This window comes from Hippoglossus hippoglossus, chromosome 4 (genome assembly GCF_009819705.1).
Source record: "Hippoglossus hippoglossus isolate fHipHip1 chromosome 4, fHipHip1.pri, whole genome shotgun sequence".
In the NCBI taxonomy this organism is placed as follows: Eukaryota; Metazoa; Chordata; class Actinopteri; order Pleuronectiformes; family Pleuronectidae; genus Hippoglossus; species Hippoglossus hippoglossus.
Genome location: NC_047154.1, coordinates 9,954,009 through 10,008,551, shown reverse-complemented (window position 1 = coordinate 10,008,551; position 54,543 = coordinate 9,954,009). Strand labels below are relative to the sequence as shown.

General features: G+C 40.5%; 1 protein-coding gene across 1 annotated transcript; it reads left to right on the top strand.

Annotated features, from left to right (window-relative positions):
• Window positions 1-4,987: 4,987 nt before the first annotated feature.
• Window positions 4,988-54,271, top strand: polrmt (polymerase (RNA) mitochondrial (DNA directed)). Its single transcript, XM_034583427.1, has 21 exons — window positions 4,988-5,220; window positions 6,465-6,563; window positions 6,972-7,801; window positions 9,296-9,429; window positions 15,745-15,931; window positions 18,708-18,857; window positions 20,129-20,296; window positions 20,646-20,816; window positions 21,860-22,099; window positions 23,548-24,333; window positions 24,535-24,657; window positions 26,168-26,290; window positions 28,635-28,814; window positions 29,855-29,941; window positions 32,307-32,420; window positions 42,299-42,351; window positions 46,128-46,226; window positions 46,525-46,597; window positions 47,757-47,848; window positions 50,371-50,444; window positions 53,446-54,271. The coding sequence occupies exons 1-21, from the start codon at window positions 5,079-5,081 to the stop codon at window positions 53,493-53,495; spliced, it is 3,975 nt and encodes a 1,324-aa protein (XP_034439318.1). The 5' UTR covers window positions 4,988-5,078; the 3' UTR covers window positions 53,496-54,271.
• The last annotated feature ends 272 nt before the right edge of the window (window positions 54,272-54,543 follow it).

Sequence of the window (54,543 nt, the reverse complement as noted above, 5' to 3'; positions counted from 1 at the left end):
TATGAGAACCACAGGAAGTTGTAGTTGTCCTTCCTTTGCTGAAATTCCCTGTAATTAAAATAATACAATCACTCTATGTGCTGCAGAACTCCTCAAAAATCAGAGTGGCCCCCCGAGGTCAACAGCAAAGCTCGGGCCTCGTGTGAACGTCAGATGGGGCAGCAGATTGCTTTGTGGTGTCCTGCAAGAAAATGTTTGGGCTCTGAGCTCAGTGCCGGAGCAGAAACAAGCATAATGTAATTCTTTGTTAAAAGTCTGAACGTGCACTGTCTCTGTGTTTTACAGTGAGCATCTTTGATGTGGACAACTACAGTAATGTGGATGATTTCAAGGTCATAACTCATGTTGAGGATTTAGTAAATGTCCAGTAAAGCTAATCCTGGTTATAATTGTTAAAATCATTTAGAGTTTACAAGTGTGTAATCCACTGCATCATTTCTTGGATCAGACGCAGGTACAGGGAACTTTTGAGGCTGAGTTGAGTTGAGTTGAGTCGTGCTGTGTGGGTGTGCCCTGAGCTGAGAACACCACTCTGTGAGCCAGGCACCCAAGAAGGATGTTCTCAAGTGGAGGAACCTAATCTTTCCCAGCAGGGATCCAAGCGGCTCTGTAAGTGTATGAATAGAGATAATATCTCTATAATGAGGCCTGTTTTGTACCATCAAAGTCTTCAAAAGAGTCTGAAACCTGACCTCCCTCCTAGCACTGACAATCCCTCAGTAATAGCTCCCTATTATTAATTGTTTTGCCTGCCCGCTAAGTCCATGTCTCCCTCTTTCTCTCCCCCGCTCTTGTAGTTGTGTTTTAGCAACTCACCCTTGACCCAGTGCTTTTTACGTGCACTGACATTCTGCCAATTTGCAAATCACTGCTGGAAGGATATTTGTTTTCCTTGTTTTTTAGATAAAACTGTTTCCAGATACATGACAATCTACTTTCCCTTGACTGTAGATGCTGAGAGTTACAACACTCACATATGGAAATTATCCCATCGATTTTATTCATGGGCAGTAAATTCTTATAATTTCAGTGATTATGTAATTTATGCTTTCAGTGGGTCCAGCACTGTGTGTGTTGTTCAGAATCAGCACAGATACCTGTGCCTGATACCTTTTGAGCTGTGGTTGGCTAGGCCGGAGGTGGTTAGAGGAACTGACCACCGCAGCTCAGACGTGTCCCTTTGCATATCCTGCTTTGTGACCATTGTCTATTGTGAGTGGCTGTATGATAACTGGGTCATCTATCTGATGCTGTGGAGAGTTCTGAGAAAAGCAGTCTCCTAGTTCTTCACAGGATAATACGCAGAGATCCAATTGTCTGATAGTGTTTGATAAAAAACTAGAATGACACTCAGTAGAGTGCACACCTCCAAGGACCATCAGCCTCCTTATGAAACCACATTTAAATTCACCAGATACATATTTTTATTTCGATCTGCACCAAATTGTACGCACTCATAAAAACTTCTTTTTTTTTCAAGATGTATGAATTATTCTCTGAGAAATAGGAAAATGTGGCTGCGATTAAACATTTGTGCCCTGATAATCTGATCTATCAGAGGCCCATACACAGATGGATCAGTATGGTGGTGGTGATGATGGGGAAAGAAAAAACTTTTAAAATCTTTACTTTTCTCATTCATTCAAATAAAGAAACACTTGCAGCCTCAGCTACAGTTACTTGTCTGAAACAGGATGACACAGCATCAACTAGAGTCTCTCACATTATTCTATTAAGATGTACTTAGAAGAATAGCAGCATGACACATCTTTTGACATTTTTACTGACTGAGTAATTGAAACCATCTTCAAATGCATGTGTGGGGAAACCCAGCAAGAGCTGTGTGAGTCACAGCATCCAGTAAAGGCCTATAATAGTAATGTAAACCTCACAATTCGGATCCATCCTTAATGGACTATAATGGACATATAGGGCTTAATCTGATGACTACTATTTTATAATTGAAGTTTGTTTCTTTGCTTCTTGAGTTAACAGCAGATTTTACAAAATTTTAATATATGTTTCTAACTTTAAGCCCAAAAAGTGTTTAATAAAGTTTCCAGATGTGACTTCTTTGACTCAGATGTCACATTATTTGGCGAAGCTCCTTGAGAAGCAACCTTTACCTCACAGGACAGGACAGGTCAGTAATTCCATGTAATGGGTGCTCGCATGCACACACACACACACACACACACACACACACACACACACACACACACACACACACACACACACACACACACACACACACACACACACACACACACACACACACACACAGTATCATTGACTTCCATTTATTGTGGACAGACTAATCTCTGTAGGTGAGGGATAACATTTGTGGCCCAGAAGACTTCTGGTTTCCATTCCTAGATTGGCTTCCGTTAGTCCGTGTGGAGAGCAAAAGAGGCAGAACACCTTGATCGAAATGCATCTATCAACTATTTTATTTTTATGCATTCATATGCAGATAGCTGTAAATAGAGATTAGCCAAACAAACAAAAAAAACTTTCTACTTTGCCCGGATAGCCGCTGTCTACTGGAAGCCCCGAAATGTTGGTGGTTGCCCCCAGAGCTATGTCGTCAGATGATAGTCGATGGGTTCTGAGATTGTAGACAGCCTCACCAAAACCGTATCCCTCAACCATGACCAATTCATGCCTAAAAATAACCTTAACCTAACCACAATTCACATCTTACCCATAACCCTAACCAGGAACTCAGAAATTAAGATTTTTCTCACAAGGACCAGACTTTGGTCCCCATGAGTTTTACTGGTCCTGACAAGGAGTGTTTATACTGGAAAAGGTCCGAAAGAGGTAACAAAATGAGTGCGCACACATGCACACAGGCGCGCACACACACACACACACACCAAAGGCATTTGGCAACACCGGCATCTCACAGAGAAGTATCTCCATCAAGTTTCCTCGGCCAGGTGAAGCAGTTTCAAAAACAGCCCTCTCTCCAACTGTTAAACAAATAGGGAGCCCCTACAAAGGTGTGCAAAAGAATCCACATGATCAAAGTGTATGAGAATGGCAGCCTTGTCCTTGCCTGGCCATTATCAGGCCCCATGAATGCCTGTCTTCTCCTCTTTTGTCGGCCGGGGCATTGACAGTCACTCACCCGGCAATGACTGTCACACCAGTGCAAAGAGCCAGCCGCCGACAGGGGCCAACCACATCAAACGAGGCTGTCAAGGGGCCCTGCTTGTGAACCGTGGCAACAAACACCTCCTGATCCTCACCTACAGCTCAGCAGCAGACACCCACCGCTGTGCTCTCAGCAACTGCCTCCACTGAGAAAAGATGTACTGCCTGGACCTCATTTCCCTCCATAACCCCCCCCCCCCTCTTTCCTCTCTGTCTGTCTGTCTGTCTCTCTCTCTCTCTCTCTCTCTCTCTCTCTCTCTCTCTCTCTCTCTCTCTCTCTCTCTCTCTCTGTCAAGTAGGGCTTGTGTTAACCTCCAGCATGCCGAGACACAAAGGGGGCTGCTAAAGTGTTTAAGAATGCTTTATGGATGCATGACAAGGGGAGGCTGACACTGCAGGGGGGTCAAAAAAGTAACCAGGACGTGAATGAGATCAATTCAGTTTTACTAACGATTTGGAGCTGAGTCACACTTGATTTAAACTGTATGATGGTGGGACTTCAAAAGTCGACAGAAGACCATCTTTTTGCACAGGCTGGAACAAGTGCTTCGGTGCAGGCAGCAGGCGAGCAGGTTGCATGTGTATACAAGCAGCTTCAGATTTCACCGCAAACGTTACCTCATATGCACAGTTTTTACTCACCGATAATGACAGATTTAAATAAGTACACAATTGCCACTGTGAATGCTGTACAAGTCCTGAGATTATTTACACACCTGTATAGAAAGTTGTTGTGTGTTTTTTTTGGTGACAGGCTTGATGCATACAAATATTCTGCATTTCACTTAAATATCCACATTATCATTCATGCAGTTTTAGATGGACTTTATTCAAATTATTAAAACTTTTCTTTCTTCTACTTTTATATCATTTAATATTTAAGTCATAATGTTTCCTGTCTAAACCCCCAAGGACTTTAAAGTTGCATGAGCAAATGTTTGACCACTGAAAGAAGCATGTATTTATTCAAATAAAAATGAAACATTTATACATGTGAATACACACGAATATGATGCAAAACTATAATTTCAACGCAATCATTTACAGCTTTGCCTCCTGTTTGACCTCGAGTGCTACTTGGGTAAATGTGATGAGACTGCCACCTGTAGGCCAAACATAATTCACTATCCATTTCAAACTGATGTGATGTAAAAATGTCACTTCTTTCTCAAGAAAATTAGAAAGGAAAGAAAACTTTTTGCTCTGAAATATCGAGCAATATATAACAACTGCCTTTATGTTATTTAGAAAAGACAGAACATACATTAATAAATATACCATAATGCTGGTAATGATTAAAATGTGCTGCTGTGTGGTAGCTCTCTTATTAAAAAAACATTAGGGCCATGGTTAAGAACAATATCCAAGAGGAAGATTTCTTTTCTCTCATTTTATTTTACATTTCAAGAATAAAGTTCAAATCTCAAGAAGAAGGTTGAAATATTGAGAATAAAGTGGAACTAAATCAAATAATTTTTATTTTATTTTGTATTTGAGAATAAAATCAAAATGTCTAGAATAAATTGGAAATTTCAAGATTGGCGTCAAACTTAAATAAACTTATATATCAAACTAACTTATATTATTAGCACATATGACTGCTTATACAAAATGTCTTGTGTAGATGAATTGTTTATTATTTTTTATTTATTCTTGTATTTTTGACTTTATTCTCGAAATGGAAAAAGGAAAAACATCCTATTCCTCTTATGTTTTCCTCATGTCTGACCCTAATACGCTTCCGTACTTTTTAAATACCTTAAACTTTCCCCTTAAACCCAGCAACATTTGCCTCACTCGATTTATCGGTGATCTCCTCACCAGGCCTGACGCGGCCAGTAGCTCGCCCCGCGATTGGCTTGGTCTTATCCAAGATGGCTGCCCACTGCTGAGGGAGAACGCGGTTATTTCATGTCAACATGTCAGTCCTCAGAGTCTGTGCCTTAGCTCAAAGTCTCAGTCGCCGCAGTTTGTTGGAGACGTGCACACTTCGCGGGTATTCTGCGGACTGTTGTCGGCTGTGTGCGTCATTGAGAAGCGGCGCAGTCAGACGAATCTCAGGTGAGCGGAAGGATCCTCTGAGGAGTGTCTGAGTTAGTCCCACGATGCCCACGACTCGTGTGTTACATGTCAAAGTGTCTTCGTGATAATTTAACCTCTGAATGGTTCGAGTCATGTTAGAACGAGCGGAACAAGGTCAGAGGAAGGGGAGAGTATCTGTCGATGAGTCGAGCTGGAGGATGCTCGTGCATGACCTCCACAGTCAAAGTGTGACTTATTGATTTATTTATATTCACAAAGTGCGAGTAAACTTCACAGAGCTGTGCTTTAGTTGTATTTGTTCCCTGTAGTAACTTCAGACGATATGTTACATTACTTCACTAGAGCAGCGTCCTCTCGTGGGAGACCCCTGAGCTGAACAAGTTAGCCACACAGCTCCACGTCTGTTATGACCAATATCTCCCAGATCGAACATCTAAAGTCAAACATGTTTTAATATCATCACACCTGGACGAATGTAGCTCTCTTCTCACCTGCTCACATTCCCACTCTGTCCAACCAGGTTCAATTTATCCTCAACTCGTCAGCAGCCACATTTTAAATCCAGGAGGTTTAGAGATCAATTTAATTTATAGATATACAGGATTTTTCACTACTTATTGCGTTATCTTTTGTAATTATCTTTATCATACGTGTACATCAATTTACCGATGTTTTGGCATTGGGTTGAAGCGTTGTGCTGTTGATATCCTGTCATCTTCCAAAATGTATATGTCCTACAAGGGGGACTTCATGGATTTTAGATTTTAATATCTACTCCCTTTGTAAGGAAAGCACTTAAGCTTGTAAAGTGCTTTGAAATACAAGTTATTATTATTATTATTATTATTATTATTATTATTATTTCTTCTCGCTCAGACTGTGTGGTGTCTGAAGCTCAAGTCTACGAAAGTGTTGGCGTCAGATCCCTTGCTCCTCCTCGTCTTTAAGCAGGACACTGAACCCCCACATGCTCCTTCTGTGAATGGTGAATGTAATAAAATGATTCCAATCTAACATTTAATTGTACATTTTTTACAGCAAGCTATAAACAGAATACTCTTAGTATTGTTATTAGTTGTTGCATCATTACATTCAGAGGCACGGTAGTTATACAGTCTGCATTAGGAGTCTAAAGCCAAGCCTAAACTTTTTAATCCTATTGTATTACGTTAGGATATGAAAGTATAAGTATGCAGTGTATTATTCTGAAATATTTTTGGAAGCTCTAGTTGTAAACAGCTGTTTTTCTTTTTTTCTTTCAGAGACACCGCTCCAGCTTCAGAGAAGAAATGTGTCGTTTGTTATCCCAAAGACAGAAGCTGCAAAAAAGCGTGTGTTGGAACAGTCTCAGCTGTTTGACGGTACGCTGCCACATTTTTAACCATTAATATCACGCTATGCTGACTTGTGTGTTATAAATTACATTGTCATCCCAAATGCTGGTATGTTAAGAATTCTTTGACAGATTTTCTTTCTAAATGCTGCCAGACCAAACTGTTATTGTTTGTTATTTCTCCAATATGCTGTATGCTGTTACACTGTTGGGTCTTAAAGAACCTCATATCACAATTATTGTTTGAGACTTGAGCAGTTTACTTGTCTTTGGTGTTCCTCATTTGGTTCCTATATGTTTTAGATGTCTTTTGTGCTACCAGTATGTGAGATATTAAGTATTTTGCACTGCTATCTGTATTTCAGTGCATTGCTCTGAAAAAAGCGGGTCATGTAATTTACTCACATTAAATGTTTTTATTGTTTCTCCATCTCAGTGCTTGAGGCCAGGATCCAGCAACTCCAGACCGACATTGTTCTCGACATCCAACATGCTGAGGTGCAAGTTGTTAAAGCCGGCTCCTCTGGAAGAGGGGTTTCATCTAGTTGGGGTCCCAAAAGCACGTCTAAGGAGAAGATTGTCATTCCTAAATCAGGAGGTAAAGGAACTTCTAAACCTCAGCAAAGCCGCTGGATTGAAAAGTTAGCTCTGGAGAAAAAAGAAAAACTTAAAATACAGCAGGAAGTTAAGCAAACCGATAAGAGGAAACCAACCGCCAAATCAAAAGGGAGCAAAAGCAGCTCCCAGATCCTACCAGGCACATCACATAAAACTATATCTACCACAGCTAAAAAGACCATACCTGCGATTAAGACAAACAGAGGATGCACAAAAGTATCAGATAAAATTCATGCTGCGGTTTATTCAAAAGCCACTTCCACTGCATCCACAGCACATAATGTTTCTAAAGGGAAGTGGAAGGACTCTAAAAATCAGCATCATGGGGAAAAGGAGCAAAATCGGACTGATGATGCTCAGAGCAAGGCTACGGAGCTGGCTGAGGTGGAAAAGTTGGAGAGGAGGCTCAGTCAACAGGCGAACCAGTCGAAGTCCTCTAGTGTTCCAGAGCGCCCACAGGTGGACAGTGAAGAGCGTGCAAGTGGGGACATGCAGATGAGCATCCGCTCCTACCTGGAGGCTTGTGTGTTTGCGGGGGACATTGAGAGAGCAAACCATTTCCTGCTCAGCCAGCACAGAGTAATACGTCGACGGAAACTTCTGAACACGGATATTTACAACATCCTGATGAGGGTGTGGGCTAAGAAGGTGAGTCCAAAAGTGTTTTAAAAAATGTAAACCTTTTTACATTTGATTTGACTTTTTCATGTATTTTAGACAGAATAAGAGAGTTAAATCATTTGTAACTAAAATGTAAGGCTTAATGGGGATAGTTCACAGAAAAAAGAAAATTCCCTCATTATCCCGATATGTTGATATTGGCCTCACTGTCCCAATGTGAAGGGCTGGTAGACCCAAATTTCCGGAGCGAGACAGATCCAAATCAAAAAACAGAATTCATTGAATAAAATAAGGGGCAGGCCCAGTAGGAAACAAGCAGGCTAACTCCAACTGCTCAGGGTAAACAAGGCAGGAAATCGAAAACAGACCGAGACAAAACAGGTAGAGAAAAAACAGAGGAGTTGACAGAACTGAGGAGTTGAGTTAAATATAAACTGAACTAATGACAAGCTAGAGACAGATGGCACAGGACAAACAGTTGAAACTAATCAAGAGGGGTGGGGGGCAAAAATCGAAAATGGAGCGAAACACACAAAGGGAGGAAGTAAATTGAACAGAAACCTGTGAGGGAGATCAGAACTACAAAATAAAACAGGACACGCCGAACTAAAACAGATCACCATGACACCCGCACTGATATCGGCCACCAAACTCCAGAGCGGTCGGGCTCTAGTTATGATACAGTAGTTTGACTATAAACCATATTTGACACTATAGACTATTGATATGCCAGTTTTTATCCCCAAGACCAAAAGAAGCTCCCTACATGAACCATCACCCCCGCTGATGTGTTTCCACTGACATCATTCACATTCCTGTTTGACCAGAAGGGCTTCATTATTAAACTGTTTTGTGTGTTTTTGTGCTCACGTGAAATTTGTGTTGGAGTCCGTGTTGTGCTGGGACCAAAGTCACACCCTTTGGATTTTCCTTGAAAATTTGTACTCAGTCCTTTTCTAAGAAATCCGTTGACAGCCCATTAATAATCAGGGAGGGTCTCACTTTTTAAGTTACAATACAATCATTCACTTCACATTCATATTTTACCTTTAACCGCAGCACTTTTTTTCGTGAGGTCATAAATGTTCATGTGGTTACTATCCAGTCTAAACAGATATTTTGACTTGTCATAGCAGGACCAAAATAACATTAATGGCTCTGTTTGATTAAATATGCCAGTAACTAAACTAGAATCCATGATACTACAACTCTGAAACTGAAGCGGCTAAATGGAATTGATTCTTCATTATTATTTATACCTGTTCTTAAAAGCTGTATGGTCACACCGCTACTAAACGTTAGGCTAGGTTGTTTCTAAACATGGAGTGGAAGTCAAACCCTGAATTCTCTACATTATTTAGATTGTTACTGTGTCAAGCATTTGTTAGTGTAGTGTAAGGAAATTTATGAGAATTGTGTGCCTGGTTTCATGGAAAATTGATGAAGTAAACATTGTATAAACTGAACTGAAGTTTAATGGCCCTTCTGTGTGTGTGCGCGTCTGTGTCTCTGTATTTGTAGTGCTTATTACATCAGATCGGTCGCATATTTATTCTGTTAGAGGAGGCTGGTCTTAAGCCAAACCTGGGATCCTACTGTGCTGCCCTGGAGTGTATGGGCCGCAGTCCCAGCTGCACCCCAAAAGTCGTCACGAGGTACGAGCTCCCATACACCACACACACGCAAGTATCATGAAGAGCTGTGTTTGTGATAACTTGCATTTGACATGTAAAAAACGTTTTGACAGTTTCATTTGATATTTGACTAGAGGGGTATAGAGCATATCAAAGTTTTCAAAAAGGGCAAGGCGGTGATACATAGACTCACCAGCAGGTGTCATATTATTCTCATGGTTGCCTTTATTCTCCAACAACATCTTCAACAGTGTTCATGGTTTTAGTTACTTACTATTAGTTCTGGACTTCATGATATACTTTTCATTAATGACTCTGTCTAAGAAGGTCACTGTTAATGACTTCTCTAATCCTAATACAAAAATGGTACTCAGTGGAGTGTATTCCTCCGCGTAGGCCCAACAGTCTACAGTCAGACTTATGAAACCACATTTAAATTCACTAGATCCAGATTTTTATTTGCATCTGCACCAAGTTGCACACACTGTCCTCAAAACATGCTTTTTTAAATCAAGATCTGTGAATTGTTCTCTGAGAAATAACTGTAAAATATTGAAAAAACCCATTTTTCAAAATTGAATAGGTTCTTCCCTGAACTATGCTGCATCATTCCACCAAGTTTTTGTGGTACTCAGTCTCGTAATTTTGTATAATTCTGCTAACAAACAAACGCAGGTGAAATCTTAATCTCTTTGGCGGAGGAAATAATAATGTGAATCAGTTATGGTAATATTAATTAACTAGGGTGTGTGTTTATACGTGTTCTATTACTCTATCAGTCAAAATAACCTATACAGCAGCATCTCAGTTTTACAACCACAGACATGTCAGACCATAACAGGACCTAAGATGCAGCATGTACTTTATATCAGCTCTACAGTATTATCACTAGTGTGTGGGAGTATATCATATAAAGCCTTACTTTTACATCATTCCTGATACATAAATCGCCAACCATGCATGCACTTTCCTCATTATACCATTACATGTATACATAATGATATACAAGTTGACTTGAAATGTAAAAAGTTTTTGCCTGAATATTTTTTGGTTGAGAATTTTTTGAAAAATAGCCTCATGATTAGAGTTTGTGGCTGTAGTGTAGCATCTTTGGTGAATGTTTTTTTTTTACTGCTTTCATCATATGATCGGGACGAAGGAGCACCATGATCTAAAAAGGCCCAAGTGAGATTTGTGTCACTAATCTTATTTATAAGAATTTTCTTTCTGGATTGTTTCTTGAATTTGGTGTTTTTGCTTATTTGTGGTCTATTATTTCTTTCTCTCCCTAAATTCGACGATTGTTGTAACACGAGACACAATGTTACTGAGAGTGGTTGACTCTAATTAAATTGTTAAAGGGCACCAGAAACATACTAACAACACATTCTCGTGTATTTAATTTAATTTTGCTCAAAAAACATTTTGCAAGGACGTCATTGACCACCACCAGCCCAGTCCTGTGTCTGCAGTAACTAGGTCATCCTGACATATCACTGTTAAGTAATATTAATTGTGTTGTTATGTCATTGACTGTGACACACAGATTTATCACATTACTTTTTAACACACACAACCCTGCTGGACACAGCTCACAGCCTCAGCACAAGACGACATGTGTCTCAGTTAGTTTGCCTGTTTGATGGCAGCCAATACAATCAGCTGGCGTGCTGCCCAGGCAGCTGCAGAGCCCATATTCAATTTCTTTTTTTTTTTCTTCTTAGGGGCCTGACATTAGTCTGGTCTTACTTTAACAGGAAAAATAAAAAAGGGCACAGGGGTTGTTTTCTGTTTTACCACCATGGATGTTGACAAAGAGACACTCCTGAACATTGCCTCTACGGTTTAAGCCACACAATCTGTCTCAGTTGAAGACTTGCTTCACTCGGGGGGGGGTTCCTCTCCAAAAATGGACTTGTGTCTTCTCACGATCCCAGAGTCCCTCATAGATGGGTCCGATTCGATCAAGCAGTCTCTGTTGATGCTGTTCAAATCTATAAATATAAATTGACTAAATTGTACAGTATTTACCAGGTATTTTTAATCAAGTGTTCATCAGTCACTTTCTGGACTTTTGGAAAAAACAATGCATAGATAAAATAAAGAAATTGCATTTGCTTGCACAACTTTGGCATGAATTCACCATTAGTTTTGGTCTTTATGATGTTACAGCCCCATATGGAAAGGGAATGCAGATTCGGCCCTCAAGCTTTGACCTTGATAAGCTTTGCTCTTTGATGAATACAACCTGTGAGTCTGAACACCAGCTAGTTTCTAATCACACCATGAAAAACAGTCCACTTAACATTAATCACGACAAAACCACAGAAGCACACTTATTTTCCTCCTAGACGTCAGTGACATCACACTACAGATGGGACAGTGGTCCAATAGAGGGGCAGGTGGCAGTAGGGTTGGTGGTAGGTATCTGGTTTGTCCATGGATCTCTGTAAGCTGATGCTCATTTGACATTGTTGTTGTGCAGTGGTGCAGTCCTGCTCAGTCTCTGACCGGGCCGCCTGTCTTTTCTCTCACCTTCCTCACTGTGGTCATCATCCCTGTCACTGTGTGTTTGTTGTCTGCCAGTTCTTTTCTTTACTACGTTGTCTTTATGGCCTGACTGGCGTTCTCTCTTGATATCCCTCTGGCCTCTGAAGTCGCCTGGAGCATCCTTGGCCTCAGTGTACCAATCCGCTCCTCTCTCTTCTGTCTCTTTCTCCCTCACACACACACTGACCTACGCACACTCCCTTTAGGTTTTCCCTTTGTAAGAGCTCTGTCCTCTAGACTTCTCAGCTCCCTGGAGTGCAGCAGAGCAGTCACCAGGCCGATTATGCTCTATCTTTCAACTTCTCTGCCCTCTTTGTTCCTCTGGACCTCACTCCTAGCACCCAGACTAATCCTCTCTTTGTTTGATGCTCTCTCATTTGCTCTGACTCAAATTGCACGTCAGCATCACAAGAGACTCCGAGGCATGAGTAAAAATATTGAGAAACGGCCCCTCTGTGCCTTGCTTTAGGAAGATTTCACACAATGCATACATATACACAGTAGGTGTATGCCTTTTGTCCTTTTGCTTTTGTTGTGCTCATTCATTCATTTACAGAGCTCTGCTCTCTCTTGATTTGATTACGTGTAAATTGCTAAGCCAGGGCTCCTGCAGATGGAAATTAGCATCATAAGGTGTGCAGGGTGAAGCTCTCTCCTCCTCTCTGCTAAATGATAAATGGGATTTACTCGCTTCTGTCTCTTGGTTTAGCCAATAACAATTCTGTAGTGAACCTCTAGGGAGCGGCTCTCTTACGCCGGGTTTACACCGGACGCGGAAGCGCCGGGCCGCGCCATTCTCAAGCGCACAGCCGCCTGGCTGTTCACACCGGACGCGCATTTCTCCGCGCCGGTCAGCCCGCGATTCTGCTTTCTCCGCTTGTTGTATGTAACCCGTTCAATGTCGGGGTTCGGGGGTAAATGATGATGGTCTTCATAGCCCCCCCCCACCCCTCTCTTTCTCTCTCTGTCTGTCTGCTTGTGTGCTTGTAGTGGATGGGCAGAGGGGGAAATTGAAACTCTAGGACAACAGAAGGGAAATCCAAAGTATGGGATGCATATTTGATAATTTATATCATATAAAATATGTCATTTATATCGTTTAAAATCATTTTTCAGTGTGTTTCCTGGTGCGATACGCCAGCAGAAAAAATAGACTTGACGCCGAAACCATCGGTGCAGGGCGCGAGGCACCATCGGCGCATCGCAGCCGATGTGAACAGCACAATTGTGTAACAGGGGGGCGGAAAGGAGGCGCCTGGCTTTTCTTGGCGCTGCGTGTCCGTTGTAAACCCGGCGTTAGTCAGTGTGTGGCAGGGGCTTTAGACAACTCTCTCTCTCTGTGTGTGTGTGTGTGTGTGTGTGTGTGTGTGTGTGTGTGTGTGTGTGTGTGTGTGTGTGTGTGTGTGTGTGTGTGTGTGTGTGTGTGTGTGTGTGTGTGTGTGTGTGTGTGTGTGTGTGTGTGTGAGAGAAGTTTACATTGCTCACTGTGGTCATTCATAAAGTTCTACAAATAGCCCGTGGGTTGACTTTCAATCATCCAATTTAACATTGTTTCATACACACTCATAATCATTATAAATGTTCTTACTTTCTGCTGTCAGACATTGTATTTGTACAGTTTGTAGTACCTGACCTTTTTGTGTGCTCCCTCTTAATGTGCTCCCTCAAAAAATACTTGATAACAATAAGGCTTGATTACATTATAAACCAACATGCATGATAAGAAACTAATCAAAAAAGACCAGGCTGAAAATAGTAATTAACTTTCCTTCTTTGGTGTCATGTATCAAATTTGAGTAATGTAATAATCACTTTATTACAGCTCCCATTTTTATTTCTGGTTGCACATTGACGTTATCTGCAGTCCAGACATGGACACTGTGCTTTAATGCAGTTTCTTTCCGATCTTTAGTCAAGAGTGTGGTCTTTCATTCTGAGAGCACCATTTCTTCATTTCATGTTCAGGTTTTGTCATTCTTTCCCTCAGGGCCCTGCCCTTGCTCTCAAACAGCCTCCTGCTCACATGCAAATTTGCACTACTCCTGCTCAAAACGGTCATTGGTCACCGTCATACCTGACATTTTATTGGTTGGGGGAATTTTGACAGGATCATTTAACAAAAATCTCAGAAATCTGAGAGCAGACGCTTTTCAAGTGGAAAGAAGCAGCCTGAGCACGAGGAGAAGGACTGAAGCTGAAGCAATGGACATTTAAGTATGCAGCAACATTATATCTGAGTGCAGACAAACACATTTGCACGTGACTGGTGGCTATTTGAGAGAGAGCGGACTGGGTTTTGATGGAAAGCATGAGAAATAAAAAATATATAATGCTCTCAAAATAAAAGACCAGGCTCTTGAATACAGATGAGAGAGAAACACACTTTCATTTGCTCTCTCCAGGAGAGTCTGTTTGAATAAATATTTTACTGATGTCGTCAGTGGCCATTAGCCTCTGGATCAGACTCATACTTAGATTCCAGATAAGCCTGTCGATGCAAATACTTGCATTGATATTCTGCAACTGTTGATCAGGGTAGGCGAGACATACCATTATCTGATTTTAAGATGAATTAATCAGGCACCCAGAACGTTTTTATCATTATCTTAGTCCTATTCCCACAGATCAGGTCAGAAGGTTGTGATCTTCTGATCTGAAGACTCCAAAGTCTGTTCCATCATAATAATTACAATCTCCCACTGAAATAAAAATCTAGCTCTTGTGTCATCTGATGGGCCCTCATTCAGAATATTTGACTTGAAGAAGTATCTCAAACATAATGTAAAGTATCGTAATAACTTTCTGGAAGAGAGTTGGCTGTGTTGTGTTTTCTAATCTGATGGACTGATAACTCAGTATAAGAATTAGACAATTACATTTCAAAACTTATTAGTTATTCTATTTGTTTAAGCCACAGTTATTAAACACTGTGCACATGTGATGAGAAAGACCAAGATATGGGACGTCTAGTCTGGCTGCTAAAAAGTATTTTTATGCTCTTGCGGGAGACAAGTGGTGAACTTCCTGGTGCCAATTTTAATGGGTTATGGTAAACGATTGTCTAATTAATGAATGGAGCTGCTTTCTCAACCTCTCGCCACAACAAGTTACAGCAGCAACATTGCTCACTCTATTGGCTCCTTATGAAACAAGCCATCTTATCTCTCTGTTGGCTTTATCTGCTTTGCTCTACCCACTGCAGGCATCACGTAGCACAATACAGTAAGTGCTCAAGTGTAAGGACCGGAGATCGTATATATATAGATGGATGACGCATCTCCTCTTGATCCCTTTGTTCAAAAATGAAGCTATAATATTCTGGATATGGGAGCCACCATCTTGCGATTTTGACGTCATTTGGAGCCAGAGTATGCGCAGTAGTTATCGTTGTTTGGAACTGTTGTATTGAGGTCTTCTTGACCAATCGCAAGTCAATCTCACCTGTCAATCATGGCATTTTACCCTGTTTTTATAGCATAAATACCTAATTAAAACAAAACTTACCTGAAAAGACTTAAATTTACATCAGTGTGATAAGAACTTCCTAAAATAAAAAAACTTTTTCTTTCTTTAACATATGTTTAGTTTGGTTCATGTCCCTTCTGCCAACATTGAAGAGGTGGGGGTTTGTGACCTATACTGCAGCCATCCATCAGGGGGCAATAAAGATGATATTGCTTTCCTTTTGGGGAGCTGGGAGATGTTCTTTCCATACAGTCTATGGTCAAGAGTGACACAATCCATGCCACAGTAATAGTAAACTGATGTATGTCCCTGTATATCCAGGTGCCTGAATCAGATGCAGCAGGACGGTCTGTCTGTGGATGATGTGTTCAGCCAGTGTGTGTTTCGACAAGATGAGAAAGACATGGTGCTGAAGGCCATGCGCATGATCGAGCCCGACTACCAACCCTGCCTCAAGCTGACGACAAACGAGGGCTATACATCATTGGTTCAGGACTTTTACACACAGGTACCAAAGGACAGCTTTGTCACAAAGTTATTCTTAAACTTATTTAATCACTTATTTTAAATCTTTCACAGTTTTTTTATGATGCTACCACCAAGGTAGTAGTTTCACAAAGTGATCTTAAAAGTTGTCTTAAAAAGTGTTGGATTTAGGGGGATCTGTTTAAAAAAAAAAATAATAATTAATAATTATGTTTTCATTCATCTATAATCACCTGAAACTTTGGATTGTTTGTGTTTTTGTTATGTTCGAATCACCCTTTATATCCACATAGGGAGCAGGCCCTCTTTAACTAATCCCACATGCTTGGAATGGGAGGAGTAACTAAATCGCACTTCTCCTGTAATTGTATCTGTGTATACCAGTGGATCTAACAGTAATCCTTGTGGAACACCAAAGTTATTTTTATAGAATGCAAAGGAATAAAACTGATTCCATTACAGTAAACAGTATTTTATAATATCACCTATACTTCTGCTTTATCATTAGGATACTTACTGACAGACTTGTCTCAGATAATAAGATAATAATAATAATAACAAACATCTGTTCCAATAATGTCCTTATAGAGAAGTGAAGTGTTATGGTTCCGTCTTTAAGTTTTAAAAGGTCTTGAACAGATATTAGTGGACTTAATAATGAACATTACTTTCTTATGTTTATACAGCAGAAACTTCATATTAGTGTAATCATCCATACACACTTTTCCTTAAAAAGGGTTTGATGTATCACAAGCTATTATCCCTTTCAAAAATAATATACTTTCAGTCTAACAGAAATCTTAATGGAAATTAGGTGAAGGACTAAATTTAAAGAGAGGGTATGACTAAGTAAAAAAAAATAAAAACGAGCAATGCATGACTATAAATACAGGTAAGAGTTATTTTATGACCAAGTGTTTGGTATGTTTTGCCAGCTGAAGCAGCAGAAAGCTGGGAAAGCTGTCAGACGGCTCCAGCGTGACTACGAAACATTTGATTGTCACCCCATCACAGCCAGACAGGCACTGGCCTATTTATAGTGGGCTAACTCTGCTTTCTAATGGCTCCTCTGCTTTCCTTGCCTCTCCTCCTCCTCCTCTCACCTCTCCTCACATTTTCCCGTCTCTCTTCTGCTGCTGATTCTCACATGATTCATTCACAGCTTTTAGTACAATTGTTGTATTTTTATCTTTGCACCATCTTCACTTAGATCTTCATCTAAGTGACAAATTTTGGGTTCTTTATTTGAGTGTTGGCCTGTGTGTGATGGTAGCATCAGCAGGTCGTGTATTTTTATCCTGTATGTGAAAGTATGCTACTTACAGACCTTTGAAACAGGTCAGATGATACTGCTCCATCTGATTGTATTTGCAGGACAAGATGATTTAATGATTGAAGTTTGATCTACTTTCATCTTTTCGTCAGAGACAGTCTGATCTCTCATTTGATAACTTTTTCATCTGGTATCTCAGTAATGCCTTCAGGAAATGTCTTCAATTTTGGTGCAAATTCCTTGGATGAACTGAGTGGATTTTGGTGGTTATGGTCATCATGTCACAAAACACGTTTCTGGCCTTTTGACTGTGATATCTCAAGATCGCCTTCAGGGAGTCACTTAAAATTTTGCTCAATTTAAAGATGAATTGATTACATTTTGGTGCAACGGTCAAGATCAGGGTGACTGCACACAACACATTTTTGGCCTTTTGAATGCAAAATCTCTGGTCAACAGAGAGCACGGCACCGGGGCATGAACCCAGGGACCCCAGGCAGTGGAGCTGCTCAAACCTTGCAACAATCTTCTCCGTGAAAAGACTGTAGGCATGGCAGAGTATGGTCAAGAACAAAAACATTTCAAAGGAAAAGAAATTTGAAGCTTTACCTAAACAATATTGCAACTCAGTTCTTTCTGTGGAGTTTTTCACTTCACCAGAAGCTGCTTGTTTGTACTTTTAAAAATGATCATGCCAGCACATTTTTCAGCAGCTATCTATTGATTTCATCCCTGTCTAGTGATAATGCGGTTTCTTTGTCCATTTATTGTTCGTAAGTTGTAATATTGTACAAGGGCTCTCTAGTGAGCAATTTATGTGCCACTGTACCTTCAGCTTTGCTCTGGCTGCTGAACCTGCTCTGTCTCTCTGAGTCCTAATTTACCATATACTGTATCTCTGCTGTCTATCAGCTAATAAATGATAGCACTGCATCTTCTCATGTGTACAACCTTTGTACAAAGTTTGGATAACATCCAGTAGTTGGTGCCGTGGCAAGGTTACTTCAAAGAAGAACAGAAATTTAAAGCACATTTTATTTTTTTGCAGTGCCAGTCAGTATGGTTGCTTTGTAGGTATTTTGGCTAGTGCTAACCCCTTTGCACTTAATAAGGTTCCGTTAGCAGTGTGCTTTGCTTGTTAGAACTTAATTAACTTACCTACACATATACATGTTTACATAGACGTGTTACCACAATGTTTTCTGGATTAATTTGAACCTATATGAAGTATCTCTGGGTTTTGATTGGGTTTGATTATAAAATTCAATGATTCACCCACAATATCTTTATCTTTTTACTATTAAATTTCATTATTTTTGTTGTTTTCTACCTATCTTTGATTTCTCAGCTTAACACTTTGTTGACTAGTCTAAAAAGGCTCCCTTTAATACTTCCCATCAATTTGTTAATTAATAATTAGTGATTACATATAGGGTCTGCCAGTCCTCTTGTATTAGGGTAATATCAGGACAAGGTAAGAAGCCTTAATTTGTGTCTGTCTCTCCTGTTTTTGTTTGTGTTTTAGAGAATAGACCACCACTACCCCAAACTGGACTTCACTCAGGAGGAGCTCCACAAGGGTTTCAAATGTCAGCTCGATGTGGAGCAGGCCTGCACTGCCACCATCCCCTCAGTGGAGGCTGACAAGCCTGTCACTGAAAACATGGCCAAAATGGTAATCAGACTTCGTCCACAAGTAATCAACTCAAAACAAGGTGTTACGATACGGAGAAAATGTAGCTGGCAGTCAACAGAACACATATACTGTACCTCTTACCATAAAGCTGCTGAAAATAGCCTATCCCCCAGAGAATCCATATTTAAATTGGCAGGATCCAGATTTGTATTTGTATCTGTGCCAAATTAAGCACAATCCTAGATATCAATCCCCTATGAATTATTCCCTGGGAAATTGGTTGAAATCTCAAAAACACACCCAAAGTCAAATTTTTTTTGGCATTTAGGCATTAAGTCTTAAAGCTATATTCAGCCTTTTTTTAATAAAATGTACACGTACAACAATATCTTAAATATCAATATATTATTGTTTGGTGGATTCTCACACACTGTTTAGGGTAATAGTATTTCAATTGTGTTCTTTGGAAAAAATACAGCATTTTACACAAATGGTTTCTGTTGCTTTCTGTTCGGAGGAAGACATTGCTCCATCTGTGCCAGAAGAACATCAGTTATCTTCCTGTTTTGTGCTGTAAATTTAGACTGCAAAAAAGCCTGCAGATTGTCTGCAAAGCCCAACGTGCTGGCACACAATGTAAGATACAGGCTGTATCATCCTGGCAGTATTCTGCTTCGTTTGAAGTAATTAAACTAATAAAATACCATTTACAAAGTGATGATTTATTCACATGTACCTAACTTTCCACATCCATGGGTTCACATTTTTTTCTCTCTGGTCTAAACTTTGAAAATATTTGCATTTAGGCCTGACCGGTTAGAAGAAGAAAAAACATATTCCCATGGTGTACTTTTTTTCTAAATCTGGCATTTACAGTCCAGCCTGGCTCGTCTGTCTCTGCAGATGGGCTTCGTAGGAAGCGAGCGGGCTGAGAGTCCCTGGTGGTCAGGAAGCATTTACAGACAGGCAGGGCAGCATAATAATGTATTGTAATGGGGAGTCACCCTCCATCCACAACCTAGACTGCCTCTCTGCTTCTGTCAGACTGGAACTCTTAGAGTAAAACCCCTCAGCTGAAGAGTGAACTCAAACACAGTCATGCACAGAACGTACATATGTCACAATCCACATATGTACATCCACAGGTGGTGGCCCTAGCTGCTGCTTCACAATTTATAATGACTTTCCATTTGGATCATGCAGTATGGGATTTCTGCAGGACTGGAAATTTCATGTGACACATTCTGAAACGTTCGTGCCATCACTCACAGTCATAAGATGGATGTCCCACACGTATGTTGTGTTTTCAGAGGGCGCTGCTGGCCGAGCAGCGGGCTCAATGGCAGAAGAGCCTCCTCCAGGCCCTGAGGGAGACCAAGATGATCCTGGCCAGCACAAACACCAAGGACTACAGGCTCAACCTTTATCCCTACCTCTGTCTGCTGGAGGATCGAGAGTATGTTGACATCATGATACAGGTAATGCAACACACCTAACCCAGCCTGCCGCTCAATGAAATGCCAGAAACCAAGGATTTAACCAAGCATCGTCTGTGTTTGAGTCAAAGAGATTTGATTGAGTAACTGACCGTGATGACAACACCTGGAAAAGCATTGCATTTTATCTTTAGCAGCAAAAGGGAGCATACTTTTGATCCAATGCCTCTGCTTCCCGCATAAAAATTCTCAGGGCATGATGTGATTTCTGAAGTGACCATTCAGACTTTAATTAAAGAATTGCTTGTTCATCAAACTAAATCTTACAAAAGTGGTGAACACCCTTTTGCTGATGTTTTCACCTTTTGAACTATGTCCTGTTCTTGTCCAGAGTGTTGCCAACCTGCCTCCCAGTGGAGATTCGCTGAAGATTTTAGCCGGAGATCTGGGCAACAGGGTCTATACCAAGTATTCTGTGCGACAGAAACAGCAGAATCAGATGGTGGAGAAGCTGGGCAAAATCTACTGCAGTTACACGGAGTTGCTGGCCAAAGATACCAAGGTAGAGAAATTCTATGTTTCTTAAAGATGCTCCAGATGTATTTTTCTTTTTATTGTTGCTTTTACGTTGTATACTTCCTCACAGTGCTTCATAAGCATTACATTGATGCTTCTCTTCAATCTGCGAAAAAGGCTAATGTCATCAAGATTATAATTAGCAGGAGCTCATTATACTCCAGCAGCTAGACCTCAGTTAATGTGTTTTCTTCATGGAAGTTATTTCACATTCCACCTCTGTAGTTAAATTTATGCCTGTTATATATTTTTTTTGTCCATTGTTGTTATGACAACAAACTGAGTTCATTAACATTTTTATTCATCCACTTTGAAAGTTAAACACTGTAAATGTCTGACTAAACTGCCTCTCACGTCTGCTCGGTCTTATTTATTGTGGCTTAAAGCTGTTGTACTGCAAGTAACTGACACTGTGTTGTTCACTTCTATAGTTCATTACACATCCAGCTTTTACTTTGAACTGGTTCATGAGAGTAAGATTGTATTTAGTATGCTTTCTCCTGAACCAAATCATGTTTATTATACTAGCTACCTGCCTACCTTCCTTTCTTCATTCCTGTGGGTTCTTTCACTACGGTATCTAGTCAGTTATTGTAAAAATTCCAAGCACCTGTTTTGACTTAATTTAGGTTTTGATATTTTTGAAGCAAAACCATGTTTTAAAAAGTCATTATTTTCATAATTTCATCTGTTCTGCTTTTCTCTGTGTTTTATTTTTGTGAGCAGAATATATTATTAGAAAGTTGACAAAATAATACTTTGACTAAACAATTGAGAAGGTAATCACATTGTTTAATAATGAAAGCAATGATTAGTTTTAATCTGGGCTTTTACAATATCCATTAAATATTGAAATGCCACTTTCAACCTACTGTAGTTAAAGACTTCATGGCTTATTGCAGTAAGACTTTCAGTGTCTGTGCTTTTTGCAAGACATTAGCATTATCATACTCCATGGTGTTTTTCATATGAGGAAAAATGTCTAAATCACAAAAAGACAAGAACCCACTTCTGATTGTCTCCCTCTAGGAGTATGACGTCCTTCCCAGGGAGCAGTGGTGTAACCTGGAGATGGAGCTGACTTCAGGACCCATGTTGCAGGGGGGCGAGACAAGCTGGCCGTACATAGTGACTCTGGAGCTGGGCACATGCTTGGTGGATATGATGGTGAAGAACCTTAAAATTAATAGTGACATCCTGAACCCAGCCCAAGAAAGGAAGCACATCCCCGTCCTCTACCACATGTACACCTTCCGCAGCATCCGACAGGTACATTCACTGAACTAGCTTCTCTGATATCTAGCGGCAGTCTGTTCTGCAACTTTGGAGAGAAAAGATCTTTTCATCTGAGATTTATTTGGACAAAATAGTTAAGGATTAGTCATCAGCATCTCCTGCAAACTACGACCAAGGATCTTAGTATTTGAAAGGATTAAGTTTTTAAAAAATGAACAAAGCAGTTCATGACAAGGACCCTCCATCGGTCAAATTATAATTCTTGTGACATTTGAAAATTATACACAGTTAATTAAAAGATTGACCATGTAAGGTATAAGTACAGTTGACATGTAATGAGGAAAGAAGCATAGCAGAGTAGAAATGAGGAAAATACCTGAAGACACTTGACCTTCCCTTGGACTGGAAGAGTGTCTGCCCCTCTAAAGCCTTGTCTATTTGAACAGCCTCCTATCCAATGTGAAGCTCCAAAGAGTGTGAATTATAAAACCATTTCATCCCTGCGTGACTTGGCAGGGGGAACAGTTGAGTAAGATGAATAGGCTCCAGCCTAATCCCTTTTTTAGTGTCGCCTTAATTGGCTCACTGATTTATTGCCATGGGACCCTGCAGGAAGGTGAGGCAACCGTGTCAGTGAACAGAAGCAGAAAGAGAGCAAGAAGAAACTGGGTTTTTTTGTGGAGTTTTTTGCACTGACAAAGGGAAATTCAGGAGCAGAATTATGTTCTTATGTATTTTTTCAATCCTCTGTCATTTCCCCTAGACTTTTTTTTCCCTCTCCTCAGAGTTTTGCTCATCAGGGGAGCATCCTAATGATTTTACAGCACAGCATGACAGTCTGACTCATGCAAGCAATTCTGAGGTGTTTTCATTTTTTAGTTTTTCTCATAATGGTCTTTATGTCCAGTTGTGCAGACTCCATGTTTGTTGCATTAGAGCAAAGACCCAGTATCCTCTTATTATATCAAATTAAAAATGGTATCAGAAGGTCAGCATGTGGTTTTTCACCTGCTACTAAATAGGATTTGTAATAATTAAAGGTTCAGTGTAATCTGGTGGTGAAGTTGCATGTTGCAGCTGAAAAAACCCTCCCCCTCACCCTCCCCTTCCAAACATGAAAGAGAATCTGTGGTAGCATTCAGTTGTCATAAAAACTCAAAAAGTGTTTAGTTTGTCCAGTCTGGGCTACTGTAAAAAAACGGCGGCCTCCATAGAGGGGACCCCCTTCCTGTAAATATAAAAGTATTTAAATGTAAGGGGCCTATTCTAGGGTAAAGAAAACTACAATTTATATGAAACACACTAGTCAAAACATCACTAGGATTATTTTGTATAAAATTTCCACCAATAGATCCCTTTTATTTAAATCGTACACACTGAACCTTTAAACATTGAATTGAAAAGCATTGTCGTCTCTGTTTATGAGCGATTTATTTCGTGTGGCTGTTCATTTGAGGTTTCTTATTTGATTTTCCCACCAGATCGGTTTCATCAAGCTCCACCCCATCCTGTCTCAGATGCAACAGGAAGCCATGGAGACCGAGCTGACCTTTGACTCATGCGTGATGCCGATGCTGTGCCCTCCTGTGCCCTGGACTTCTGTGAAGTTTGGAGCCTACCTGCTGACACCGGCTAAGCTGATGCGCACAGTGGACGGGGCCGTCCAACACGAGGTGTTGCTGGAGAAATGCCAGAACCTCCACGCAGTCCTGGACTCTCTCAACCAGCTGGGCAGCTGTGCCTGGAGGATCAACAAACCTCTGTTGGATATAATTATCTCCATCTTCAATGACCGGGGAAATGATAAGCTAGACATCCCTCCTCCACTATCGGAGGCCCCCAAATTACCCCACTTCAATCCTCAAGATCCCAATCACACAGCTTCTGAGAAGGCCCATATGAGAAGAGAGGTGGTCATGGCCAAAAAGAAATACAGTGAAATGCACAGCCTGCGTATGGATGCCCTCTATAAACTCTCCATCGCCAACCACATGCGGGATGAGACTTTCTGGTTCCCTCACAACATGGACTTCAGGGGTCGTACCTACCCCTGTCCTCCATACTTTAATCACCTAGGGAGTGATGTGACTCGGGCCATCCTTTTGTTTGCGGAGGGGAAGCCCCTCGGTCCCAAGGGCCTTGACTGGCTAAAGATCCACTTTGTCAATCTGACAGGGTTAAAGAAGAGGAGCTCACTACAGGGACGGCTGGAGTACGCCAACACAATCATGGAGGACATACTGGACTCTGCCGACAACCCTCTCAATGTCAGTTAAGCACAGTGAAGCACACACACACACACACTTCTTAAAGATATACAAAGACTTATCAATTTCTGAAATATTGAGATTATATTATAACCAAAATAAGGATATAAATTTCTGTCAAAGCTTGTAGTAAAAATCCTTCTCCATCTGTGTACATGTGTTCAGGATAACAGGCCAGGTGCTTGTGTTTGTCTCTCTCAGGGTAAGAAGTGGTGGATGAATGCGGATGAGCCTTGGCAGGCTCTGGCATGCTGCATGGAAATAGCCATGGCTGTGAGATCTCCCGATCCAACACAGTTCATCTCCAACTTTCCTGTTCATCAGGTAAAATGATTATTTATCTGTTTACAAAGATCCATAGGGATTTGAACGTCCCATCTCCTCCTACTAATGTGTCCTTTAATAAGACGTTTGATTGAAAACCAAAAATGTAAAGCTACACTAACTGTTCTTTGTTGAACAGACGAAATAATGTGAAATGATTCGAAAAGATTATTCTTTAAGATTTTTTATATCTTGCATTACCTGAGGCCAGTTATAGTGCTCTCTGCCATTTAGTCATGAGTAATAGTGCTGTCTCAGAGGACTCATCAAGATCAACAAGCCAAGACTCCCCGAGCCACGTGCAGCCATTTCATGTCTTCTGTCACAAACCTGCAGCTGAGATCTTACAGACCAGACCACAGCTTGAGCCGTCATGTGCTGAGGTCTGGCATTTGGGTGCCTGCCTTTAATGTAGAAACCGAAGAAACAAACAAATCCTCTACAATAGACTCTATGTTGTGCAGCCTTATGGAGTTCAGTAATTTGCACACTTCTAATCTTTAGCATTTATAATTTTTTTTTAAGTAATTGAACACAATCTGCAACACAGGGCCATGTTAAATATCTGTGTCATAGTTTTGCTTTTATTTGGCACTTGTCTCTCCTTTATGTTGCTTTTATTAATTCACATTTCATAGAGGGATTTATACTATAGTGATTTATACTAACGATTTATTGAAAATTATCACAGCAAATTATATTATAACACAGCAATCAAAAAGCAAGTAATGCAAGTGGAAATAATTGTCTGAGATTCCAACATATTCAAAAAAAAAAGATCAAATAAAAAGCATCACAACAAGACATACTGTGCATCACAGCGTGAAAGTGCTGAACAGTTCAGACAGAAGTGAGTGTATTCACTTTGGCTCAAAGAATTTACATATCTTCCTTCAACCTGCTCAGGGACTGGAGATGAAAATCTAATATACTTGCCTCAAATTAATGTGTTAATCAATGTGTGTTGCCCCTTATAGATGAATAAATCAAGGAAAGGAAATAATTTGCCTAAATTAGTCAGTTTGTGTGAGGCTTTTCAATGCAGTTGCAGCGCTTAATTGGACAATGCAGATTCACACATCTGTATTCTGAACATCAGGTCCGTATCTGCACAATAGAAAGAATTAAAGATAGATGGATAGATGCAAGTCAGGTATTGTTTTGAATGTGTTAATAGTATGACAATAAATGCAAAATTCACTTTTGCAATTGTTGCTCTTGGCTATGGGACATGGTGATCTGTTGTTATAAACATCATCGGTTGAGCTGACGGTCACATTCTTAATTTGACCGTTTATCCCCTCTTTCCTATTTGTCTTTCTTCTCTTCTTGTTCGTCTACTTTAACTTTCTTTAAATCACCTGTTCTGTGTTATGTTCACCTTTCCCCCTCCTCCCTGTGCCGACCTCTCCCTCTCTGCACTGACCTCTCTAATTCTTGCTCTCTCTGTTCTCCTTTCCTCCACTTCACTGCTTTAATCTCTCCTCCCCTCTCTCCACCTCTGCTCCAGGACGGCTCCTGTAATGGGCTCCAGCACTACGCCGCTTTAGGCAGGGATGTGATTGGTGCCACCTCAGTCAACCTCTTGCCCTGTGACGTGCCCCAGGATGTGTACAGCGGAGTAGCACAGCAGGTCAGCACCATTGGGCAGTTTTCGTGCTTTGGATCAATTTTGTTCCTCTTCTTTGAAATGCTTGTTGGAAGGTGCACAAAAGAACTGAATCCGGGCTGATTTCAGTTGCAAGGCACGTTGCACTTGCTCAGCGGTTAATATTAAGATGACTCACTCGATCCCATACTGAGTGACAGACAGATGACTGAGAATATATTTCAAGTTTCCCACTTGAGGTGTCACTTTTAAAAGTGCTCTGTTTCTCAGTCATTGCATAAGAGCGCAGCGAGAGGAGACAGCTTACCGCATCCGAGGGCTCAAAGGGCAAGTGTGCATACAATGATATCAGAAGGGCCCAGCAAGCTGTGAACACGCTTCTTTTATAGAGAAACAATTTTAAGTTAACTCCGGTGTTCTGACATCTCAGTACAGGAGGAATCAGAGAGCTGAGAGGCAGAAATTTTGCTTGGAGTTATCAGTGAGTGCAGTTTGCTACAGGACAATATTTTACTTATCAATCTTCTAAATCTACTTACCTCTGTCAGTAGGTCTGTCTGTCTGCCTGTGGAATGCAAATCTTGAAAACTATTCGCACTTGGCATGTGCATTGTTAAGGGCCCAAGGAAGTGTAGTGTCAAATTTGGTGTAATTTGGACATGTGAAATGTTCAATATTAATAATAAACTTTGAATAAACAGATGACCAGTGCTACAGGCAGTTTACCTTCAGTCTGTTGACCGAGTTGAATTAGTTCTCTTCTACATCCTCAGATAAACCACAAGAGTGGTCTGGGTCAAACCGTGGGTCAACATCACCACATGATTTTGATGAATAATTATTTTAATGTCACCATTTCAGACTGACACAGACATTCCCGGGTGCTGATCTCTGTTGTGGCAACAACATTCATAGAATCACTTCCTCTTATGCAATTTGTCTAAAAGCACGACATTCGTTCTGTTGCTGCAATGCTTTATGCTTCATTTATATAATAAAGTTGTGGACTTGGGTCTGAAGATTGTGTGGAATGCATTACTGACCTGTGAAATGTCTCACTAATGACAAGGAATAATTTAGACATAGGCCTGAGAGAATTAGTACAGGACAAGCAATCAGGCCATTCCAAAGAGGCAGTTTTAGAATGTGCATTGCTCTAGTATTTATAATTCTGTCAAATCATCTCACTTTTGGGCCACGCTGTCACAGATTTTAATGATTTTTTTCATGCTGATTTGGTGACACTAGAAACCTATGGAACTGTAATGTCATATTTCTCAGGAGATATGGCTAGTTCCCACTTCGTCTCCCTAAATTAGGATACAAGAACATTTCAGTTCCATGGGTTTCTCGTGGGATCAAATGCATGAGCATGCCATATTTTCATTAAAGATCTGTGACGATGCATCCCAATGACCGATGACCCATTCATTTTTAGATGATACTGTTAATTATCAGGCTTGTGAAATGGCAAACGTCTGTTTACTTGCAACGTTAAGCTGTACAATAAACAACACTGGCAATTCATATTACTGAAGAAATCAGGGATTCAAGTTCGCCACTGCAACAACAGGTTTCCTGATTCCAGAGAGGGAGAAGGGTCTACCTGCAGGGCTCCTCTTTGCATGAATTTGCTGCCCTGACAGTGTGAGCCTGCACCGGAAGCAACCCCACAGAGGCCGTCATGCAGAGAAGCCCAGTGTGAGATCAGTGTAGATCTGAAGAGAAGCAAAAACCAAGGGAGGGGGTGGTGTGAGCGTGCCCGGAACCATTAGATGTAGAACATAAGCTGTTTGAACAGTTTACAGACAGTTAATTACCCAAAAGCAAATATTTATGAACGATAAGGGTGTGTAGCTTAACATCATTCAGTTTTAGCTGCCTCGGCCTTATTAAAATAAAAACCTATAGGAAGTTATTTGCCTTCCCCCCACCCAAAATAAAATGTCTGTACTGTGGAGTGTCAAAAATCCGTAAAGTTTTTACTGGCCCTTCAGTTTCTTGTGTGCTTCTCTCCCTGTGTGCCTTTAACCACATGAAGGTGCTGCTTGTTTGTCACAGGACTGAGCTAATTGGCAATCACAACTAAATAAATGCTGTTTGACATTCTAGACTAATGCAAAAGTTGTGCACAGCAGCATGTACTCTATCCCACACTGATCTAATTAATCTGTCAACCGAGAGACAGAATATAACAAATTGCTGCTTTGATAATTAATTAATTAATTAATTAATGTATTAATTCCATACAAATTAGATATTTGCTGGCATCTTTTGGGGTTTTCAGAGATACTATTAATAAACAATTATTTAGCTAATCAAGAAAATAGTAGGCTGTTTAATCAACAATAAAAATGTTGTGTTTCAGGTGGAGGAGTTCCGAGCTGAGGATGCAGAGAGTGGCGTGAAGATCGCCAAGGTCCTGGAGGGCTTCATCAGCAGGAAGGTGGTCAAACAGACGGTGATGACTGTGGTGTACGGGGTGACACGTTACGGGGGACGCCTCCAGATAGAGAAGAGACTGAAGGAGATTGATGAGTTCCCCAAGGTACAGTGGTGGCGGTGGAGGAGGACGGTGATGTCTGTGGCCGAGGGGCTTCCCTCACACAATGTACTGTTTTATTTTTAGCACGGCATCAGTGCGGTTTGATAGACTAGCCTCTTAGCACAGGGCTCATGTTTCACCGTCCTCTCAGGCTATGCATCCATACACACACACTGAGCCCAGATGGACTTGTATTGAGCACAAGGTCTCCTCTACTGAAGTCTATCTTCCTTTCATATTATTGCCCAATTGTCCTCCTCGTCAGCTTTGAGACATTTTGAAGGTGTTCCCTAAGGAATTTTAGTAAGTTTGACCTTAATTTTGCATATTCATACATTTACATATTATCTTAGTGCAGTGAGATAAAGTATTTCATGGTTGAATAAGGGAGGCCTCGCGTGTAATACAGCCATATTACATTATGAGCAAATACTATTTGATATCCTCTGCTCAGCCTCTCCGTATCTATTTTTAGTTCAAAACCATCACACTTTATGGTTAGGTTGGACATAAATGGTCCGTTGATGGCCACACCCATTCTGTCAAATGACACCATGGCATTTCATCATCCTACAGCACTGTAGTGCTTATTACCAGTCATACAGATATACAGCTCCTTACAATAATCTCATTGTTTGTGTAGATGCGATCAGCATGGTCCCACTATCAGTGTATCGACCATCTCACAGCCAGACTATTGTGCTAAATGACTTCTGCATAATGTCCATAATTGTTTAAACAGGGAATTAGGGGGAAGTGCAATTGTGACTGATTACCGGGAGATGGATGAGGGGGTGAGGCAGCTCCAACGGAGGGGGAGATCATATCTCTGTAATGATATGAGAGCTGTACCTTTTCCATTGTGTGCTGTAACTCTTATCGTTTACTTTTACATTACACATGAATCCTTAATAATAACAAAGTCAAAAATAATCTTCAAGTTTTATATATTTAATTGTTTCCCCTAAAATAGAAAAACAACGTGTGTTTATAGTATTTGAATATACAAGCTTAATGCTGATTTTTTTTTTTTTTTTTTTCAGGAGCATGTCTGGGATGCGTCCCATTACCTGGTACGACTGGTGTTCACTGGCCTAAAAGAGATGTTTACAGGGACCAGAGAGATCCAGGTGAGTTAACTACAGTGGCACTCAGCAGAGTGTATACCAACACCAAGGCCCAACATTCCCCTTAAATTAATTTAAACCACACCAAATTGCACACACTCATTAATATCAGGCCCCTAAATATGTCGAAAAACATAACCAGAATTCCAAAATGTAAACAAATACCCAGAGCTGCACCAAAATTAAATGGCTTCTTTCCTGTCCCATACCGCATCCTTCCACCTAGTTTTAAGGTAATCTGTCTAAAAACAACTCCTTGTTGGAGGTAATTAAAATCATGTAAAGGCAAATATATACATGTAGTTACCTCATCCGACATACACTGTATTATCAGCAATATCCACTTACACTTGTGTGTTTATATACATGCATAACAGTAATGATATACAGTCACTCTTCTTGTCTCTATATACCCACACATGCATTAAATAGTATTTTTTATTGAGGCATTAAACAAACATACCATCCTCTATCATGAAACATGATGCACACAGAAGCTTTTTTTCCATGACCATGATAATGGACTTAGTCAAAACAATAACAACAGACCTATCGTTTGATGATGCTTTGAATCAGATCCTGCTGCAACTCAGACACAAATCAAAATGTTCAGGGATGAGATAATGTGTTAAAATTGTATGCAGCAAAGGACAATGAATAATTGTGATCCATTACAAGTGATCAATACAAACAGTGGAGTAAAGAACAGCCAGTCGGCTGCTTACACACTCGTCATATGTTGTTTTTCCCACGGTTAATGCGGATATGAACCAATTTCATATTCATATCGGATTTCTCTGGGTTTGAACATTGTTCGAAACATTTTGGATAATGAAGGTCAACAAAATATATAACTTAGGTCTGGTGGTTTTCAGACATTTTAATGAAGGATTTTAAAATATTATATCTTTAAGTAATATGGTTCTAAATGTTTGAAATTGGAGGCAGTGCAAATTTATATGCCTTACGCTAACATTCATGCAGAATGAAGTGTGCCGTGCTGAGCACACATGGATCTGATTATCTGAAGAAGTTTCCCCTGACATCAAACTCACAGCAGAGAACTAACCTCTCACTGACATTAGAACTTTTCTTTCTAATTAAAACCACATTTCCTTTTCCAGAAAAAATCTTTTAAATTATTAAATCATCACACACCCCTCACACACCATTTCTTACTACTGACCTAGTACTGCATATAGGATGTTACTTTATTTTTATGAATGACTACTTCACTATTACCCCAGCAACAACACCCATTCATCACGTAGACTCCATTTCTAGATGCAGGACGTGCACCTGGTATGAGATTGTACATTACCTCCACAGGCAAAGACTGGTGCGATAATAGAACCACCACCCACTGCTGGTTTGAGTGTCCTCTGGGGAATGTGTGTGGACAGACTCAGTCTCAGACGGAAAATTCCAGCCCCATCATGCCTCAGTGCCGACCTGAAGTTCTTCTGTGCGAGTGTGTGTTTGTGTGTGTGTGTGTGTGCACCTGCTGCTTTTAAATGGGTCACATCCTCTCGCGTGTATTGTGAGTAGTGGGAAGTAGCTGATCAGTTGGTGGGGCTGACCTGACCTGACCTTTGCTCCCACATTGATGAACAGAGGTTTAGTTCCATCTTATTCCCTAAATACAGATATTCATTCCCTACAAATCCGTCACTGTCCACACTATATTCTCCCTCTCTGTCTTCCTCTTATCAGTCTGTTGATTGATCAGTCTCTCCAGCCATCTCTCTATTTAATCTCTCTCCTGTTTCTCTGCGTTCACACTATCTTCATTTCATTGTGTGTGGGAATATGCGGAAGGCAGGTGATGATGAATGGAGCTGCTTTGGGCCAGACTGCTACCTAGAGTTGATAGGATGTATTTATCTTCCCTACAGCTCAGTATGAATGTGTGTGTGGGGGTATTTTTATAGTGTGTGAGGACGAAGGCACATGTGGGACATTAATAGGGCTTCTGTTCTTGGAGACAGACTGTGCCAGACATGTCTTGTCTACTGTTGCACTTGCAATTTTTAGAACAAGCAACGAACTTCTCACCTGTTCCTCAAGTTTGCAACAATTGTTTGCAGCAGTTTTAAGAAGCCGCAGACCTAAATGCATCAATCATCTGTTGATACTGTGGAGGAGAAGTTTGTTGTTCCAAATGCACCATAGTGTCTTTATATTTATAGCCTAATTTATTCAATCCTTGACCAAACACACCATGAACTGTCTGATTTGAGTGACACTCTCAATAGGCAGAACACAAAAAGCAGGTTTTGACTCTGTAACAGTGAAGTACATTGAATATTTTATATATCCCGCAATCAAGTGTGTGTCTTCACTACCTGCTGTCATCCTTCTGTCGCAGGATTGGCTGACAGAGAGCGCCAGGCTCATCTCCAAGTCTGGCCACACTGTGGAGTGGGTGACACCCCTGGGTTTACCCATCATTCAGCCTTACCATCGTACACGCAACCAAATGGTAAGTCGGCATCTGTTTTCTTTGCTAATCTCTCTAAAGTGAAGATTAAATACATTTGTACACACACTGTATGTGGGAATTCTTCTCCTGGGCTCCAGGTGTGCTGTACTCCCAGTGGCAAGTACTGTTAGTAGAGTAATGAAGAAGTGTTTTCTGGTAGTATAGCATTTACCAGTGCTAGGTAAAAAGTCAGGATTTTGGGAATGTTTCACGCTCGAAAGTCTTACCAGTAAAACACTGTATGTATTGTATAACTTCAGCTTCAAGGGGTGGCACTGGTGTTAGCAATTACTACACTAACATTCTCATAAAGCAGATTTTAACTTGAGCCAGGCCATACAACAACGATAGCAATCATCACTTAGGTTTAGTAGCAGACAGCTGTTAAAGTACGTTTTTTGGGGGGTGGTTAAAATGCACCAATATGGAATTGGTACTCGCGATTGGCCAGTACACAAAGTCTACGTATCGGAAACATTATTGGGAAGGGAAAAAAATCACAACATCTCAAGTACTCTGTCATTTGACGTCCATGTCCCATCCACTAATATGGATGAGGCAGGGTATTTTGCAGCTGACCACCATCTTTATATCATGTTGTCCATCTTTATATACAGCCTAATGTGTGTAGAATGAATCACATGGTTTCACACGTAACAAAACTGTTTTGCTGGAGTTTTAGTTCATAAAGCTGAACTATTGGTGTCAGTTTTTTCTTTTTTCTTTTAAACCCGGACAGTTGTTAGAATTGATATCAACAGTCTGATGCACCATGCACAATCTTTGTATGTCCAGCATAGTTTCCCTCAGTGTATGATAGACAGCATGGCCAATTATAGGCCTGTCTATATTTCTCTGTATTTTCAGAAATTAACCAGCTGACCTTTCTGTTGTTCTTTTCTTCTATTTTCACTTGTTTCTCGTCCGCCTATTGGCTTTGTCTCAACTCTCACAACATGCTCAATATTTCCACAGCTGACCTTTTCGTGGCTCACGTTGTTTCCACTTTTTTAACTCCCTTTTCTACAATATAAGCAGTACTCATTAATCTCTCTCTTGACAAACTGACCAATATGTGAAACCTTTTATGTGTTCCAGCCTGGTGCTTTCACATAATATGTGTTAGATTTGACTCATTATTTCCATGAGGCAGTGAGGGGATTTGGATCATCACTTTAACTATAATTATCATTCACAGTGTAATTTCCATTTATTATGTTTCATTGGACTTTGATGGAACTCTGATGAAGCTGAGGGTGGCTGGTTTAATTACAAGAACAGGCATGCTTCTAATAGCTGTCAGCTAATGAGAACAAGATCTTTGTCTCCACACAACCAGCCCACAAATTTTGCTTCACTTTTATTTGCTTTTGATTACTGCCTGAGTGCCAAGGCATCGCTTTACATGTGATTTGGGCGGCTGCTCATGAGGTAGTGCAGGTCATCCACTAACCAGACGGTTATTGGTTTAATGGTCATCTCCTCCAGATTGAATGCCGAGGTGTCCTTGGGCAAGGTATTGAGTTATAAATTGGCAACTGTTCCTGCAGAGTGTGAATGGTGTGTGAAATAAAAAGCATAGTGCTGTATGAGTATATGTGAATGGGTGAATGTTTTTTGTAGTGGAAAGCGGTTAGAATGTTGAGACTAAAAAGGCTCTTGAAAAAAACACTCCACACCAGGATCTCTGATTTGGAAAATAATTGGACTTTTAAAAAAATGTCCCCACTAATGTCTTCAAGTAAACACTGAGCTTCTGAGATACAATTGAATGTTGTTTTGGATTCAGAGTACTCACAACCCAGACCCTCTGTTCTTCCTAAAACTATTAGGAAAACATCAAATAATTAAATAATCTCTTTCCTCTCTATCTTCCCTTGCATGAGACCTCCAGCGGCCTCAGGCATCTTCAAATACGTTATAAATGTTCAGTTTGACTCAAGGATAAATGTATATGTTTTTAAAGGTGAAAGGTCAAAGTTGATGTGACCTCACAAAACACATTTAAATGGTCTGTATTTATATAATGTGTTTTCTAGTCTTGATGACCACTCAATGCGCTTTATAGTACAGTTTTGACATTCACCCATTCACATTCCTACAGTGTGCAGCATTTTCTCTGGGTGCATTTCATGAGTGTGATGATGTCATGAATACCCATTGGGAATTGTATTAAATCAGGCACAAACATTCAACTGGACTCATGGATGAGTGGGTTATATTTTAGTGGTCAGGGGGCAGGGTCACTGTGTCCTTAAAAATATATTTTTGCCTTGTTAACACATTCTGTTGAGAACGCCTTTAGGGAATTTAAATAGGCCCCAAGGTTCACTACGACTCACTGATGCACTGATTATATTTGGGTGGTCAAAGGTCAAAGTCAGGATTGTCGTCTCACAAAACATGTTTTTGGCCTCTTGAACAAATCTCAAGTCTGCCTCTAGGGGATTTTTTCAAATTGTGACCAGTTGTCACTTGGACTCAAAGATTAACTGATTTAGATTTAAGTGGTCAAAGGTCACAGTGACAAAATGAATGTATACTGAAACTGCACTGGTGGAGTCATACACTTTATTTTTCTTCTGCTCCACAGAAAATCCAACCAGCTAAAACAATTTTTGCCTCAGTATTCTCAATATGCCGGATTATCATAGAGCCTTAAGTGCCCAATGCTTCACAGGTTGAATGTCCCAGCTGAGCATTCCAGGTCTCGATAGGTTTGATGAAGGAGTGCACCACTGATTAAGCAGTGTGATTGCTGTGAGTGGCCCGACTTTAATTGAGCTGAACGACATCTCTGGAGTTGTTTGTCACTATGGAGATCCTGACAGTAGCTCGTCTCTGAGATAACGTGTCTGTGTGCCAGCACCTCTGAAGATGCTGTGACTTTGTGTCCGTGTACATGAATAGAAAAAAGTGTACGTGACTGTGTGATATTATATAGACCCAGTCTGACCTCTGACATCCTCAAGCTCATTAACGAAGAGAAAGGAGACAGACATATAGCATATGATGCCAAGCACTGCAGACATGTAGTTTGTAGGCTGACCCAGTGAGCTGGCTGCTCCGTCAGTATGACATCCAGCAGAAGGTTAGACTGGAGGGATTTTGACACCTCAGAAGCAGGTGAAAGAGAGCGAGGGTGACAGATGGTGGATCCCCTCAGTGTGAAGCTCTCTCTGTGGATGTTGCTTCTTTTAATAAATGAATGAATGACTTCATGGGAGAATGAGGTCTCGACTTGCGTCTCATCCCATGCAATAATTCTCTAATCCAGTTGCATCACTGAGCAACAAAAATGAAACCAGCTCCCTGAAAGGTCACCCTTTCCCTGCATAGCTGGATTAAATTCAATCTCCCCGTCTCCTCTCTGCCTCTTAAATCCAAGGCCACTGTGCTTCTGAGGGTCGTTAGTAATTAGACTCGAGATCGAGTGGTAAGATGAACTGGGATGTGCGGCACGAAAATCAAAAAGTAGCTACAGTAGCATCACATAGTCAGACAGGAGTGTGTTTGCATGTGAGTGTATCTCTGGGTTTTTGTGTTGGTTGTTTCCAGTGTGCACACTCTGACCTGTGTAATGGAGTTTTTTCCACGGCTCATGCGAGGTGAGGAAATTAGAGTAGGATGGAGTAGCTGAATGGAGCATGAACGTACATCAGGGAGGATGCCTAACAGGATTTGGAGATACTAATCGGATCAGAGGTCACTCTGGCTCAGATTCCTTGTTTATTTTTTATCCCCCCTCGCAGGCAAGGTTACAGTGAAATCTGGCTCTCAGCGGATGGTGACACGCGGGAGTCATCAGCTGGATTGGCTAGATTCGACTGGATTTGTGAAAGCCTGTGATCTAATGTCCTCTCTGTGGAAAGAATCACTTTCAGTTACTTTGGGTTTTGTTTGTAATTTCCCTGGACATTAAAGCTCTGTAAATATTTTTCTTATTTCTATTAGTTTAGTACTAAACAGTGAAATATTTGCTTGTGGCCTATAGCAATTAAAAAATAGGGCACTGTCAATATGAATAAATAGTGAACTCCACTGTGTTAAAACACCTTAGAGTTATAGTAAAAAAAAAAAATCATGGAGAAACAGGCCCCTGTGCAAAAACATGAAAAAGACTCCAGAAAATAAGACATTCAGACTGAATTTAATCTCATGTGTTCACGTTGTTTTGAAGGTCTCAGGGCCTTTACAATAAGTATGTACAATGTGTCTGCTTTTCTTTATAGTTAAGGGAAAGTATGTCATTCCAAATGGCAATGTAATGCCCTGCATGCCTCCTTTTGCCTTGGATTAGAAATAAGACCTTCTCAGTGGTAACATGATGTGTAGTTGATTCTGCAAAATCTTGTGCCATTTTGGGGTGAAATAATAATAAAATGCAGTTTGAATTAGGAGGTAGACAAGAAAAGTTTGGTAGAAAGGTCTGGAAAAAGCCAGTGAAACTGTGGTGATACTCAAGGGTATGTGTGTGTGACTGTTAGTTTCCAGCTGTTTTCATCCTTCTCCTGGGGGAGAAGGAGAGGTAGAGGACCAGGTGACCCGGAACAGCAGAGAAAAGGAGTAGTGTGAGGTGTAGATCAGAGCTGTGTTACTAACCACAATGTGATGGATGGGGATTCCCCTCTCGGCAGCATGGCTCACATGTGGTTACTGATGGCTTTTGTATCTGTGACCATCTGTAAACTCTCAGGTGATGTTGACTGCAGGAGACTATTCCCCACAGACTCGCAGCGGGGTGAGCCAGGGTCTCGTTCATCACAGCCTCAGGGTCTGAGTAAGAGCTTGTACACAGATCATGCCCATATTCATTATAATGAACAGGACTATAGCATAGGGTAGTGACCTCAATTACACCATGGCAGTCCATTACTCACATCTAAGGCAACATCTATTCCTCTCTCTCTGCTTTTTACGTTGCGTTCTCTCCATTCCCACCGTCCAGCCGATCCGTTAAGGACACAAATTTAGGATGTTAAGAACCAAGTGATGGACAGATCTCCTCACAAGCCCTCCCTGAGCAATGATGGATGAGATAGCAGCCGTGGCAGAATCTAATGGGGTTTCTCCACACTATGCTTCTATTTTAAAACCATCTCTTGATAATTGTGCGATTCTGTCATTCATCACACAGCGACCTTCAGGCGATCGACTGGAACCACCAAACCAAATAGCTCGCCAGCTATAACATACTTCCATCCATGTGAACACCTGTCACTTTAATCCCTTTCTAGCTGTGCCTTCTTATATACAGTACATGTGGCTATTAATATCTGTATGAGTTTTGATTTTATAAGTCGTCTGTCACACAGTTATCTGTTGCAGATATACATTCATGCAACTTTAATATTAATAAAGCTCGTCTTTTAGAAGATAAGGTGTTGGAAAAAAAAAAAATCTTTAACATTATCTTAATGCATTTGAGAAAACACATTTATATTCATAAGGCGTTTTTTGCTGTACAGTTTTTAGCAGCATGGCTCTCAGGATGGCAGCGGGAGTTGATTGATTGGTTCGTCCAGACTGAAACACAACCAGCCCAAATTTTGTACAAAAATGTGTGAATCCCTGACAATTTACCCGAATGACTTTGGTGATCCCCTGGACTCTCGTTATGCCTCCGCACCGGCAACAGCCAGTGTCCAGGGGTATTGTGTTTGTGGGTTGTCTGTATGTCGATCCCTCCGTCCCACTCTCGTGAACGCAATATCTCAAGAATGCCTTGAGGGAATCTCTTCAACTTTGGTACAAATATTCACTTTTTGACCTGTGAAGGTGATATCTCTGGAACCCCGTAAAGGAATCCTTTCACATTTGGCACAAACCTTCACTTGGACTCAAGTATTAACTCAAGCATTGCATGTGATATCTTAAGTTCAGCTTAAGGAAATGTCTTCTATTTTGGTACAAATGTTCACTTGGACTCAAAGATGACCTGTTTAGATTTTGGTGCTTGGAGGTCAAAGGTCAAGGTCACAGTGACTTCACATCCCTGTGAATCGGATATATTAGGACTGCCCATAGGAAGCTCATTACATCGTGTACAATTCACCTGGACCCACTGATTAACTGATTCGATTTCGGTGGTCAAAGCTCAAGGTCACAGTGACCTAAAAAAATATGATTTTGGCCTCTTGAATGTGATATTTCAAGAACGCTTAAGGGAATTTCTTCAACTTTGATAAAGTGTCACGTTTCAGTGGCCAAAGGTCACAGTGACCTTGTATGAATCTAGAAAAATTATGTCGAAATATGTACAGAGAAACTGTAGCGAGTTTAGCGAGCGGACACATACAGCCTCATTGCGGTAAATATAGTTTTTGAGTTAAATGTTGAAACTATTGGATAGATTCAGACATTCATTTTCTTCTCACGATGGAGGGTGTAATATGTCAGTCGTTTGCAGGGTTTCTGCATGGTCTTAAAAAGTCTAAAATCATTGGAATTTTATGCCTTTAAAAAATCTTAAATATGTTAAACTAATACAAACTAGGTCTTAAATATATATATATATATATATAAAGTCATAATTATGTCAACATTTATTTATTTAGAATGAAATGATAAATGTATGTTGTTCTTTTTCAACATTAGAGATTAGCATGCTGTAATAAAACTACAAACAAGACCAACATGGAACTCATAACTGACAGCCGGTCAGATTTTATTTCAGTTCACTTGACTCGGCTGTGGGAAAAACCATAGATACCTACTCTGCCTGTAGTTTGTGATATAAAGTGGCATATCAGGGGCTATTTTCTATTAGACTACTCTGGAACTGTGATATTCCTTCATATCTGTCTTAGTTGACAATTTAATTCATAATGGCTTGCAATTCCTCCTTATCAAACATTCAGTGATACCATGCATTAAAAATGGTTGATTAGGCTGTATTTGTTATGTCTCTTGTTTCATCGAAAGCCAGAGAGAAACATTTTCTTCTGTGTTTTGTCTATATTTTGTATCAGTAAACCGACCTTCGAGCAAAACTGACGATGGAACAATTTTGCTTTGTGTTGTTCTCGCAGCAACACAGGACGTTTCCCATCCCTGTTATAGACAGATTATCTGGAGATGCTCCACAGACACTGAATAGTGGAACAACTATCATGACACCCATGCTGTCGTTTCAGTGAGATATAGAGACATTAATTCACAGCTTCAAGTCTTGCATTCAATTAAAACTCATTTGGATGTTATACCTCAAACAAAGGTCACTCGCTGAGGGACATATTGAATGTCAGTGGGCCACATTATACATTGAGGTCTTATTGGCCCGATTTCCAGCTCCAGTTTTCATCTATGCTGACTTTGCTGAAATCAATAACCAGAATCATGGAGTCAAGAGCACGTCCCGCATGAAATGTTTGTTTCCTGGCTTTCCAGAGGGTCATCACAGACCCAGAATGAAGCTGAATGGGCATTTGACGGGGTCCTTGTGTCCTCACTGTTCACCCAGGAGTGTCAGATTGCAGCAACAGCAACAAAATCATAAAATGAGTTAGTCTGTGGCTGACAACAGCCAACCAACAACTGATATGAGCTGAACCACTGACTTTCTTCCCACCTATAGTTCCCCAGGTCATGTAAAACCCTCAACTCTAACCACAGAGCCACCATGCTGCTCATTATGAATTGATTTCCCCCGAATACAAGCAGCAGCAGACTTTTTTATTTTTTTTACAATAAAAGCACTCTCATTACTCAGAGTACAGAAAGATCTGTTTGTAGAGCTAAGTAAAAAATTGAAAATGCGTTCTGGCAGAGTAATCATATTAGAGACATGCACTGTAGATATGTTAGTGTAAACTGAATGAAAGCAAACAAACTAATGCAATGTGCTCCCTTAACAAGCGGTTGGCCGCCTGCTGCCAGTCATATCTCTTAGATAGTAGCTCGTCGTTCCCACCCTGGCATGGTTTCAGGGGGTCAGTCAGAAAGAATGCCCCCGCTGCATATGTCTCGGCTCAGCTCTCTGAATGGACCCCTCAAGGTCTGCGAGATTAGAATGATAAATCTTCTCTCCATTAAGACTGTAACTGTTTGGGTGTCGAGAGGGAGCATAAAACTCCCATTGTGTATGTATTGGCAAATAAGACTATGAACACATATAGGTCTTTTGGAGTTGTTATAGAATTTAGAAATTGTGTTATGGATGAGATCATATTTTGTGCTCTTTGTCAGCTTCTTATTTTCATTCAATGAGTTAAATCAAATACCATCATAAATCACTATAGCTGCTTTCAGACATGCACTGAAGTCATTGCAGACCATCAGGTCTGTGTTCCAAAAATGTTCCTGTTCTTGTGAACACAACTGACCTGGACAATCTCCTGCTATGTTCTTCATATGTGAAAGAAAAAACTCTTGAAACATTTCCAGAAAATAGCTTCCAGTTCATGTTTGAAAACACCTTTACCACCTACTTTTAATCTTCTGTACTTTTGTGGCATATGGCTGATACTTCAGCTACAACTTTCCCCTCTGCCTGCCTCAACCTTCCATCCCTTTGTGCATCACCAAGAACTCTCTCTAGCTCCTGTCCTGTTCATATGAGAATACATATGTGTGTGGTTGCTTATACATTTGTAATGCAATGCAGTTCTGTTGTAAACAGGGTGTGACATAGCAGAGAGAGGGATCATTCTAAACCGTAAACCAATGGTATAGGTTAACACAAAGGTAAAGGAGAGGTGGGCGTTTTCTTCTTTATGGTTCTGGTTCAGTTTACACTTGTGCAGGATGAGGTCACCATTACAGATTCACTGGTTTTCAGTTGACAGACACAAGTGTCAGTTTTCCTGGAAATCCCCATTTCATGGAATATTTACAGAAACCAGTAGAGAGATCAAGTTTTGTTGGGTGTGTCACTGAAGTGCACAGCAGAATGTTTACTCCAGAATAGTTCACAAAACTATTCACTCAAAAGTACAATGCAGTTCCCTCAAGGGTTGCTGTAAAATCACTGTAGATAAAACAATTAAACCCATTCCAAGAGATTGGGTAGAATTTCAAAGAAAGTATCTATTCTAATCCACACAATCTACAGGCACTATACAACCACAGCTATTTACTTCAGTGAAGCAGAGTTGAACCCTTGAACCACGGTCTCAGCTTTTAGGGTTCAAGTCTCCTGCGTTGCGTTTCAGTGACACCTGACTCCCTGTGGTCACTGACCTAAATAAGCATCTGGTAAATGTAACATGGATGGATGGATAGGAGGATGGATGTTATTCTTTGGTTATCCAAGCATGATTTGATAGTAAATTAATATCCTTTTCATTAGTTCTTGGACATATGCTTTACATAATACTTTTAAATCTCACGTTTAGCACGTTGTGTTATCCTCCTTACTTCTGTGTTACCTGATGGTTTGTTTTAATGAACATGTTGCTTCATAGTAAAAGAAAAATATATTTCCAAATTATGACTATGATGAACCAATGGAAAATGAATCAGCATTTTATACTTGACTGAACCATGAACAGCTCCAGCTTCTCCTCTGTGATATTAAACTGAGCAATTTAGGGTTTTACACTTGGATGTAATCTTCAGCTTTAGAAAGTTGTTATTTTAGATAAACAAATGAATTATTGTTCTATCAGATTACTCTACAGTAAAGTTTAATCAGAGACATCTTAAACCTTGGCATACTATGTTTTCATGGCTGCATTGAATAGCAAATATTGAGCGGCCTTGTTATCATTTAATGTGCATTGTCCTTCAGCACAAAATATCTATCTAAACAATCATAATCTTTGGGTTTGTGTGCGTCAGATACATTATATCATACATTTTATAAGACATATCGGTCATTATTTGTGTCTGGAACTGGATTTACTTGTGGATTAACCCTCTGTTTTCTTTGTCTACAGATGAAGAGTATCATGCAACATATCAACCTCAAAATCAACCATGACATCAAAGAGTGAGTCCTTGTGGCACCCGTCTGTTTCTATCTGCATCTGTACTCACACACTAACTCTGACCCACAGCAGATTCAACAATACCACTTCACTCTCTCATGGGCAGTCATTGACATATTGAGCTGAACTGAACTGTCACCAGTTATTGTGATTGTAATGAAACAGAAAGGCTGCTGTGAGAAAATAGCAGGCCTTTTATTTTTTTCATTTATTTGAGTCACAAGTTTTAGAAAAAGTAGCCTCAGACCACTCGATAACTTTGTGTTTGGCTTTTAGAGGAGGATGAAAGTAGAAAGTGGAGCTCTTGAGGCAATTAGCTTTTCTCAAGAACTTCAGCTGCACAAAAGCTGTCTCCAGTGGACATTTTCGCTAATTGCCTTCTCAAGGTCGGATGTAACTTTGCATTTATCACATATTAGCAAATGCGATCTGAAAACTTTTGAAACTTTTGAAAGCATAGTTTCACACTTCTAGTTGTGTGAAGTTGAACTGAGGTTTTTCTAACAGGAATAGGAATTAGGGGCAGGCCAATAAAACTATACTGATATGATCATTTTCATTTTGTGGACCATGTAGGAATGAGTGAATAATGAACTCAAGTATTCTATGAGAATTAGAAATACTTTTTATATTAAATATGTGGGACACAAAATTAATAATGGGTTCAGATACAGTTTTGCAGTTTAGAGGTAGTGCAACTTAATTCAGATTAATAAGGTTTTTATTGTTGACGGCAGGTTTAACGTCACTCCAGAGCAACACAGGCTGTGCTCTGTGAGAGCTCGGTAAAATTGAGAATGAGGCTAATTTTGTTTTCCTGTTTACGAGGATGTAGGGGATGTTCTCTTTAGTAATATGTCCTCCATTTATGCTGATTTCTTTTGGTAGGATTATTATAGGGAAGAGAAGTTTTATTTCAGCAGATTTTATTTGCGAGGCTTGGGAAAGAAGGCTGAATTTTTTGTCGAATAGTTGAAGAACCACTGTAGCTTTATTTGTGGTGTCTTATGAACCCATGAGAATTGGGCACTTCTGTGTGGACATGAAAATAAAGAAACAATCATCAATGACTTTTAGAGTTAAATATGCATTTGTGTTATTGCAGAGCAGTTAATGTATCGCAAATGACAAAGAGTTACACCCTTTATTGCCAATAGGTCCATCAGAAGGGGTTGAGATTTAACATGTAATGGGAGTCAACACATTTCACATTGAATTATTTATTTTTTTATACCAGATCATCAGTGTATGCACATCCTGTGATTTCCTGAGTATCTCATGACTTGTGTCATCTGTAGACGACTGCTAATCATAGTGAGGCAAGACAGATTTAAAAGAGGAGACTGAGTCAGGTTGACAGAGGCTCACCTCTGTCGTAGAGAACAAAAAAAAGACAATGATTGACAGGAGAGTTGAGAGGAGATGGAGATGACAAAGACTGACAGCCGTCCTCTTCAGTCTGACATGCACAGTGCCACAGGACCAGCAGCGTGAATACTGAACTGCCAGCCAACAACGTGCAAGGAGGGATGGAGGATTTTAGAGTGGATGGGAAGGAGAGGGAGGAAGGTGGGGGTGACTCTCACAGAGGCCGACTTGTCTGAAACGTAAAATTTGCTGTCGGAGAACGTAAAGGTGGCAACAATCTGAGCTAAACTCGACACAATCGAGCGGCTGTGGCTGAGGGGTAGAGCGGTCGTCCTCCAACCAGAAGGTCGGCAGTTCAATCCCAGTGTTCCCCATCTGCATGCCGAAGTGTCCTTGGGCAAGAAGCTGAACCCCGAATGGCCCCTCATAGAAAAATAAAGTGCTGCTAATAGATGCACTGTATGAATGTGTGTGTGAATGGGTGAATGGCAAACTGTAATGTAAAGCACTGAGTGGTCATCAAGACTAGAAAAGCGCTGTATAAATAATGACCATTTGACATTTACAATCGCCATGGCTGATTTTCTTCCTTCCACAGAGACACACAAATGGAAGCAGCCACAATTTTACTTGCTGTAATTAAAATAAACATTAAAAAAGCAAATTCATTCAATAATGTATATACAGGACAGGATGAAGTGGTAACGGACATAAAGCCCTGTTTTTAAGTGCTTTTTCTTCTAATGCATATTATCCAAGCTTATGAAATGCAATGTAAAATAAACAATAATTGCAAAGCCACATGCTTTTAGTATCTCTTCTTATATGAAGTGAACCATCACTCTGCTCGAGAACGGTGACACTTCAGAGACCTTGTGGTTGCGAACCCTTAGAGTACTGACTGCACCTTTCTAGTCTGTTGGGCCCATGGGATTTGAAGGTGACATGTTTGCTTGGTGTGTCTGTGTGAGACAAAGGGAAAGAAAAGAGGGGAAAGACAGTGTTGTTGAAAGCATCTCTAGCCGAGTGTGCTTGCAAATATATTTTCAGGAATCTTGTTTTTGTTCATCTAAAGCCCAAAGCAGCAGAACTAAAAGCACCCTGATGGGAAAAAATCTAACTTTTCCAAGCAAACAAGACTGAAAGACAGGCACTGTGTGTGGGTGTGTGTGTTTGCGTGCATATGTGTGTTTTAGCTTGGCCCGAGCTCTCTCCGCTCTGTCTGCATTTCCATTAGAGCAGCGTTCTGCTCTGTGGCAGCCCAGAGGATTTGAATGGCACAGGCTCAGTGTAATGGGAATATGGGGATGCAGATTGGCAGGATGCTTCTTTTACTGCCAGCTCCATCAGCAGCAGCAGCAACAACACTGCATTTATATTACCTTGTAATATTCCTTTTATATCACGTATACACTTCTCATATTGACTGTTGTTTAGAAGATGCGAGTCGCCCGGAGGTCACATAGTAGAAAATACATATTGATGTTGAAATCCCAGCACGGCGGGCTTTGAGACTGAATGCAGGGAAAACGAATGCGACTTCATGATGCAGCTGTTAACAATACTGCTATTACATTTGTGCTTTTCCTGCTCGTGTAATTACATTTGATTTGTTTTAAAATGAAAGATCCACAATAACAACACAGAATGTTATCAAGATTTACCATTAACCACTGACCTGAAAATTAAAGGTTATTTTGACCTCTCGTGCTACTGTCAGAAGTCCTCGACAGCTCCATATCACAGTGTATTTGTTTGTTCACAGCCACCTTTTTATCCAGTTACATGAAAGGATTAGATTTAAATCCATCTCAATAATTCCCCAACCAGCAGATTCATTTTACTTTGAAATGTATCACAATATGGTTGATGAAAAAGCTTGAACTTCCATTTCATTGTTGCTTTGATGTTGCTAAAGAAAAATAAGTTTCTTTAAAGGAAAAGTATTCAACGAAAGCACAAATAAAAAATTGGAGTCAAAATTATAGAATATAATAATAAATTGCAACATTGTGTAGCTGGTAAATTAAGATATGATGACATACAATGAAATAGAACTTAATCCCAAAGGAAATTCAGAATAACAGAGAATAACACAATAGTATAAGAATATTAAGTGTAATGAGGAGAAGTAGAGGACCACCACTCATATAAACCGTAACATTATCAGACTTGATCACATGCTTTATATGTGATAAATGCTATGTGAACTTCCTTCTTCCAAGTGGTCCACAAACCAGTTCTCAAACAGGATTATTAACTGTTTCCCTGTTGAATTATCAGCATATAATGAGGCCACTTCAGACTTCAGGAAGCTTGGCTGAAAGCACATTATGTGTATATCAGAACGTATGAAGGTCACAGAAAGTCCACAATAGTTTAATTTTCTTTGTTTTCTGTCCCTTCACAGGCGGCCGGACACGGTCAAACAGAAGAACGCCTTCCCGCCAAACTTCATCCACTCCCTGGACTCCACCCACATGATGCTGACTTCTCTCCACTGCTACAGGTATCATTTAACATGCTGCACTTGTTACACAAATGTATTCAACTCAGAGTCATTTGTCTAAAGACAGTTTGTGATGTGAGACCTCAGATTGACTCATGTATGCATTACTTAAAGTCCCCTGTCACCTGAAAGGCAATTATCACAGCTAGGTATGGTATGGTATGATATGCTTTATATACAGTGAGCTCATTTTTACAGACTCAGGTTCTTTACAGGTTTTTGCAAATGTTGTCGTCTGTACACGTTTTTTGTCATCGTCTACTTTTCTGAAACCTTCTCCCTCTGTGTTCGATCCCAGCGCTGGTCTGACATTCGTCTCGGTTCACGACTGTTTCTGGACCCACGCCCTCACCGTGGACACCATGAACAAGGTATCGAATCACAGAACAGCCTTTTTTCACTCCCACCTCTCCACTTTGTGTCACCGTTCCTCGTCCTTACCATCATCCCCCCACAGCCATATCCATCTGGTCTGATCATATATCATTGGGGGTTTGAATCTCCTCTTTTTGCTGATTAATTGAAGCTAAAGGTGTCATTGCACATTTTTGTTAATCTGATCCGGGCTTCTCCGTTTATTTTTAGCAACAGAAGAATGATTGTAACACTGATCTCATTGTAGCACTTTTTCTAGTGGATCATTTGTGTAGCTTCTATTAAGGTAAAACAAACTTTCTCCCTCCCCGGCCTCATACATTACCCGGCTGCAGACTGCAGGTAGCACCATCACACAGAGCCCGTCACGTTGGATAAATGACTGTCTGCCGCTGCCTGCTGAAACTAGCTTGTCAGCAGGCCTAGACTGAGACGCGGCGCCGAATTTAATGGACCGAATTACCATAAAGCCCCAATTTTCTGTGGATGTAGCTTCAGAGCGCTGTAACCATGTTATGTCTTCACCCAATCTCAGAGGAGTTACAACCAATGAAGCAGTTCCCTTTATAGGTACATTTATTTTCTCTCATATTCTCTTGATGTGTATGAGTGCACGCCTCCAAAATTACACAGCTACTTGAATCGGCAGAGGGTAATAAATATATCTTTAAAAACACCCAAGCACAGGAAGCATCTTATTTTAATGGCAACTCATCCATCCATCTATCCTCTGAGTGATCCAGTTCCTGGTCAGTATTGTACTGAATGGAAAACATTCAAACTCCCTGTTAGTTGAACTGAAGTAGTCAGAGTTGAAGATTTTTATGTAGCCTTTTACCTCTTTTAAACCAAAATTAGTGCACCATTTTGACAAATATTAAAAATGACCACATACATATGAGCTCTTCGTACATTGTAGCAACATGTTTCTATCCCCTGCTCAGTGCTCATCCTTGAGTGGTTGCTAATGGGGGAAACTTGACTACAGATCCTGATCCTGCAGCCGGTACAGAAAGTATTAGCACTTATCTTTCCCAGGACAGTTGGACTCTCTCATGTCGTTTTCTCTTTCTTAGCTGGTCACCAGACACCAGAATAGTCTAGAGATGATCAAAGTAACTCGGGGTACAAACTTTCTTCTCTGCCTCCTGTCAGGTCTGTAGGGAGCAGTTTGTCGCCCTGCACAGCCAGCCAATCCTGGAGGACCTGTCCAACTTCCTGCTACAGAAATACTGCAATCGGCTCCAGTGAGTTCACACACACACATTGGATTTCACGCACACATGCACACACAGTCGCACTTACACAAGTCTCAGGAGCAAAGCTGTGTTCGTCTACCAGTCCTATCATTTTGTAACATCTGTTCATGGACAAAAATGATTGTCATAGAGTTTCTGTATGTCAGTGAAATATTAATACAAATATTATATAATAGTTCCCTGTACATTTCTTTTACACTTTGTCCCCCCCACCTGCAGTCTGTCCCTCTGGCTCTGTTTGGATCGTACTTATACAACGAGCCATCATTGCCATCAGTCACTGTGTATGTTTATGCTACACTGTGATCTGTATGAACTTTTATGGTATTGACAGAGGCTATCATACACTGAACACGCGACTCCCGCATGTACAAACATTATAAAACAGTCCAAACCGAAGAGCTCAGATTGTCTGACTATAAAAGTTATATTAGCGTAGCAGAGATTTTCCTCTTGTTGTCTCAAGCATCGGATATAAAAGGATTTTCTCCCCTTCTCTCCTTGTGTCTGTGTTAATGGCCTCAGGCTGGGTTACGCTCATCATCTAACTGTGTTTTTCTCTCCTCGGGATAATTGGACACCTTCTCTACAGCCTGAACTCTACAGGAGCCCCTGTTCTCTGTCTCCCTCTCTCTCACACACACAGACACATTACTGTCTCCTAAAATTCGCCAGTATACTTATTCTCATTTACACCAGAAAAAGGGGACATGTGGGATCACAGAGACATCTGTCACAATATGAAACTAAACAGAATTCTTATCATCAGCACCATTTTATTCAAGAATATGTTAAAGTAACAGCTGTCAATGCAAATGAGTTTGGCTTATTACGTCTCTTCAGTGTTTGACACTTCATCTACTGACGGTGAAACTTTGTTCGTTCTCACATTAAATCCCACTTAAGTAGGATTTTGTGATTTGTGGACATTGTATATAACTTTATATTATATAACTTATATATAACCATTATATAACTTGAACAATTATCATGTGTAAACTTAGTGAATTGGATGATAGCTCTTATGCTCTTATACTTTTTCCAAAAGGTAAAATCGGGACATTGTACTCTCAATAGGTTTAACAAGGTGATTCCACTTTATGAAGAAAAAGAACATCAGAGACAAATTGTTAATCAACACATTAGGTCCTATAATTAAAATTATGTCTGCAGGGGTCTTTTAATACAATCATGATTTAATCCTCCGCCTGTGTGTAAATTAAAACAATGATTATGTTTGGCATTTAGATAAAGTATGTGTGGACACATGGCTCTATTACACAGTCAGACAGATTTGAAGCTGTGAATACACCATGTTTCTTTCACTCTTATGCTCCTGCAATGTGCACGGTTAGTTTTTGATGATGGCAAATTCTTCTTAAAGAACCACCTCAGTGACAAAAGGATGCGTTAAACCTGTCAGTAAATATATTACATGTGCGTACATCTACTACTACTACTCATATATGGTGCATTCAAAGTACGTTCGAAGTTGAAAGGTTATAGTGACATTTTGGAGTCGTTGAATCCTACTAATGATTTATTTACGAGTCCTTGCTCAATGGTTAACTTGCAAATAGACAAAACCCAAGATATCATCCTTATCAATTTGACAACACATCCACTACATATACGCACAACACAACTAAATGCAGAGACATGCTGCAAGGAACACAAACAGAAATGTTTCCTGGGGGACACAAAGAAAGTGAGGAACCCAGCTGAGGAACTATCTTTTTTAGCTAATTTTCCAGCGTTCAACGTCAGTTACTTAAAACAAACATCCTTCAGCCTGGTTTGTCACTTTTTTGTGTCCCCTGGAAACACACATCTGGGCTTCTTGCAGCTTGTTTCTGTATTTGATTATGTTGTGATTATTTGCAGTGTATTGAGCTCTTTGGGCTTACAGTACATTACAGTTGTGGGACTGACTGACCTGAAAAACGACTCATAATTAGCCTGAAAAACTCTTTCAACTCGTTTGGAGACATGACCCGCTGAATTCACTTCAGAGTTTACCCAGAGTTTGTCTTTCACACATGCACAACACAGCGGGAGGTTTTCTGCACAGACGCATTCACAACAGAGGCAGGAAGTGATGTAACTCCCCTGCGGAGATCACATGATTTTTTTTACAACTCAGACACCAGCGTCAGCTCTTACCACCACTAACCCTCTTGACATCTTCGTTGGTGTCCTCTATCGCTCCGCTTTTTCACCGGGAGATATTTCTTTTCTTTTGTTTTTTTGTTTTATTTTTGCTTCATTCGCATGTTAGAAGCGTCAGTGCATGTCTGAAAGCAGCTTTAATGTGACCTCCAAGTGTGAACAACCCAGTGAAGTTGAGATACGAGAGGCCAACTGGCAACAGAAGCAATGAAAGTGACTTGATTGAGGGCTAAGAATTATTTGAAAAACCCAATTCTCTTCAACTACTTCTATAAAGACTGAAACATTTTCTCCTGAGAGTCAATAAAGTTTGAAATTTCTATTCTCCTTCTTTATTGCAGGACTGAGGCCAAGAACAAGAAGTACCAGGAGTACAGGAGGCTGCTGCTGCTTCTGGCCAAAGTGCCCCAGACAGGTCAGTGTGTGTGTACAACTGTCTGGCTCCTAAACACCTGAGGCCTGTGCTACAAAGCAGGTTCAACATACCCAGGAATCCTGTTGTCTCGAGGCTGCACTGAACCTAACACTGACCATTATGAATAACCTGAAGTCTGGAGGTTGTCAACCTGCTCAGTTAACTCTGGGTTTTCCTGTTCAGCTACGAGAGCGTTCATCTGGAAGATTCATTAATTACAAGCAACACTGTCACAACCATGAATAACCTAAATAATATGAAATGAGAAAGACCCCTGATGCCTGTAGGTAGATCTGATTATAGCGACAATCAAAAGTGATATTCGGTAAAGTGTCCGGCCCATTCCCATGAACGCAACATCTCAAGAATTGAGGGAATTTCTTAAAATTTGGTTCAAATATTCACTTGGACTCAAGGATGAACTGATTAGATTTTGGTGGTCAAAGGTTAAAACTCAATTGTTTTGAACTCAATATATTAGGAATTAGACTCAAGGATGACCTGAATAGAATTTAGTGGTTTCCTTTTGATGCCCCTGCAAGTGTCTCTCTATTGTTGTGCGGAGTGGACTGAACAGAAGCAGCGTGTCTCTCTCTGTGCAGCAGGTGAAAGCTTTGCTGTTACGTAACCTCTCGCTCCATCTGAACACTTCAGTGTCAGCTCGGCTCTGACAGCTGGTTGTATAATTTGATTACTGTTAATTGTGGCCCTCCTCTGCATAATCAGCTTATGTGGCAGAGATCAGTCAGGTGCGCTCCTGAGGGGCGTGTGCGTGTGCGTCTAGGCTAAAATCCATTATAATCTTCACTATGAAGGATCCTGAATTTATTACAGTGATTTAGGTTTTAGTTTGTAATCCAGCAGGAGATCACATGAATCAGGAGCAGATATGAGCAGAGAACTGAGGGAGACGACACTGAATAACTTCACAGATGTTATTGTTTGATGATGATGATGATGAAGAAGATAGTACAGTGGCAGTTAATGAGTGATGGTGAATGTATCAGGTCAATGTGCTCGTGTCCTTCCTCTAACATTTTTCTTTGGTGTCATTTAATACAACAAAGGAGACTAGAGGCAGTTTTGTAATCATGGGACTATTCTGTCTTTTACCATGACTACATAATGTTCTTTGACAAAGTAAATTCAGAAGAATACAAGAAAGAAAACAAACTACAGAAATCTGTTTTATCAAGTAGACTGAAGTTTAGAGCTGCTTGCAGTGAGAATTTGCATATAAATGAGCAAAAGCTGTGTGAAGCCGATTTTATTTTGATAACACTCGTTTTTTTTTATACATGATCAAGGATAAATACGCATGTATAAGTATTGTAGTTACTCTAATAGGTTTAAGACTTGATGTGAGAATTTTTCGGCTACTAAATTCTTATGGTTTTTTCCTCAATAATTCACGCTGCAGCTTCTGCTGGCGCACACAGCTGTCAGAGGCAGAGTGCAGGACAAGGCTTTATCCAGAGCTGATATTTGGATTCATGTGTTCATGGTCGACTTGCTGGTGCACAGTAAAAGTGAAAAGTTCAATCTAATTTAAAATTCAACCGACCTAAAAAACAATTTCTCTTCTGTTTTTCTTTTGTAGATTGTAGCTCTGACTCCTCGCACCACACTCAGAATACCACCGAACAAAAGTCCAAGCAAATACCTTCATTAATCATTAATCACATGAAGGATGAACAATAAATCAGTGATTGTTCAAATTTATCCGAATAAATAAACCTACTGTATTGAGACAAGTGCTCCATCACTTTTTAATTAATTAATTTTAGCAGCAGATTATTTGAATGGGAAAGCATCTAGGGGTGGCATTGTTGGCCTGGTAGTCAGACCGCATTAAGAGCTGCAGCTGATGATTATGTTCATTATTGATTCATCTCCAGATTATTTTCTCAATGAATTGAATATTTGTTTAATGAAATGTAATTGTCTATGAAATGGTGAAGTCAAAAGTGATGAAAGACGTCTGCCAAAACACAAAATGTTTTTCGTTTGTCAATCCAAAACTGAACACTTTTTTACTTGCAGCAAATCAGCAGATATAAGAAGCTGGAACCAGCAAATATTTTTAAATGATCGAAATGACTCATCTACAATGAATATACTATATAGGATCCACAAATGGATTAATTCGACTTATTGTTGCAGTTCTAGACTGGACTGAAATATTGTCATAAATCTGGTTCAAATTTCAGTTTTTCCATACGAGTAAACTAATGATATTCTGATCAGCCTCAAGGTGTACTTTGTGTTCAGCATGCTAAGAACCTATACCAGTCAACTACCAGCATGTTAGCTTCATCATCCCTGAAGGGATAAAGCAGGGAAATCTTCCTCATCTCTGCACCATTATTTTTATAATAGGAGGGTCCCAGTCACTGCTGTTTTTACAGTGTTTTTATGTCTCTGCACCCACGACAACCAGTGGGCAGAGACATCATGTTAATGAGTTGTCTGTGGTCCCTTTCTCCAGAATGTCTCGAGTGCCTTGAGGCAACTTCTTCAGATTTGATACAAATGTTCCCTTGGACACGAATGAACTGCTTGACATGTGGTGGTCAATGTCACTGGGACCTTACAAAACATGTTTTTGGTCTTAAACTGATTGTCAAAGGTCAGGGTGACCTGTTCTTGTGAGTACTACATCTCAGGAACTCCTTGAGGGAACGTAGCCAAATTTGGCAAAAATGTTTACTTGGACTTAAAGAATAACTGATTAGCTTTGGGAAGTCAAAGGTCAAGGATCAAGGTCACAGTGGCCTCACAAATCATGAATTCATTTTAGTGTCTTGAGCATTAAATGATAAGATTTCAGTTGTCAAAGGTCCTGGTGACCTCATATGAGTCTGGGGAAAAAAACCATTTTGTTTGTTCATGCTAAACTAGCTGTGTTATAGTAATGTTCTGCTCTACACAAGATGTACTTTGTGTAACTGCGAACCACAGATGTAAACCTGCTCTGACACCTTGCCTCTTTTCTCTCCAGGTGATTTTGACCTCGAGCAGGTGAAAGAATCCACTTATTTCTTCAGCTGAGTGACCGGTGAGGGCGAGTCAGCGGAGGGAGAGGAATGGAATTGACAGAGAGCAGCAGGAGTGGGCTGCAGGCTCCGGGGTCTCAACTGGTTTTGGCTCCCTCAGACATCAGCGCATTGATTGAGCCGCGCCCCGGCCCGCCTCCTGGTCCTCGGGCTGGTTGGAGCTGACAGAGCCGCTGGAGGCCTTCACACTCAGTGAACCTGCCTGATTAAGTGACTGGTGGGTTGATGGGAGGGAGGGTGCGACACACACTCGTCCAGATGAGGGAATCAGCTCTGGATGAGAATGTTAAGACTTCAATCAGTGTAAAGTACCTCTTACAATGGACGCTTAGGTCATATTCAGGTGTGTGGAGAGAGATCGTGTGTATGTGAGAGTCTCACAGACTGAATCACATGTGAACTGTGTTAATTTTAAGCCGTGTGTGTGTGTGTGTGTGTGTGTGTGTGCGTGTGCGTGTGCGTGTGCATGTCCTGCTGGGATGACCGCAGAGCGCTGACCCGCCTCTGCTACAATCCCACCCAATCATCGATCCCATCACTTACAGGCTGTCAGGATGCTTTCTGACACGATGCTCATTCATTAGAACTTTTTCTGAAGAAGTTTGAAGAGGAAATGACTGATGGACACTGAGAGAAGCAGAAATGTGGAGGGATGAGTTGTGGGGCTTTTCCACGACATCGGGTCCCAGCATACTCTTGATTTTTACCTTCTTGCAGCGACTAAGCACTTCTCAGTTGCCTAAAAATAAAGATAAAATGTGTTTCTTAAAATGCCTCCTTATTCATTCCGTGGTTCAAAGAAATAGACAGTATTCTTAGCAGGTTATTTAGTTCTATCTGCACATTTCAACTCCATTGTGTATGATGAAATGAAGGACTCCTTTTAGATGCACCACAAAGGCTCTCGCAGGCTTCACTAATCAACTCAGATCTTATTTTTCTGGGCCAGCGCCACATCTAGAAGTAAAAATAGCAGAAGCGCTATCTGATCGTGGCTGGAAAAACGTTGCAGCAGTTTCAGACAAAAGGTGCCGTTGATGTTC

What these genes read in the sequence shown, in the direction of transcription:
- polrmt (XM_034583427.1), top strand. Translation starts at nt 5,079, where the DNA reads ATGTCAGTCCTCAGAGTCTGTGCCTTAGCTCAAAGTCTCAGTCGCCGC. An exon ending in ACAGTCTCAGCTGTTTGACG is followed by an intron (nt 6,564 to 6,971) that starts GTACGCTGCCAC and finishes TCTCCATCTCAG; the next exon opens with TGCTTGAGGCCAGGATCCAG. An exon ending in AGATTGATGAGTTCCCCAAG is followed by an intron (nt 28,815 to 29,854) that starts GTACAGTGGTGG and finishes TTTTTTTTTCAG; the next exon opens with GAGCATGTCTGGGATGCGTC.